Genomic DNA, 71,550 nt, shown 5'->3' with positions numbered 1-71,550 from the left:
CACTGGTTGGGTAATCCTCACCTGGCCTGTGTCTCACCTGTCATGTGTGCGCACAGCGGGCTCAGTGCCCTTAAGATGTATATTTTAAACCGTTTCCCTTTTTGCCATGGAATTTTGCTATTTGCTACTTCTTGCACTATGCTTCCACTGTTTCTTACTGTGTGGCTTCCATTTTGAGTAGCTGAGGCTGGTGCATCAGTTCGTACCCCCTCTTGTAGAGTTACATCAGCCATTAATGTAACATTTCTGAAAGTTTAAAATCTTTGTTTGAAATCCCCACTGCCACACGGTCTCCTATGTATTCTTCTTTACAGATGCCAAAGCCACAGTGCTCTGGTTGGTCAGATAGGGGCCCTTACAATGGCTTCCAGGTTTTCTGTGGATCTCTTTTGGTAAAAAGTACACCCATTTGTTCATTCCAAACATGAGTGTAATAAAATGCTCAATCATTTTAAGTTAGCCTCCTTCCTGAGTAAAGAACAATGGTTTATAAGTATTGTCAGCTTAAGTTAATGAGCTGTTACTCTGTTACCTCTGTGCGTGAAGATTCATTGTGCTTCAGCATGTTTGAAGTTCCCCATCCTCTTTAGCCATTCTGTGGGCTTCTCAGATGGAAAGGTTTGGGGAGGGCTGGATTTTGGTATTCCCCCCCCCCTTTTTTTTTTAATATTGGTTCAGTATCAGTCAGCTTCTGATATCATGTCTGATTTCTCCTAGCATGGAACGAGAAGTTTCATTAGAAGAATTGAAAACAATCCTAAAAGCTACGCTATCTCTGCCTCTTAACAGCATTGCTTTTTAGAGCGTAATGCATAGCTCCTACTCCAGCCCTTCCTATTTCGTTTCTTGTTACAATTTTAAAACTACATTATGTGTCTCCTAATATTTTATTTATTGATGGTGATCACTGTAGCATGAACAAATGAAACAGAAGTCACTAAAATAACAGGATTTTTTTTTTTTTTTTGCATTTCCCTTCCATTCTGCAGCCTTCAGATCAGGTTCGTTTCAAGTTCTGGGAGAAGGTTAGAGACTTTTTTCAAGTTTTTGGAGACGTTCTAGTGTGAATGGATAATTTTGCAGCTCGAGTATCTTACATGGTACCTTATTCCAATTTTTCCACCACTGTGGCACTGTAGCTGGGGTAAGAGCTGGCTCAACAATCTAGAAAGCAAGAGTTACAAGTCTACTTCTGAACTCGGGGTCTTTCACTTGACAGGGCACCACCTATGCACTGCTAGCAGAACAGTTCACCTTTGAACATATGCTGGTGGGGGTGGAAGAGTTTGTATATCGGCTACAGGATAAAGAGCACAGTAATGAAAAATCAGTTTGTTTAAACATCTTGTTTGTAGTGAGATAAGGTAATTTACAAAAGGCTATTTGTCTAAATTCTGAAAGACTAATGAATCTACAAGGCCTTTTTGTGACAAGATGCCCAGTTAAACATAATGAGCAAATACTTTTATCTATTTAATTATTAGCAGGAATATTCCAAAAGTTTTAACGTCAGATACGACAGCAAAAGGGTTTTTTCATTAACCAGACATTACTGGAGAAGAGTATAAAAGAAACACCTTTCTTCTGTCTTTCTACCTTTCACATACATTCCAGGCCCCCCCAAATCTGACACCATGAAGTGGGGAACATTCATTTCTTTTATTTTCTTGGTAAGCTTTGCTGAATCAAAAACCCTGCCCAGAAGATATCGGGATGTAGGTAAGAATATTTCTTGTACATTAACTATAAGCTTTCGTATAACGTCCACACACAACTTGTTGTGGTCATTTGGGGATCTCATATGGTCATTGCCCATTCTAAAACAAAAAAGTTAACAGTTATAATTGATACATCTGAATAGTACATCACAATTATATAATGGCTCTGACTTCACAGGAACAAGATCAAAAGCACACAGTGGGTCTGACTTCTCAAAATAGGCTACTACATTTCAAATACAATGACCATGATTACCTACTGGATTTGTGAACATGGTTTAGAAAACATTTAAGATTCTAAGTCAGACTCTGTAAGTACACGGTCTCTTTTCAAGCCAAATCATGCTCACCTTTTTCACGCAAGTCATTGGGAACTAGTGGGAGATTTGCATGAGTAAGGTAAACAGGATTTGGACTTTATATGTAATGCTCAGTTTGATACCTCTCTCAGTAAGAGTCTTAGTACTATTAGTGCTATCTAGTGTTTTTTAAAATATGTTTTGAAGAACAAACTGGGTGAATATTTAGGGCCCAATTCTGCCACCCTTACTTAAATTGATTAGTACCTTATTCTGTGAGCAGTGCAATTAGTTTTAGTGAGTAACGGTGGCAGAATCTAGACCTTAACATTTAAAATCTAGAAGCTGTTTTCTGTGCCACCTTTTTCCAATTTCACGTGATCATTCTCCGGTTTGTGGCTTATTAATGCTTTGAGTATCCATGTAATATATGGGACAGTATAATATTTACTTAGAGGTGTACAATATGCAGGATGGTTTTAAACACACAGAGTTTCATCAAACTCATGTTGATTGTACTTTCATCTTGGGAGCTACTTACTTTATAGAATGCAGAGGCAGGTCCTTAAAAAAAAAAAAAAAAAAAAAAAAAAAAAAGGGCCTACTAAGAATCTTAGATTCCTAGAAAAATGAGGCATTCTTGAGATTCCTGTTTGAAAGTCTGGTTTCCACAAATGCCCATGGGCAAATAGTTAGATTTTGTATGAGGGTGAACTCTATTAACTTCAAAGGAGTTTTAGCCACTCATGCAGCGCTGATTTTAGCTCATTAACTTTAAATACATAATCCCCCATTTTAACTCAAACTGGCCAGTGATAAAAGATCCCTTTAAATAACTAAGCAAGGTTTTAAGATACTGAGGTACTAAGTACTTGGCCCACCATTACCAAAGTATCAGAGCACTTAATTGTTAGCATATTTATTCTCATCATAACCACCATGTAAGGTGGGGAAGCACTGTTGCCCCCATCCATTACCCAGATGGGGAACAGAAGCAGAGGGAAACTAACAGACCTATCCAAGGTCACATGGGAAATTGGACACAGAGCGGAGATGTGACTGTAGGTCCGGGTAGCACCCTAACTATTCAACTATCCTTTACAGATCAAGAAAGTGCTTCATAAAACACATATGTATGAAACATTTGGTGATTCAAAGACCAAATTATCTTCTTTTTCAGACGAAACACACACCCTTGGCCACTGTTTTACTGAGCTACACGAGGAGAATTTTAAAGGCGTGTAAGTGTGACTGATAACAATCCAGCTGACAGTGTGCAGCCAATGATCCTTACGGTGTATTTTTATCCAGTTCAGAAATGAAAGACTACTAATGAGCCAGATACTGAAAAAAATACATTTAAAAATATTGGCGGAATAAAAGTCGATCTTCGGAGCAACAAAATAAGTCAGAGCAAACATCAAATAAAGTGAGACAAATTAGAGGACTTGGCCTTTGGCCCCCCCATGAGGAAGCGGGGCAATAACAGGCCCTTACAGCTCTATGCAGACTGCTCTGAGCTTGTCTGTGGATATGCAGATGCCAATGGGCCCTGGGCACCTGTCAGTCCTCAGTTATAGCCAGCACGAAGAGAGTGGGGGTGGGGAGAAGCAGAGAATGGGCAGAACCTTAGTTGCAGCCTTCCCCCAAATGAAGTGCTGGCGTGCTTCAGTGAGCGGGCACAGGGAGAGGCTATCCACCAGTAGCAGATTGCTGTCCCTCTGGAGAAGGAGCAGTATGGGAGAAATTATGACTCAGAGGGCTGTTGATGAATTACAGTGCCTCCTGGGATGGTGCAGCTCAGGGCCGAGCTGAACAGCGCTATCTAGTCCCAAGTATTAGCTACCCATTATCCCACCAATTCATAAACTCACCTCCAGGAGATCCTTTGATCATTGCTGTTTGAAGTAACTAGAGTTTTAAAAGAAAAGACTTTCTGGCTAGTAGGAAACACGGCAGCTAGAGACAAGCCAAGATCAAAACTACAGGGAAGTTAGATTTTGTCACGTTCAACAAGAATAAGGTTTTGGGAAGGCACATTACATTGTTTCCAAAGATGGCCCGGACATCCATGCCAACTGTGCAAAATCCTGCCAATATTTCTTCCCTGCCCTTACTGTAGTCCATTGACTTTTTCAGCCTTTCTGCAATAATACCTGGAGGAAAGAGAACTGCCAGCTGGAGACCGCTCTCTGCAATGCGGATCTCTGCTGCCTACACAACATAGGGACAGGGGACGTTCAAGCTCTGACAAGCTCTTGTTTGTCCCAAGCAATGCAGATAGTATTTACAGCGACAGATTCCTTATGAAATGCAGCTGATGTTTTAGGGACCAAAATAAACCCAACCAACCAAAAACAAAACAAAACAAAACAAAAAAACCCACCTTTGAAAATTCTTCTCTTTGAAATTTTTATAACTTAAGGGCATTTTCATAAAACAGGATCCATGTTTGAGAGTTCATCAGCTGTCATCATAGTTAAGTAGGGTTAAGATGCTTAACTATGATGGTTCTTACTCAGAGTTAAGCGGACAGCCAAATCTGGGGTCAAGAAAGCATACCCATCCCTCCATGATATATTGGTAGAGCTCTCAGGGTTTTTTGCCTTGCCTGGGAACAATGAGTGTGGATCATTGGTAAGGCTGATGTGAGGGTCTTTCACACTATCAGTTTTCTGTAACTGCAAGCGTCTTGGTGGAATTTGATTGCCTCCTAACTTCTAATTTTATATTCTTGTATCAGAGGATTTTCATTTCAGAATGGGGGTGGGAGAGAGTGGGAACCAGACAAAAAGTAGGACCAAGGTATCATACAATAACCCTAATGATCAGAGGGAGAAATACTAATTATGATATACAACTAATATGAACTTAAGAGACTGATTTGCCATGATAATGGACGCATGGGGGAATGGAAATCTCTATTGCAATGCATTAGCTCTCCCATGGCTACAGAAAGGCAAATTCATTTAAACTGCCTTCAGTTCAGCATTTAGCAAATGGTTCAGCATTGAGCTTCTTTGGCCATTCTCCTGTAGGTTTGAGATGGATCTTCATCATATTTTATCACTACACAATGCAAAAACATGAATATAAGTCTGATTCCACACTGACTTTACCACCATGGTTCAGTAGGTCAGGAAAAACTGTCTTTGGTTGCACCTCAGGTTCTATGTTAGACCTGTCCTCCAGCCCTGCCAATACAACCAGCTCCTATGAGGAAGTCTTTGACCTCTGGATCAGATGTAGCACCCACACAGCTTAAAGAAATCCATTTTGCTTTTTGATAGCTAGGTATCTATGTAACAGTATTATCTTGTTGCAGTGTCCTTGCCATATTTGCTCAGAATGTGCAGGAAATCACTTATGAAGAAGCAGCTAAAATGGTAAAAGATATCACAGACCTTGCACAAAAATGTGTCGCCAGCAAGGAAGACCCAACATGTCTGAAGCCGCTGGTAAGCAAAGATAGTATTATTATTGTGGCCAAGACAACATGATTGTATTGCTATCATGACCAAGATTTTCAAAAGTGACTAGTGATTTCAGGGGCTTCAATTTTGGATATCCAACTTGAGGTGTCTCAAAGGAACTTGATTTTCAGAGGATGAGTGCTCAGCACTTTCTGAAAATAAGACTCACTTTAGGGCATCTCAAGTAAGGCACTGAAAAACTGAAGTCCTCCAAAATCATTAGTCACTTTTGAAAAGTCCTGGTCTGTATCTTTTTTTTAAAAAAAGTCTGCTTAGACAGAAATTTGCTATCTAAGGTCAATGTAACTACATTCAGTAGTAGCCGGTGCCACTCATTAGCAGCAAGAAAGGAGCCTTAATTTGTTTTTAGCAATTAACTCATAGCAGTCTCACTTTCTGTCAGAGATGGGATCTGAACAAAAATGTTGCATCCAAATATCCTTGAAATTTTGTTTCAGTATCCAAATCTAGATTAGATTTGTGCACATGCCTCCTATTTGTTAGAATGGGTTGAACCAAAACCCTGGATCCGAGCAACCCAGCTCTGTGGGGAGCTTGAGATCTGGATCTGAATTTTGCTGCTTGAACTTATTTTGTAAGTTGGGAGGAGGATGCTTTTCATCACACAGTTTCAATTCTAATCAGAGATGCACAAACCCACATGGCTTTGAGTCTTGTCATACTTGATGGATTGTATACACGAGAGGGTAAAAGAATATGGAGGTGGACAAACCATCTTGGTTTGGGTAAAGATTTGAAGATTATCTGAACCTCAGTGGGAGCCGCTGGGTGCTCATTGTGTTTGAAAATCATCCCACTTGTTTAGTTGCCTACACATGGATTTAGGAGCCTAAAGTTAGGCACCAATTTTGATAAATCCTGGCCTCCAAGTTTAGGGCCCAATCCAATTCCCATTGTAGTCAAAGTAAAAAGGAATAAAAAAAGGGGGGAAAAATCAGTTTGTGAGAGTCATGGCTCTGTCAATAGTTTGTGGTCTTAAATGGTCTTTCCACAAGAGGAAAGACAGTGCAACTACAGACAAACAGAAATGTTTCTTCTTTCCACAGACTGCCATTTTCCTGGATGAAATCTGCCATGAGCAAGGCCTTCCTGAGAAATATGGGTTAGCTGCCTGCTGTGCTAAAACTGACCCTGAAAGAAATGAATGTTTTCTATCCCATAAAAATTCTACACCAGGATTCATTCCTCCTTTTGAAAAACCAGACGCTGAACAGGGATGCAAACAGTACCAAGAGGATCGACTAGCACTTCTGGGCTTGTAAGTAAACTAATTTTATATTAGAATCGAATAAGTTACATGCTGTGGTTCTCAGCTCTGTAAACTTACTAATAGGCGCCTCCTTGTGGGTGGGCATGCCACAGCTCCTCTCTCTCTGGGGCTGCCTGCACGGTCACAATTTCTCTGCCAGTAACTTGGCCCTCTGGCTGAGTCACCATCTTAAGTCCAACCTTTCTGGAGTCACATTTGTCCAAACTAGAAGTGAGGGTTGCCAACTGTCTAATCGCACAAACACCCTTGCCCCGCCCGCTGCCCCGAGGCCCCATCGCCTGCTCCCTCCACCTCCCCTCCCTTCATTGCTTGCTCTCCCCCACCCTCACTCACTTTCACCAGGCTGGGGCAAGGGGTTGGGGTGCAGGATGGGGTGAGGGGTGCAAGCTCCAGCCGGGCAGTGCTTACCTTGGGTGGCTCTCGAAAGTGACTGGCACATCACTCTGATAGCCGCTCCTGCAGCCCACACGCACCACCCCTACAGCTCCCATAGGCCATAGTTCCTGGCCAATAGGAGCTGCGGAGTTGGCGCTTGGGGCAGGGGCAGTGTGCGGAGACCCCCTGCCTCAAATCTCCCAGTTTGGCTTCAGTAGCCTCTGGGAAATAGAGCCGGATTCTGGGAGACTCCCAGCAAAGCCAGGAGGGTTGGCAACCCTACTAGCAGTCCCAGAAACATCTTAACAGGGAAAAAAAAAATCTTTCTGCCTTATCTGAGGCTAGTCCTCAGCATGTCTTTATGGCTCAGCCTGCAGCCTCCCCACTCAATAATCCTTGCAAGGGGCTTGTATGCCCCCTTTCCTGGGGCCAGTAGGGGAACCTAATCCCACCATCTATTCTGGATCCTGGTCCAGGGACCCTGTACTGAACAGCTAGTCTGCTCCTTCACCTGTACTGCAACTTCTCTGGGCCCCTTCCTACCCACTCTCTCCAATTCCCCTTACTTCTCTCCCCTGCTTAGTCAGGGTCTCCCCCAGCCAACCTGCTTAAAGAGCTTTCCTCATACTCTTCCTGCTTGGATTTTCCCAGCAGGTTCCTTTGCACCCCTGAGTTTCCTTCCCTTATAAGAACCTCCATTCAGCTCTTTCCCCAGGTGGCTTTATCATTACTTAAGCCTGGCACTCACTTTTTTCCCCTCAGGTGCTGGCAGGTAACTAACTGGCATCTCAGCTTCTGCCCCCCCCCCCCCCATTATCCCATTCAAGACCTTTGTACCTTTCAACTCCCCAGAATGGGGTCTTCTGCCCCCCTTTGCTCCAAAAGGGCCATTATACCCCAGAACAAACATGAATTACTGTTCTATAATGAACCCTGTTCTAGGACCTGCTAACTGTGGTCATCTTTCATGGCACTCGGTCCTGCAAGGCGCCAACCACACTGGTTTGATCAAGCAACGCATTTGGGCTGAACTTTAAGCATATGAGAAGTTCCCTTGAAGTCATAGGTGCTTCAAGTTAAGCATGTGCTTAAATGTGTTGCTGGATCTGGCCTAGAGCACTCAGCACCTTGCAGGATTGAGCCCTTAAATTCTAGTAAAATCTTAGCACCCCTTTGCAACAGAATTCCCTTATGTTAAATCCCATTGCTTTATACTGTTCCCAGCTATAATGGCAGGAAAAGAGCATTGACTGGGGTTGCTGGTATAACAGGCTTTGCTGTATATTAACTATAGAGCAGCATAAGTGCATATGACACTTTACAACCCATCCAAACCATCTGGACTCTGCCCTGGGAGCTTACGCTCAAAGTTAATTCAAGGCACCTTTCCATTTTAGATACATCTACGAGCTTGCCAGGAGGCATCCTTTCCTGTATTCCCCAACAATTCTTAGCGGTGCTGGTCATTATGAGGAGTTGATGAAAGTCTGCTGCAAAGCTGATGACAAGAATGCATGCTTCAATGAAAAGGTATTTTGTTTTAATATGTACATTTACTTCAGGTTTTGATTAGTGGTCTCCTATAGCTAGAGAAATGCTTGAAGCAGAGCTGAAGGTCAGCTTTTTCCATTTTAGTCACCTAAACCCTTATTTAGGCCCCGCTTCCAGCAATCACTTCCATTCAGGACAGGACTTAAGCATGTGCTTTCCTGAATTGGGGCCTTTGACTCTTAAGAAAAATGGTCTGATTTTCAGAGGTAGTGAGCACTGGCAGCTCCCACTGCCTTCAAGGTAACAACAAAAAGTTTATTTTCAAAGAGAGGACACCGTTTTAGGATTGGTGGTTGAGACTTTCAAAGCAGTGTAAGGGATTTAGACACATAACTTCCCCTAACATTAATGGAACATCTGTATCTACGTCACCAGGGCTGGCTCCAGGCACCAGCCCACCAAGCCTGTGCTTGGGGCGGCACCTGGATGGGGGCAGCGCGGTGCGGCGCTCCGGCCGCCGGGGAGAGCGGGGTCACGGCTGGGGCTCGCCGCCCTCCCCCCGGCGCTCTGGCCGCCGGGGAGAGCGGAGCCCCAACCGGGGCTCTGGCCGCCCTCCCGCCGGGGCTCCGGCCGCCCTCCCTCCCGGCGCCCTGGGGCGGCAAAAAAGCCAGAGCCGGCCTTGTACGTCACCCAGAGTGTTTGAAAATCTCAGTCAACATTCTATTATTAAAATTCCTCTTTCCTGTTATTCTAAATGAACAAAGTATCTGATCTTCTCTCTGTATGTCTGCCTGTCTGTGTAGTACTGATGTAACCCTTCTCACTATTGAATCTCAGGTAGCTGTACTTATTTTATCAGATATTGGTGCAATAGGATGGGAGAATGCTAACTGTATTATTAGAATAGCTGCATTAGACTGGCTTGGGGCCTGATACTGCGTGGTACTGAGAACCTTCACCTTCCGCTAACATCTTTGGCAGCAGTATAGTGTAGTTGAGTACTTTAAGAGGCTCTCAGCACTTTGCAAAATGAAGCTCTTAAGAAGGAGGCATATGTACTGTAGATCGTCAGAGCAGATTATCCATAAGTGCCCAGTTTAAAAAACACAGTAGTTTTTAATAAAAGGGTTTCTAATGGGCAGGATTTCACAAAACTCTAACAAAATAAGAGGCTGGTGATCCAGCCACATGAATTAAATAGGGTTACCATATTTCAGCAAGCAAAAAAAAGGACGGGAGGAGCCCCGCCCCCATCCTGCCCTAGCCCCGCCCCTGCCCTTCCCACTCCCCCCCTCAGAACCCCTAACCCTCCCCCCGCTCCTTGTCCCCTGACTGCCCCCTCCTGGGACCCCTGCTCCTAACTGCCCTCCAGCACCCCACCCCCTACCTAAGCCTCCCTGTTCCTTGTCCCCTAACTGCCCCTTCCTAAGACCCCCCCGCAACTGCCCCCCAGGACCCTACCCCCTACCTGTACCCTGACTGCCCAAAACCTTATCCACACCCCCACCCCCAGAAAGACCCCCCCCCCAAGTCTCTTGACTGCCCCCTCCAGAACCTCCCTGCCTCTTCTCCGATCCCCTCGCTCCCTTGTTGTTGGCCTTCGCCTAATGTCTCTGTGAACTTGCTCAGGAACGGCCTGAGCCGTTCGCCCGTCCCAGCACGCTGGGCAGCAGTGGGGGAGGAGCTCCAGACTGCCGGAGGCGAATGCAGGGAGGGAGGGAGGGAGTGATCTCTGCTGCAGGGGAGGCGGAGGACGCGCTCTCTCTGGCTGTCGGAGCCCCATGTAAGTGGCACCATCAGGCCGGCTGCCCTGTTAGCCGTGCGCGCTCTGCGGGGGGGGGGGGGTGAAGACCGGACATTTACAAATTCCCCCCGGACACTATTTTTAGCTCAAAAAGCCGGATATGTCCGGGGGAATCTGGACGAATGGTAACCCTAAATTAAAACTATGTGATCCGGCTTCCTTTTGCTTTGGTGAACACTTTATAGCTAAGCAGGAAAAAACTCTTTTGTGTTTCTGCTAAAATTCTCTATTTCTGATTCTGTTTTCTTAATTCATTTGACCAGTACGTTATGTTTTTTTTAAATGGTTGACCTCATCTTTATAACAGGCACCATCTGCGATGAAATCAGTGAGAGAAAGTGGCTTGGTAGAGGAACAAACATGTGAGATCCTGAAGAAGTTTGGAGAAAGAGCCTTAAAGGCTCTGTAAGTCTGTAGCTTGTTTATTCAATGTACAACATTTTGGTTACTTAGAAAAAAGGCCCTCCCCGCCTCCCGGTACACCTGCCAGAAGCCTACTGCTTGTCTTTAGAAGACAAAGTGAACTGAAGTACCTGTGAAAGAGGTGTGCAAAGAACACAAGACAAGGCCCTGAGATGTTTTAAAAAAAAATATCAGGCCTCCAGACTGTAGCTCTTCTCCTTGGCAACCACTCTCAAGCTGTCTCTGGAGGAGACAGAGATAAGGATGGTTAAGCACCAGGGTATTTTTTGGCTGGCTAGAGCTGGTGCAAGGGGGTTCTGCCTGTGCCAGTGAGGATGGATGTGCTTCAGGGAGGATTCCCCTGTAAGACACCATGTAGTGTTGTGCAGCCTGGTGATGGAGGCAGAACCGAGAAGCACTCAGAGGATGTGCATTTACAATAGCATCAGAGCTTGAATGAATGTAACCCAGAAGTGGCTCCCTCCCCCAACACACTACGGTCCTTTCTAGGAAGTGGAGGACACACAGCTCTATAATTTTAAACTTACCTTCTATGATAGAAGCCTCTCATGAGCGCCTCCTGTCAGCAGGTGCAGACCTGCACTCACTCTCTCTCTCTCTTTTCACGGTGCCCCTGTGGGCTGTTGCCCTCGTCAGGTAGGTCTTCAGTGGCTCAACCTTCGGGCTAAGTCACACAGTTAATATGCATTGAACTCACAAACCCCTTCTGAGGTAACGAAGGCCAACAAATGGTTGTCCCTCTCCAAGGTCTTCAGCCCCATCTCTGAGCAATCGGTAATGTCTTTATCCCGGTCTCTGGGCTCAGTCCTCTGCCCTTTCTGGGCTAACTTTAAGGGCACGTCTGCCCTGGTATAGAGCAGTGCCCTAGGGCTTCCTCTCTGGAGGCTCTTTCAGTCCTGCCCTTCACTTGGGCCTCTAAACAAGCCTTATCCCCTTCTTCTTAGGCCACTCTGCCAGTGTGGGGGACCCAGCCCCGCTCACTACTCTGGGTCCCAACCCAAGGAGCCTATAAATACCAGCCATGTGCTGCTTCCTATAATAGTTACTGCTGCTGCTATTCCCTGGGCCACTTCCCACATAGCCCCTTCACCTTCACCCTTACCTCAGGGCTGAAATTCTTCCTCATGGAATGCCAACATCACCAAACCCATCGTCTGATTCTTCCTTGAGCTCCAGCAACAAGCACCATCCTTGCTTCTCTGGTCCCCACCAGGGAAATAAGTGGCTCCGCCCCTGCAGCTCCTTTTTTCTCAGCCTGCTAAGCTCTGATTGGCTGCTTCCCTGCAGCCTTTCTAGGCAGGCCTGGAGGACCCACCTTTATTGCTCCTTTTCTGGGGTAGGGTGTGGTAGGACTGCGAGGCCTCCAACAGGGGGCCTGGTACATCCCATCACACCACAGTTACCAGTGGAATGAAGCTCTAAAGCTGTAGGCTGCATAGGGGATGTAATAAACAGGTGCATCCTGCTAATATAATATACTAATCTTCCCCTCTCCCCAGCCAGTGCTGATGTGACTGTGTTGGCTGGCTCAAGGCCCATCAGTGGAGTCACCTTGCATCACCACACCTACCCTCCTTGTGGACTTTCCTGTCACTGTGTACGAGGATGGTTGAAGGGATGAACCTAAGCTCTAAGTGTTTTTTTGCAGAATTATTTAAAGCCCCTAACTCCCATCTGCACGCAGGGGAAAACATTATCCTCTCAGATAGTACTATATCTTGCCATCCCCTTTTCTTACCAGCAGCCAAGGGCAACTTTAGGGATTACCAAAAAGAAAGGAAGGGGATTGCCATAAAATGAAAGTCCACAGAGCTTTATTGGTTGCAGGCCCCACTTAAATTACTTAGATCACAGTAAATCATTTTTGTGCACATTGATGGATGCGGATATGTGTAAAGCGCAGGGACTCAGTGTTACTGCTTTGCCATCTGAGCAATAAGTATACTCTAATTGGAGTCCATTTTATAACAGAACTTACAGGTCAGATTTGCAGAAAACTTTATGTGCAGCTAAATGTCTGCACAAAAACACGTGCACACCTGAACACACAGTTACTATGATTCAAGGCATGCAACCACCCCAACTTTTACATGCAGATGGCCTGCGGGATGTGTAATCGGGAATGCAAATTAGGCATGCAACTCCACATGTAAGTGTAGTATAATTTTCTTAAAACCTTAACTTTTAGGGGGAAGCCAGCTTTAAAATAATGGCCAAGTTCTGCTCTCTTTTACACCAGCCTAGATCTTTGGTGGCTGCTGGTCTGACTTAAAAATGCAGCCCAACTAGTTCTAAATAGCCACTGGAGTGTTTCTGTGGTAGTTCTGTACCAGTTATAGGCCTGATTCACTAATGTGAATCCTAAGGGAATTAAATGACCAGCTCTTATTGAAGTTCAGTGGGAATTGGGGACCAAATTTCCTTACCACTTAATTCAATTGCAGTTTTTATCATTAACTTCAGTGGCAGCAGAGGCAGGCCACTGCTAGAGATCATATTAGTGCATTCTAAGTTTTAAACAATACTTGTCTTTATTCTTTCTAGGAAACTTGTTCAAATCAGCCAAAAATTTCCAAAGATTGATTTTGCTACTGCTACCAAACTGGCAACGGATATTGCTCACATGCACACGGAGTGTTGTCATGGTGACATGATGGATTGTATACACGAGAGGGTAAAAGAATAACTTATTTACCATGTCTATGTTTATAAAAAAAAAAAAAAAAAGTAGGTTTCATAGTGGGTTTTCTTCCTTCTAGTTTTGTTCCTTTTTGCTGATCTTTTATGCATCTGTTTATTGTTCTCCAAATTAGGCATTTAAAGCCTGAAAGATTGATACATAGATGAGAATTGTTCATCCTGCTAAATTATTCCATGTGACTGTTTGCAGTGAAATAGGCAGAAAGCATAAGGCACAAGGATGAGTTTGTGGCTAAGGCACTAGACTGGGATTCAGGAAAACTGCATTCAGTTCCTGCCTCTGCCACAGACTTCTCGTGTAACCTTGGGCAAATCACTTAATCACTCTGTCTCACATCTTCAAAGGTAGTTAGGTGTCTAAATCCCATGGAAGTTAGGCACCTAAATAACTTCAAGGCATCTTCTACTTGCATGTTGCAATTCTTTCTCCCACTTTGTCTGTCTTGCCTATTTAGATTTAAGAGTTTCAGGGTTGAGACTGTCTCTTACTATGGGTATGTACAGTGCTTAGTACAATGGGAGGCAGTGTTGCCTAGTGAATAAAGCAGTGACCTAAGACTAGGGTTCTAGTCCCACTTCTTCTGCTGGCTCACTGTCTGCCCTTGGGCAATTCACTTCACCTCTCTGTGTTTCAGTTTCCCCATCTGTAAAATGAGGATACTGATATTGACCTTTGTAAAACAACTCCCATGGCCTCCACAAAAAACACCTTGAGCTGTACAGATGAAAAACACTAACAGCTAAGAGGTAGATATTAATGGGGCCTTAGCTCAGCTAGGGATTTCTCTAAGCTCTACTGTATTAAAAATCATAATTGAAGGTGGGGTTTCCAACTGCAAAACAATGAGAAAAACCAGACATAAGTACCAGTCTTTTTTAATTTCTTTACAGGTAGAGCTGTCAACTTATGTCTGTGCCCACAAAGATACTGTATCAACTAAACTCAGCGACTGCTGTGAAAAGCAAGAGACGGAACGAAGTGAATGCATAGTTAACTTGGAAAATGATGACAAACCTGCAGACTTGTCTCCCAAAGTCAGAGAGTTCATAGAAGACAAAGATGTGTGTGAGCACTTTGCCAAGGAACAAGATGCCTTCCTGGCTCGGTAATGCAGCTCTCAATCTACTCTGGTGTATCTCTGTCATTTAAGGGTTGCAGGCCCAGCATTCCAATTTAGAAGGCAAAGCTTTGCTTGCAAAACTCCAACTTGTGAACTAAGTCTGTATGTGGGAATGCAGTCAGTGTAGAAGCGCATATATTGACCTGTTAAGTCTGGTTTAGGCACTGAGTCGGTTTATTGAAAACAAACAAAAAAATAGTATGCCTGATTTTCAAGAGGTTTTTATTTCAAATATTGGCCTTTATTTGTATTTGCCTTTACATTTATCATGGGTTTTTATTAATGCATTTGTAAGCCTTTTACGTGACTAAAACAATGAAAGATCTGCTCTTCTCCTAGTTCTATAATTCCATCATGTAGTAACTGAAATACTGTGTTATTTTTGGCTCTGAAAGGGGCTTAATGGAATATGTAAAAACGTTAGCACAAGTATAAACACAGAGCTATTTGGTTTTACTGAGGTTTACCTGAATACTGCTAGTTCCATTGTTGTTGTTTTTTTTTTAATAGAGAAAGGGGAAAAAAAACAACCTTCAATGCTGCTGAATTTGAGAATGGGATGGGAGCAAATGTGGAACTTCTGACTTCATAAGTTTTCCGCTATTTGGGTTGGTCGATCATGACCAAGAACAGGGTGAAAATCTTAGATTTCCAGTGCTGTCCATTCCAATCCCAGATTCCAATGTTAGCCCTGGTTCAGCCATAAACTTGTCTAAACTAAACCCAGATCTTTATCTAAACATGTCTGCTTTAGTCCGATTCTGGCTCTGATTCTATTCCCATTGCAATCAATAGAAAAAGTTTCCATTGGCTTTAATGGAATCATGATCACATCCCAGATGTACACCCAGAAGCTGTTTGAAATACAATGCTTTTGTTTATGAATGTGAAAGTCAACATCTTCTGGGCCAGCTTCTGGGTTAGTATCAGCCTATTACCTCACCTGAATGACACCATATGTAAGGTTTCTTGTTGGAAAGAAGTTCGCTAGCATTTAGATGTGATCAGGGCCGGCTCCAGGTTTTCTGCCGCCCCAAGCGGCGGGAAAAAAAAACCAAAAGCTTCGGCGGCAGCTCAATTGCGCCTCTCCATTCTTCACTCCCTCTCTTCCTCTTCGGCAGCAGCTCAAAGAGGAAGAGAGGGACTGAGGGACCCGACACCGAATTCCCGCTGAAGACCTGGACATTCCGCCCCAATAGCGGATGGAGTGCCACCCCTTTCTATTGGCCGCCCCAAGCACCTGCTTCCTTAGCTGGTGCCTGGAGCCGGCCCTGGATGTGATGTAAATGGCTAAAGCTAAGCTATGCATTTTAAAAATGTCTTGTAGTTAGAGCGGGATGAATTTTTTTTTTTTTTTTTTTTTTTTTTAAACAAAAAGATTTGATGAAAAATACCTTTTTGCATTTTTCACAACATTTCAGTTTTTCATACTCTCCCCCCCTCAAAAAACACAAAACAAAAAAACCCACCCTGAAAAGCGATTGTTGGGGATTTCAAAATCCAAGATGTTTCTGTTATTTTAATTTTTGACGAAATTTTGAACAATTCATCAAAAAAGTTAGCCAATGTTGAAAAATCTTCATTTTCTAAATGTTTCATGGGAAATAGAATCCATTTCCCAACCAGTTCTAGTAACAGCCAGATTAACTTCGTGACCAGGAGGTGCTCAGCGCTAGCAGGATCAGGACCAATAACGCTGCATACCAAAATAAATAAATACATAGCTAATCTTTCGCATAAACCCTGCAAATAAATGAAATCTGCATGTGTGGTCAGTGGCCACATACAAATTGTACATTAATCCTGTGCTAAAATAGGGCCAAGTTTTTCTTTAATGGCCTCTAACGTCAAATAAACTAAAAACTTCAACCATAGAGGCTAAAAGGTTCCTGAGAAGAACAACATCTTATCATCAAAGCTTATCATCTTTATGCTTTAAACAAACCGAGCTGATTATAATAAGCGCTTTGGATGAGTCAGACAGCAGGAGTTGGTCAGACAGATGTACGCTATATAGTTCAGTTACAAGTTGCTGGGCTAGCCTCACCAGGTGGAATGCTATGGCCTGTGTTCTGCAGGGGGTCAGGCTAGATTATAGTAATGGGCCATCTAGCCTTAACATTAATGAATCTTTGAAGGGCCCAAATTTCTAATGCTGACATCATTCACGTGTTGCAGATTTGTCTACGAGTACTCAAGACGACATCCTGAGTTCTCCCATCTCATGCTTTTAAGAGTTAGTAAAGGCTACCAGGAATTACTGGAAAATTGCTGCAAAACCAGTAACCCTCCCGAGTGCTACGGCAAAGGGGTAGGTGCCACTGTACTTCATGTAAATAACCGGGAGGCCTGAGCAGCCTTCACAAACTGTCATCGTCCGATGCTGATTGAGGCATGAGGTGGAAGCATTTCCACTCTCCTGGTCTGGAACTGCACCCCAGGGTTTCCTCGAAGGAGAGAGCAGTTGTAATAAGGCTTTATACTCTCCAGTCTGCAGGAAGGCAAATGGAGTCTTCTCCCTCTTCCATTATTTGAACCATGTGGGGTTTTGCTGGGGAATGAACATCCCTGTGCAGGAGATGCGGGGGACAGCATCTGCTTATTCAGTGGCAGCTGGAAGCTCTCCTCTGCTCTCCCAGGGCACTGATCCTAGAGTTGGCTAGCTTTTCAAACAGGAGCGGGTAGCTGGGAGGGACTCCTGCCCATTCGGGACAAGTAAGCCCCTCTCTTGGAAAACAGGAAGTAGGGGAGGATAGCAGCAGAGCCCTCTCTCCACATACAAACACTTGTTTTTAAGGGGCGCATTCTAAGTCCCACATCACTGATCCCTCTGCCCCTTCCTTGCACCTCCATGCAGATGGCTCGTAAGGAGCTAGTACTGCTGTGCTGCCCTATCTGATCTTCACATGGGTAGAGAGAGAGGTGCCAAGAAAGGGAGATCTCAGGTCTGTGAAATCCCTGAGCCCTTTGGGGCCTTTGTGGGCTCCAACCAATGAGCTTCTCAGCATCCCTATGCACCTGCTTGATTGTCCTCAACATTGGTCAGCACGGCCTGGAGCTCCCCTTCGTGGCAGTTAAGGTCCCCCACGACCCATAGGGATGTGGCCCTGAATAATCATCAACTCCGTTATTTAAGAGACGTAGGGGCTAATGGTCTATGCACGAGTTATATTCAGATAGTTGAGGCTTCAGACAGTGGAGGGCAACTTTAATGCAATCAGCAGAGATATAATGATAGGTCAGATAACAGGAAGTTGTGGATAATCAAAGCTGCATTGCGATGCAGTAGTATTCTGCATTGCACACTAACCGCTTTAACAACATAGTTACACTGTTTTTCAGGAAGAAATGCTCAAAAAACAAGTCCAGGAAAGCCAGGAATTGCTAAAGACAAACTGCGACTTCTACAAGGCACACGGAGAGTACCTCCTCCAAAACATGTATGTTTGGGGTTTTGTTTCCTAATGAGCATCCAACCCTTGTTTACCAGTTTTAAATAACAGGGGGGCCATATCCTCAGGTGGTGTAAATCAGTGTGGATCCATTGACATCAATAGAGCTACAGTCTGGTGTAAACAACTTTAGGTTTTGTCAAGGTAACGTTCTAGCTCATGAATTAGGTCCCTATTTCAACTCATGAAGTGTGAAGATAATAAATACTTTGTTAAACTGCCTGGTCTCCTGTGTATGATATAGGTCAGGTTTGCTGATCACCGAGATGTGCAATTGCCCTCTGGCTGAATTCTGAACCCTGAGCTCTGACTTAAAAGCCATAGTATGGCTCAAAGTGAGTTGCTTTGCCCTTTCTCATAGGCTCCTGTTCTCGGTGTGTGCTGTAATATGCCCCACTCGTGTGTATTAACAAAAAACCTAACTGTGCAGGAGAGGGACCAAAGTTTGAATAGACTGAACATCAGCTTAATCCCAGGTGACAGTCCCACCATGTCAGGGTTGGTGAACATTAGGGCATAGGGAGTGTGGACAAGCTCACAGGGCTGCTGGCTTTGGCCCTAATTCAGCAAGGTTCTTAAGCACAGGACTAACTTTAAGCACAGGAGTACTCTGACTGAAGTCGCTCGTATTACGCGTGTGCTTGGCATTAGGCATCTTAATTGCCTTTCTGAATTGGGCCCTTCTTCTCTGAAGAGATGTACAGGATATGCTGCCCTCTCAGTCTGGTCCCTCTCAAATCAATACATTTGCTTTTAAAAAGGCCTTTGGAACAGGAGAAATGTCCCAGCAAACCTGGCTTAACCATCAATCTATTCATCTTTCACTCCATAGTATTGGTCTTGCCATACTTGCTAATGATCACGTTGGCTATGAAGAAAGGGAGTTCTTTTCCAGCCCATCTCCTGCCCTACTGCAGCCTCCCATAAAGTCACATAGGGTTCAGTCTTGCGAACAAATGAGGTCCCTCGACTCCCATTGAAGGCAATGGTAGAGTGGTGGTATTTGAAGGCAAACACAAAGGACTTGATTCTTATTGCTTACACCCGTGTAAATGGAAAGCAATTGGCTTTTAACACATTGGACTAGATCCTCCACTGGCGTAAATGGTTGGCGTTCCAGTCAGAGATATGCTGATGTACACCAGCTGAGGATTTGGCCCATCAATTACTAACTTGCTGGACCACCTGTAATCGAGAGGTTGTTCTTTCAGGCTCCTTGTCCGCTACACCAAGAAGATGCCTCAGCTGTCATCCAGAGAGCTGCTCCACTTCACAAAGCAAATGGCAGCAGTTGGCGGCAAGTGCTGCCATCTAAGTGAGGACAAAGTATTTCCTTGTGCTGAGAGCAAAGTGAGTATGTTTCTTTCCTTATCTTAGTCCCACTTGTTCCTGAAGACCTTGCTGTCTCCCCACTACTCCCAATCTCCAACTGCCCACAGGGTCTAGAGAGAAGCTCTAACTCAGAACCCCCATGAGGGAGCAAAATGTACAACTGGTCACTGACTTGGCCTTGAGGTGTAGGGACAGATCATGAGGGGGTGTAAACAGACATATCACCATTGAAGTCAATTGATTTATGTTGATTCACACCAGCTGAGGATCCGGCTTATAGTTTTGCAAAGAAAACCGTCAGGCTACAGTGAAGCATGTCCTTTGCTGAATCAGGGCATTAGTTACACATACTGGAATTCTGATCCCATTCCCATTGCAGGCAATAGCATATGTCTCCTGCATATCTTGGGAGCAGAACCAGGCTGTGAACAGATACGGCCTGGCTAGAACATTGCTCCCTTGGGATGATTAACTTTATATCATTCTTCCATCACTGATACATCTATCTCATGGGCCAAATTATTGAAAGAGACACAAACTGGCCTGCACATGTACTTTAGCATATGCCATTTTTTTGCAGCATCACATGTACATACACCTGCAAATCCCCGTTGGTGCAAACAAATCAAGTACACATGTTGTGACAAAGTTCCTCCTCTATCTTGGTGGGTCCTGCGCTTATTGGCTGATTTTCTTGCCTCAGAGATTCATCATGTGGGTTGGGGAACAGCCCAGAGACCTTCCCCTCTGGAAGAACCCACAGTCCAGGTCAATTGGGAGGTTTGGGGGGAACCCAGGTGCACCCTCTACTCCTGGTTCCAGCCCAGGGCCTTGTGGACTGCAGCTGTCTATAGTGCCTCCTGTAACAGCAGCATGATAGCTACAACTCCCTGGGCTACTTCCCCATGGCCTCCTCCAAACACCTTCCTTATTCTCACCACAGGACCTTCCTCCTGGTGTCTGATAACACTTGTGCTTCTCAATCCTCCAGCAGCACACCCTCTCACTCTCAGCTCCTTGCACCTCTTGCTCCCAGCTCCTCACACTCACACCACAAACTGAAGTGAGCTCCTTTTAAAACCCAGGTGCCCTGATTAGCCTGCCTTAATTGATTCTAGCAGCTTCTTCTTAATTGGCTCCATGTGTCCTAATTAGTCTGCCTGCCTTAACTGGTTCTAGCAGGTTCCTGATTACTCTAGTACAGCCCCTGCTCTGGTCACTCAGGAAACAGAAAACTACTCATCCAGTGACCAGTATATTTGCTCTCTACCAGACTCCTGTACCCCATTGGTCTGGGTCAGTCACAGTGTAAATTCCATAATTTGTGTGCACAGACAACAGCGCATTAAATTGCATATGCATGGAGGCCACTGTTTGAAAATCTGGCCCCATTTTGTGTTGATGGCACTCAGCTTTCAGTAGGAATGTGGGCTGGTGCTTCCTTTTAAGGAATTTTGCTTTAAATTATAAAGGTTTTTATTTATAAAGGTTGAAACCCTCATGAAATTACCAAGGATAGCATGTGTCTGTTATTTTTTTTAAAATACCAATGTAAAAAACAATTCTCTCTCTCCGTACAGGTTGACCTTATTCTTGGCCAAATATGTAGAAGACACTATGACAGTACTATAAACCCTAATGTCTGTAAGTGCTGTAGTAACTCCTATGCTCTAAGAAGGCCGTGCTTTAGCAAGTTGGGAATTGATGAGAAGTATGTGCCCATACCATTGACTCCTGATCTGTTCACCTTCCATGAAGACTTGTGTTCAACTCAAGAGACAGAGCTACAGAAAAAGAAGCAGGAGTAAGATATGCCTGTTTATTCTGTTTGCCCCAGCTTCTGTATCACCATCCAGCTACTCTTCACCCTCTTCTTGTCTACCCAGCTTTCTCTCTAGCACCTACTGTTTCCTCTTCCTCCTTCACATCCCTTGCTAAAAACTCGTTCTTCCAGAAATATTTACTTATTTCTTCTCCTCACCAATTCTCCATATTCCCACCCTTGCTTCCTGAAGTTTTGTTCAGTTTTTTTATTTGGTCTTCGTTTCCCTGTCCGCCTTTCATTGTAAGCAACTAATTTTCAAATGTAGGTGTCTACGTTGCTATTTAAGCACCACGGGTAAAATCAGTGGGATTCAGGCTCCTAACTCACATAGGTGCTACTGAAAATTTTATCCCTGAGGTATAAAATTTTAAAGCTGACCATAATTTTATTTTTGGGTGCCTAACATGAGAGGCCGGAAAGAGGTCTGATTTTTTTTTCAGAAGAAGGGGGTTCAGCGTGTTCTGAAAATCAAGCCCCTTTAAGATATCTCAAGATGAGCACTCAAAAACGGAGCGACCTAATATTAGCTAAGTTTTGAAATGTTAGAGCTCTAACTGCTCATATCTGGACCCCTAAATCAGCGCATAAGTTCTTAAAATGGGCATTTAGCTATCAAAACATGGATTTAGGACACTAACATTAAGACAACTAACTTTATAAATAGGGCTGTTTATGGTGCTTATGTGGTCCTGTAACTGTAGTATTTTAACACCTCAGAATCTTTGAGGTCTTTAGCCCAAGACCCCTGTGAGGTGGAGCAGCATTCTTCCCATTTTACCCCGGGGGGACTGAGACACAGAGGCTACGTCTACACAGCATTTTGGAACAAGCCTCCCAGCCAGGCCTGCACTACTGCTCTAAACATAGCTGTATAGACAACGCTTGGTAGTTGTGGCTTGGCCCGGAGTTTGGGCTCTGAAGCCTACCTCTTCCCTAGTCTTCAGAGCCCAAGCTGCAACTTCAAAGCACTCTCTATACAGCTATTTATAGAGCGCTAGTGTGACCCCTGCTAACCCTGTCGATCTGGGCTAGAGGCTTGCTTCCACTCAGCATCTGGCATTGTCTACACATGGCATTTTGGAGGCTAAGTGACTTGCCCAAGGTCATACAGGAAATCAGCAGCAGAACAGGCAACTAAACCTGGCTCTCCCAACTTCCAATGAGCACCACTGGGCCATCCCCTGGTCCCCAAAAGTGGCAGAACCCAAATATTTCTCTCTTCTCAGTGGCTCAGACACACACCTTAGAACTAATGAGACCTGGGGTCTTAGTGTGCTCTCTCTTCTTCCCACAGAGAGCAACTGAGGAGCTGCATCTCCTCCTGTTGCTGGAAATGGACACCTTGGCAACTAACTTTCTTCCCCGAGAGCTGTGTTTGTGTGGGGACAGTGCACGCATATGAACCATGCCACCCATATGGGCGCCATCTGGTGCCTGTAGCTAGTGGACTAGCATGTCAGTCAAGCTGCTGGTCTGCCCTCCCCCCCCCAACTATTCATGTCATACGTTCAAACAGGCAGAGCTCTGAGGTCCTGGTGCAGGGAGGGGCCCTTCTCTTCCTTGGAGTCGCCAAAGTTACACGTGGCTACAAAAACATTTGCACAATTGCATACAAGGGCCAATCAACCTTACAAGCAAAGGTTACTACTCTGTACTGAGGAATGGTGCAGAGATGTCCACCTACCTGTCCGTTCGTCCATGGTGCAGTGACCAGGCCCAGTGAAACTACACAAAGGAAAGGAGATGATAATGTAACTTTGAAATAAGGATTTGTAGATTTGAGGGCATAGAAGCTCTTTGGCAATTCATGTGCTATATATCTTTAAGCTAAGTAGACATTGCTGTGATTTGTTCTCCTTTCAGACTGCTCATCAGGCTCGTCAAATATAAGCCCACCATTACAGATGAACAACTGAAGTCCATCATTACATCTTTTCTTGGCATGAGAGAAAAGTGCTGCAAAGCAGAAGACCATGAGGCATGCTTTGGAGAAGAGGTAGCTCCCTTTTTTTCCATGCATCTTTAATCAAAAAGGAAGGCAGGCCTGGGAGGTGTACCTATCTGTATTTTAAAAAACTACTACAACTAGCCAGAATGGTTCCATTTAGGTTTTTAAAGAAGGAACCATATTGCCTGCATCTAAATATATAAACTCCAGAATGCCAAAGAATGTAAGTTTGCCTAAGATACATCTAGTATTAACCTTTTGCTCATGTTCAGAAGTTTACACCTATAGAACACACCCTGTATTAACAGCATCAAGGGGCTGAAGACCTGTAGGAGACTTCACTGATGTAGGCCTGAGGACAGGTTCTCAAATCTAATCTAACAGTTTCTCCTGAGGTGTAATTTCTAATTTAAATTTCTCTCCTCAAGACCAGCTCTTTGCAAGGGAGGAGTGGTATAGTCTCAACGTTAGATGAAAGCAGTTGTTTCCTAGATTTTTAGTGACTGAATTTCTCAATTTCTTTCACCTAGCTCCATTCCTCTCCCTGTCTCCCCATTCTTTTCCATATTGGTTTAGATTCATTTCACTGTTAAATCACACAACTGCCTCCTTTTGCTTCTCTCTCCTGCCCAACCCTATTTCTGTTCATCTTTTTCTTAGCGCTCTCCCCTTTTGTTGGCTATTCCTTAGTTGGAATTTAGTTACCAATCCCCTTTCCACTGCTTGAGCCAGAATGGAATCCAACTCTCTCCCCCGAAGCTGTAGCTGCTCTGCAAGGCTCTAAGGGGTAAAATGCAGTAAACAGTCATTTCTGTCAATAAAAGGAAGAATTTGAGACTCTGAATCCATACAACAAGCAGCTCTATAGAGGTAGAAGGGACCGCTGTTTATAGTCCCTTTTCAGAGTGAAACTGTACCTTAAATACTTTTCTAACAAGTAGCATCTTTGCAGCATCTTTCCATAAAAATCTCAGTCCAAGAGTAGCAGCCTTAACTGTGTTAAATACAGTGAGATTTTCTTTTCCTTTTGGGTTCTACTGAAGTATTTCAGAGTTGATCCAAGTGAATATGGGAATTGTGTGAAATTTCTTGAAGAGATAACGTTGCAACTTTATGTATATACAGAATGTATGACTGAATGTTTCTAAATGACAGGAAATGCTCCTAAAGCTAGGATGCTTATATTGTCTGTCCAAATATACATTCTCTTCCAGGATTCTCACACCTATAAATCTTTTGTCTTTTTTTCTCCTAGGGTCCAAAACTGATAGCAGAAAGTCAGGCTCAATTGGCACTATAAACCATCGCAGGTAACCTCAGGGGAAATGTGTTCTGAATTACATAAAGGAGTAACGGCATTTTAATAGTGAGACTGTCTAGTCCAAATTTCCATGAAGTGTGCTTTGGAACTTATGAATTACCATGGTGGAAAAGACTATGAGCAGATTCTCAGCTGCTGTACACTGCCCTAGCTCTATTGAAGTCAGTGGAGCTGTGACAATTCACACCAAGTGAGGCTCCACTATCTAGTCTCCTACAGTGACCTATGGTAGATGCCTCAAAGAAACTCCCCATAATGCACCTGGCCAGCTGTGGAACACTAAGCCCAGTCTAGACCCAACGTTGCATCAGTTGAACTAAAGGCCGTGTGGACACTCTTTAAATGGATAGACACCTGGCTTACGTCAATTTAGCTCAAAATGATTAGGGGCAGGGAAAATAAGCTGAAGTAAGCTACTCAAATTAAGAGTGTCCACACAGTGTTTTGCACCACTTTAACTAAATTGAGTAGAAAAATTATTTAAGTTAAACTGGTGCAACTACAAGGCCCCTGTATCATGGAGGTGGGACTTCTTGTTCCAGATTTATTCTGTGCAGCATAAGAATTGAAAGCCTTTATAATTTTTAGCTTAGCTAGTGTAACTGTAGATTCCATTGATTCATAGTGTGTAAAGGCCACCCCCTTAGCCCCTTATAAACCCCCCTTGTGTCACTGCATAATAATCATCATCATCGATTAACTTAGCATTTTAATAGCACTTTGTTGAAAGTACAGAACAGACATTCACTACTTTAACTTGCTAATGCACACGATGCTACGACAGCACAAGGGGAACTAGAAAGCTGCCTGAAGAGTGTCTTGCTGGGCATTCTGAACAGATGTAGAGCAAAGACTGGCATAAAGGCAGATGAAGGATTTGTTGGACACAGAGTTGGAATGTGCTGCACTCTGGCAAACCCCTGCAGCAGAGTGGCTCCCTGGAAACCTCCCTGAGGTTGCTGTAACTTGCAACAGGGGCTGTTTTGGCATTCCTGTTTATCCATATAAATGAACTGAGGGTATGTGATGCCATCAAATACCAAAAGGCAAATATCTCTAAAAGAAAATCCTTCCTCACAAAGGTTTGCAAACAGATATACCTTGATGTTCAGATTTAATGTGGCTCATTTAAAGTGATTTATCACTACCAAAAATAGAAAGCCACTTTCTTGTTTACCACTGTAATTAACTCATTTTTCTCATTTTTCCTAGCTCATCTGTGAAGATGGAGATAACGTTCATCTCTGCCCTGTTTGCTGTATTTGCTTGCTTTCTTATTAGTTGTCACTGTCATAGTCCTCTGATTCAAAGAAACAAAGGCAATTCTGCTCTTACTTTCATCTCTCATTCAATAATGAATAAAGCTTTGAATAAACTCTTCCCTTGTCCTGTCCAGTTGATTCATCACATTGGACAATCGCTCTAAAACAATTTTCTACAAAATCATTGCCATGTTTGCAAATGGCTGGTACCATTACAAACTGGTAATTTTGTTTCTTTAACAGTTCAGGTGATGGAGACACGGCAGAAAAATCCATTCAGGCCCATGCCAGGTTTCACAGTTATTTTTATAATGCCCAAAAGTGTTAGACACTACAAACCTGGGAAGACAGGTCTTTGCTCTGAATAACTTACAACCTACATATACAATATACAGACAAAGGAAAGGGGAAGGGATTCAATCAGGCAACGCCACCCTTAAAGGATGTACTTGACTTTCAATCTCAACAAAGTCAGTGGCACCTACATTTAAAATTAAAGCATGCGTTTCATTTCTTTGCTGAATCATAGCCAATTTTTTTCTTTTCTGGTTTCTTATATTTTTAAAGTCTTCTCCGTATATCTTAGTCTTGGTTTTTTAGAACACTTACCTCTTTTACTTTTCATTTCTATTTCACGCATTGATGAGTTTGACGGAATAGAAATAAAACAAACAAAAGTAACAATGAGAAACTGCTGAACTGGAATTAATTTGCAAACTAGATACCATTAACTTGGGCTTGAATAGAGACTGGGAGTGGCTGAGTCATTACACAAACTGAATCTATTTCCCCCTGTTAAGTATTCTCACACCTTCTTGTCAACAGTCTGAAATGGGCCATCTTGATTATCACTACAAAAGTTTCTTTTCTCCTGCTGATAATAGCTCATCTTAATTAATTAGCCTTTTAGAGTTGGTATGGCTACTCCCACCTTTTCATGTTCTCTGTATGTGTGTGTGAGTATGTGTGTATATATATATATATATATATATATATATATATATATATAGAGAGAGAGAGAGAGAGAGAGAGAGAGAGAGAGAGAGAGCGAGAGAGCGCGCTTCTTACTAGATGTTCCATTCTATGCATCTGATGAAGTGGGCTGTAACCCACAAAAGCTTATTCTCAAATAAATTTGTTACTCTCTAAGGGCAGGTCTACACTAACCCCCCCAATTCGAACTAAGGTACGCAACTTCAGCTATGTGAATAACGTAGCTGAAGTTCGAAGTACCTTAGTTCGAACTTACCTCGGTCCTGTGGCAGGCAGGCTTCCCCGTCGACTTTGCATACTCCTCTCGCCGAGCTGGAGTACCACAGTCGACGGCGAGCACTTCCGGGTTCGACTTATCTCATCCAGACAAGATGCGATAAGTCGAACCCAGAAGTTCTATTTGCTTGCCACCGAACTACCGGGGAAGTGTAGACCTACCCTAAGGTGCCACAAGTACTCCTATTTTTTAAAGGCTCATTACCAAGCAGGAACAGCACATTAAAGCTAAGTACTGTGATTTCTGAAAACGATACATATGCCCCAACATACATGAATATACCTTGATAGGGTCATTCTGAGGGGCTATATTTCTACAGCCTTTTTCCCCACATCAGCCCTGACAAAAACAAAAGCATGGGCTACCAGGTTGTATCTGCTCGTGATCCCACAGCACCAAATGGAAGATAAATTTGACACTTGGAACAATATGCACAATGAGAGGGTGACCATGGTCCATGTAGACAGACTAGTTTTCCCCTTAATTGAGACATTACTTTAAATGTAATAAGGATAATTGGATATGAGCCGGTTTTCCTCCTTTGTAAGGACGAATTTTTACTCTCATAATTTATCCACTGGAATGGGATTATTTTATTTGAAAATAGACCTATTAGATTTAAAGTACCTTAAATCTAGCCACTTACACTCCAGTGGGACCAATTTTGCAGCTTTTATGTAAATGCAAAACTCCCCTCTACTTAGGCCTGATTTGGTTAAACAATTAAAGCCAATGGATTTAAGCACTTACTTAAAGTTAAGCAAATGCTAAAGTGCTGTGTGCATGTAGGTGTTGCTGGACCCGACCTGAATTTTTCCCAGCCATTTTCCATATGGCCTGTAGATTGATGAGCTTTTACATCTCAGCAAGGTCATTGAGTTATTAATATTTTAATATGTCAACATTTTCATACTCCGTATTCATAAATAACTACTCACCAGTTACTAGGCTGAATTCCATAGGCCATTCTACATAAAACTCATTAGAATTTTTTCAAACATATAATGCACTGGATACATCACAAACCATTCAGAGAGACCAGAGTTACAAAAAATACCTTTCTGTATTAAGATTAAAACAATAAAATAAATTGTATAATTTCTAATCGGTCAGAAGCCTTGTACTCCAGTTACATTAATATAACAATACCTAAGTACGCTGTAGTGCCATCTAACCAGTGCCAAAGATTGCACTACATCTTCAAGTGAACTGAAAACTCAATGTGAAGCTCAGTTAAAACTGTAACTTGTGCTTGGTTTTGGGTGGAAACCACACAATCATCTAATTTACTTGGTTTTGACCCAAAACCATAAATTGGTCCAGACTTCATTGAAATGTGGCCTACCCTTTACAAGCCTAAACCTTTTGGCTCATATTTCCCATTTTTTAAGGCTTGGCAATGAAACTTTTCAAATACCGCAGCTGCATTTATTGGCGTAAGGAACGGACAGTTCTAGCTTTGAGATATTTAATACTACGTATTCTTGACTGCGGAATAGTTTTAGCTAAAAAATAAGCACCTTAATAAAAAGTGCCCAGGCAGGGTTACAAGAAGCTGTACATTAAAATAAACTAGTTGCTGATAAATAATTATAATTCCCATTAACACCAGTGCTTTTCATTTTTGATGCACCATCCAAGTTACCATGTCTCAAGCAAGAGTAAAGTGGTTATTTATAGTTGTGTAATTTATTCCACTATGTTCTACGGCAGCATATTGTGCATTATGGTACAGCAACCCCTCGATGTTTGTCCTGTGTAATTTGCATAAGTACATGACAGCTCAGCATGGGACATAGAAACCACAAGACAAAAGGCAAAGACAGCATGATAACAGGGGGCAGGGAGTTATTCCTATGAATTAGATGGGCTTTATTTAGGGTTGGCAAGTTTGGCCTTAGCAAAATGCTTGGGATGTGTGATCCAAGTGAATGATATTAAGGAAGAGACTGATACAGACTCTGCGCTGTGGCCACACAATGCCTGAGCCCTGCATCCTCAGGGACATGGGTGAATTATGCTAGTCTGCCCCAGCGGTACTCACTGGGTTCATACTGCCTACACATATTTTTGCCTGCTGAACGGAGCCCACCTCTGCCTCCAAACAAGAAGAAGGAACAAGGAAATAGGAAAGTAATCCATTTCTTATCCCAAAGAAAATACCTCGGTGGGGTCTTGAAGAAACTGATCAATTGTAATCATGTTTAGAGAGAGCTCAATATACAGTGACTTAAAAAGGAGTTTCAGGTGAAAAATTAACCTCTTATTTTTAATCAGTTGATTAAATACAAAGCATGAGGGGAAGAGTCTTTTTCAGATCTTCTTATTCAAGCTAAAACACTAAAGGTCTGATTTACAAAGGGAAGGGACTTAGGTGCCTAACATCCATTGACTTTCAATGGGATTTAGCTACCTCACCTGCTTACGTGCCTAAATACCTTTGTAAATTTGGCTCTAGATCCATTAACGAGCACCCCCAGACTCAGACTAAACAATTTCTCTAAAACAAAGACAGCCTATGACTTTATTTTCAGTTTTCTGTACGATTCTTACTCCATCTGGGGGATTACGATATTTCTCTCTCTTCACAATGCTCTGGCTAGTGGGGTGCAAGTGGACAGGTTTCAAAGCTGTGCCCTTTTAATTGGCTTTTCTCCTTTCTAAAGTTTCAAGTTACATGAGTGTTCACAATGTGCAGTACCCATGCTAGAGAACAATACGGTTTTTATCAGCTCTTCTTAATTCCCATTCAGATCGCAGTGGAGTTTCTTTTCAATCCCAGATGCGCAGTCACCAGCAACACACCCCACCCCACTTGACAGGCCCATGTGCTAAAGATGTCACAGTTATGGCACATTCTCAATATTTCCAAGGATATAAGGGATAGAAAATTAAGTCTCCTTTGGCTTAGAGGAAGTGTTTTATCAGCTGCAGGCTGTGACATTATACAGTAGTCTCCGTTTTTATTACTGTTTTACTGTCAAGGTGCTGACGTATGATATCCTTCTCCCTAACGTATCTGAGGGGGAGAGAGAGAGAGAGAGAGAGCGCAATAATTTCAAAACACACTGAACTATGCAGAAATTCAGCTCAAATGTTCAATAAAATATTTGAATGGGTCAGAAATTTTTCATCAGAAAAAAATTCTAATGGAAAAGGACAATTTTGTTGTTAGAAAACGTCTGAATTTTTCTGGATTCCCTGTCCTGAAATTGTTTTGGCCAGATCATCAGCTGGTTTAAATTGACATATCTCTGTTGACTTCAGTAACAAGTCCTCTACCTGTTTAGGCCGTGTCTACACTACATATCTTTTAGTGACATGACTGTCGCCACAGCTGTGCCGCTAAAATTCGTGCAGTGTAGCCGCTGTTTGTTGGCTCTCCTGCGGACAAAAAACTTCCACCCCCGATGAGCGGCGTTTGCGTTGTCAGCAGGAGACCGCTCATGCCGACAAAGCACTGTTCACACTGGCACTTCTTGTTGGCAAAACTTGTGTCTTTCGGGGAGGGGAGGAGGAGTTAATGACTCTGAAAGACAAAAGTTTTGTGGTTCAATTGCCAGTGCAGACCTAGCCTTAGCTATTGGTCTGCATTTTTAAAGGGCCTGTGACTGTGGTACATCCTTGGCTGGTGTCAGGAAAGTGCACGTCAGCTAGCTGAAGAGCAGTTTTAAGCGGCGTTGAGTTATATATCTATCTAGATTAGGGTTATTATAGTCTCTGAACACTTCACAATCTTTAATACAGTGATGTTCGGATCTCAGTGGTTCAGGAGCCAAATTAGTGATCACGAATCCCCAAAAGAGCCACCGTAGTGTGAATTCGTTGTTTCATTTACTATAGTACTATTCATTTTTAAACTGTCTAACAGGGGACATATTTAATTTATGTATGTACATACATTATTCTCACAGCAAAATGACTGACCAAGTATTATTATTATATCAACCACAATTGGTTAATAACGTAGTAAAAGCATCCTGATTGGTTAATAATTAAATCACAATGTTTTAATATCATGTCCTGCAAAGAGCCAGAGGAGACACATTTAAAAGCCACTTGGGGCTCCCGAGTCTCAGTCTGAGTTTCTCTGCTTTAATACATTTATCCTCATAAGGGCGGCACTACAAGCCTCCTTTTACAACTGGAGAACTGAGGGGGTGGAGTAGGGAACTGAACCTGGGTCTCCTGAGTGCCAGGCTAGCCCCCTCACCACTGACCCTCCCTTCTTCTACTAGCAAATCATTGCTAAGTGCTATGCAAACATTACAGCATTTGTTCTGGCATTTACAGCCACAGCTCATGGGTGCGTGTGAGGGTGAGAGTTTGGGTGGGGGTGTGATGCAGGTGTGCTCTGGCCCAGCGGCAATCCCAGGAGGCATTCTGACGGACTTAGCAAGAATATCTCTGGGAGCACTGAGGCTGTGCATGCCAAATGGGAGCTGCAACATCATTCAAAGGGTGCAATGTGCCCGCACTGCTGGACAGCGTGCCCAGTGCAGCTGTCAGTGGAAGACATCCACAGGTCTTGCACACTGGGTTGGTAATCAGTGAGACTGTGGCTGCTAGTTGGCAGGTGTGCCCAAGGGATGAGAAAGGCTACTTGCGCCCTCTCTCTAGTTTTGTATACCTGTGCAGAGCTAGCCACAATATAGCACCATGCTGCATATAGGTGCTACTTTGTAGAACCTACCAATGACTTTGAATGAAGTGTATTTTCTCAGACTAAACCAATAAAGCAAACCTACCTAGTTTGCTCCTACTTACTTTGCAATTGTCTGTTGGATCTCCCGTTCTTCTTCTTCATCTAGTTTGTGCAGAAAAGATTCCAGAAGAGGAACGTGAAATTTAAGGTACTGAGCAACCTATTGTGGGGACCACAAGAAATGCACATCAGTGAGGTGTGTTAAATGGGAAGAGTATTGGGAAATATGCAGGACGAGGAGGATGTACATACATCACTGGTAACTTCTTCTGCATTCTTGTCCATGAGAAAAAATTGGGCAATCTTTTCGGAGGGACCCTGTAAAAGTCTCTCCAGCAGTGGAGTGTCTGTGTTCTTGAGCCTTTTCTTTTCTGGGAAGGAAAACAAATGACTTGATGTGCATGTTCATATTGTGGCACAACATACAGCAGCAGTAACTAATACCTAACCCAAATAATATGGCCAATTCTGTGCTTAGACATACTACTTTCATACTTTGGACATACACTGCTCTTATTTAACACGCACAACTGTCCTTAACATAAATGGGAGTGCCACATGCCGATCGATGGGAGCATATGGTCCTAAATTAGGGCCCTAAACTTCTATTTAGACATCTAAATAGAAACTGGCAGAGAAGGAACCAGGAGTTTCTATTTAGGTGATGAAATATGGATTTAGGAGCCAAATTTCAGGCCCACTGGTTTGGAAATTTTAGCCTTAGTTTCTCTTTAATAAAATCCCAGTGACTAATTCTGCAAACCATTCTTTATCTTTCACATTTTGACATGAATGATCAATACATTCCCCTCTGTCCAGAGTATGCCTAACCATTGTGAATGCTACTTTTAACATATGAAATGTACTATTTTCTCATGAAATAAAGGAAGCAGGGTATTTTTGCTAAACGATATGATAAACTCTCTGCTGAAGGCACAATAATATAAACTGGACAACTGAGAGTTCAGATTAGCTTCCTTATTCTGAAAGCCAATGTAAAATATGACAGGAATAAAAATTGCAGACCTTGTATACAGACAGCCACCATTTGAAAGGGATTTTGGCTGTTGCCGCCTCATGTAAGTAGTTTATCACCCTTTGAGAGCAATATACTATGGGTTTCAAATAGAACCTCCTCTAACAAACTTAACTGGTACCCTGTACTCCAAAGTGCTCAGTGGAGTTTCACAGCATTTTATCTGAAGTTAGGTTCTTAAGCATATTTTTGCTTTTTCTAAAATAACAAAGTTAACTTGACACACAGTATATATACAAAGTATATGATGAATAAATTAAGTTCCGTTTTCCACTGAGAGACTATACCAGGTCTTCACGAATGGTTTTAAACCAACCTAATCCCCAATTGGCAGAGCACAGGTACGACTCCAATGCCTGTCCTTTTGTTAAAGGTATGAGCAGCCTCCAAAGCCCATTGGAGGTATAATCAGAAGTGGAGCAATAGAGAAACAAGCTGTTTGGCTTATTTACCTCCTGATGCATGGATGATATAAAGTGCAAATTCTTGTGGACTGTTTTCAATCTGGCAAAGAAAAACCAAAATTGACTCAATGCACTGAGTGACAGATTTCACATATGCTACATTTCCCCATCATTAAACTGTCAGCGGATATCAGAGATGCACCTGAAATTTGTGGTCTTAAATCACAATGGGCTTTCAGTACTGATAGTAGATAGAAAAATTAGTAGGTGTGGCATCCTTAAAGATTCTGGATTTTGAATAATGTCTCACACTAAGGTACCATTTTCCTTCCCTTTGCCCCCACCTACCATGTAATTAATAAAACTACCATTGTACTTTCCAAAGGAGTAATGGATCACCACAGTGGATCATCTCACAAAAAAGTAATGGATCACTACTGTCTTGTTTCCCTGGAAACACTAACATTCCATACAAATCTTTTTGTGACAATCAGATTTGCCAGCTGTAGAGACACCGCAGTAGAGAATTTGGATTTACTACCACCCATTTGCCTAAATAACACTACAAAATTCTTAGTCCTTTTTGCATCTAACTCATGATTTATTCTCTATTGGGGGTCTTATGAAACTGTAGTCACACTAGTTATGGGTATTATTCATAATAGTCCACGTTCTCCTTTTAGCATTTCATTTCACAACATGTTCCACTGCATTTCACTGACTTCACACTTAAGGGTCCTGTACAGATTAGAAAGCTCTAAAGCACTATATAAAAGCTAGGCACTATTATTGTTGTTATTAATTATATCCAGTATAAAGTGATTCTGAAATGGCAAGAACTGCAGATAGGTGATTATATTCAATAATTTAGAACTGTTCTTTTGGCAATTTTTTATGTAACACTCAAGTATAAGAGAAGCTATGGGCTAGTGGCACATGTTAGTTATGAGAACGTATGAGAGTTTTGACTGAAGACAGTCGGCCAAATTCGTCACTTCCAAAGGAAGGGTTATTCTAGTCTATTTTTAATAGCCTTTCTGCACCTGTAATGTTCCTTGGCTGCATACATTCAGATGCCATGTTTTATCAGTGAGGTTTGAACATGGGACCTTCCTCACTAAAACACACGTCTTGCCACTTGAGCTGAAGGAAAACTTCTTTTGCTCTAAGCAGCGGAAGCTGGCAATTATTTATTTATTTATTTATTTTGCAGGTGAGGCACAAATCACAAAATATTTATTTCCACCCTGCCCAATGTAATAGCTATTAAAAGCTTACCTTGTTTATATGGAAGCAGCAGCAAACACACCAGGCAGCTGGAGTTGCTACCGTTGGCTCCTCATGCAAGGGGCCTGCCCATGGGGACTGAGGCCGGGAAGGCACAGGGTGCAGGTCCCATCCCTGCCCTCTACAAACCCCCTGCAGCCTGGGCTTAACTGCTACAATCCTGCTATGACTGCACCAAACAGTGGTTACCACAGCAACACCCTGATAAAGTGACTCCTGGGTGGTAAATTGCCATGGTAACAAGGCAGATTCAGGAGGCACTATTAGCTATACCAAGATTTGAGCCTCTTTCGCTATTGAAGAGAGTGAGTTGTGACATTTAAATCAAATCACAGTTTGTCCTTGACTGATAAACATATATAGGTTTAAGTAAAAAAGAGTTTTCAAAATGTATTTTGTAGCCTGACTGGCGTGGGCTGATGAACTAGTTATAAGCAAATCATATTTGCAAGGGCTTGTCCCTAGAGGGAGACATGGTCACACGCACAAAGCAATACATTAGCTTTTTTGTCTGGGAAAAGCAGAAGATATAGTACCGCTTTCCTTACTGTAAATGTAGTGATAACGAAGTCATTCTCTAGTTTCTCCTGCTCCAGAAACTAGAGTAACGACAGCATCAAACACTTGTCACTAGTCTCAAAACACCTATGAAGCCTTAGGAAAATAAAACCTACCTTCCTCCTTAAAAGCAGCAATAGCACCCTTCATTTGGTCTACTTTCTGTTTGTGGCAAGTCTCCATAATATTTCTGTCCTTAGATACAGTTGGCAACAGAAGGCATTTCTATATTCTGGTTATCTTTTCCAGAATTCAATTTTTGTGTGTGTGCTCACACAAAGAGAATTACCTTAAATTTCTGAAGCAGTTGCTCTATCACCTCTCCTGTTTTCATGTTACTGTTTATTCTTATTTTAGTTTCTGATCCAAAGGCTGGAGTGAAAACTGATGTCTAAAAAACAAGAGCAAGAAAATGTGACATTAATACCAATTTGGTGAAAACATACTGGGGTAAAATCATTCTGGGACAATACGGTACATCATGCAACCTGCGTCTATTAGTCCTTCTTTGCTTGAAATTGTCTGCTCCTTGAAATCTACTTCTGCATATTTTAAAAGCCTGGTAAATAGTCCCAATTTTTTTCAGTGAAACATATTTCTGTGAACAGACTTATCCAATGTGTGGTTCTTGTGTTTTTGTTTTTTTTCTAGCTTCTTAAAAATGAAGGAAGAAAGACTATAAAAAAAATTAATTAGAATATTATGAAGATATTCTGAGCTACTACAGTTATACCTCTATGACAGCATTTCTACTGCAAAATCCTGTATTATAGTTTTTATTTCTTAGCACTAAAAACAATAGGCCAAAATTCTGATCTCAGTTATATCACTAACTCTGGGGGTAATTCCACTGATTTTAATGGAGCTAGTCTGCATTTTCCCAGCAGATATGAGTGCTGAATTTGGCTCATTCTATTCTGAAAGTAGCTTAGTTCAGTAGGGCCAAAGAGTATGGTTAAAACCTTGTTGTATGTAAAGATTGCCACAGTGTGCCTGGTCCCTGGGAATGAAATAGGTCCAGAGCCCTTGTGCCAGAGCAGGGGCTCCCAATATAGCCAATTAAAAGGGCAGGGCAGCACCTGGGACTGTAAGGCAACTGACCCTAGACAAAAGAGACCAGGATGAGAGCAAGACCTGGTGAGTTGGAGACACCCAGTGAGAGAGACACGAATGAGGTCAGGAAAAGGGGAAGCTGACAGTTTCCAGAGCCAGAAGGTGTTTCCTGGGGGAACATGCCTGAAGGCAAGGAAAGCAGTAAGAGGGGTTTGCCGGCTGACCTCCCCAAGCCCGAGAGCCAGGGCTGGAGAGGACTGAAGGCAAGGGGAGCACCAGAGAGGATTACTCACTGATGTCTCCATGTTGGAGAGCTGGATCCAGGGGAACAGTGAGAGGACCTGGGGGAGTGAGGGACACTCCCCTGGTAAAGATGATCTCCCAGCAGAGGGGCTGGGGGGTTCCTGCTGGGAAGAATGGGCTTGCACTCCAGCTGGAAGGGCTGGGCTAGCCATCCTCGCAGAAGAGGACCAATGAGGACCCTAGGTGTGGCAGAAGAGGAAGACACCGGACTGGGCGATGGAAGGACTTTCAGCAGAGAGACTGGTGGGACAGCGCAGTTGAAGGGACCAGGTATGGGGGCTATGGGAAATGGGCTGCGCTTGGAATTTTTGTTGGGGGAAAATCAATGAACTGGGTTTTGGTAATAAACTGGCCCCAAGCAGGGGGATTATTTAATCAAGTGAGCCTGAAGTGGATTTACTGGGACTCTGAAAGGGGAAATTGAAGCAAATGTGCCTGTTGTGTCACAGCCTATGATAACAGACCTTAAATTAATGTCTGGCAAAAATAATTAATGAGGTAAAAACAAACAAGAGTAAAGCATTAAAAAAACCCAAATGTTTTAAGGTAGTATACAACAATTACAATTAGTGAGATGATGCTGAAGTTCTGCATGTTGGAATAAGTCCCATGACTGCTGTTGACCTTGTAAAACTGGGAGGTATATCTCAGGGGGCTATTCCAGTCAGCAAACACATCTGGGAAAGATTCTGGTCAGCCCATGTGGATATGCATAAGGGAGCCAGGGCACCCTAAGAGGGCAGGGCCTTGTACAGGTACTGTCCAGAATCTCAGTAAAGATGCATAGTCCCCTCCTCTCTACGCTGGCTTCCCAGAGACCACTGAGTCAGGTTCAAAGTCTTGGCCCTTTGCTTTGAGGCGCTCAATGGTTTGGGCTCAGGATATCTAAAAGATCGATTAAAGCTCTCGGGTGAAGGCGACAGTCTGCTCCTCAGGCACAATGGAACCATTTGCCATAAGGTTAATGCTTGCCTCTGCAGGAGACAGAGCTTGGCTGGTCCAAGGCTGCTGAACAAAATCCCACAGGAATGAAGGACCGTCCCAAACCTCTCTTCCAAGTGCAAGGCAGACTTCTGTGGCCTGTCTTCTCTGACATAAACACAGACCAGTGCATACAGCATCCCCAGCAATATTAGGTGCTGGGAAAAGGGAAGGAGGGATGGGGTGAGGGCAGAGCGATGACTCCATGCCCCCTCTTTACCAACCAGTCGAGCTAGCCAGACACAGAGTGGGGAGGTCGGACACTGCTTGGTCCTCAAGCACGGTGCAGCAGACACGGCAGTGCACACTGTGCGGGAGCTCTCCGGAGGCTTGGGCTGCTGGGCTCTCATGCCACACCTCACCTGATGATGCTTAGGGCAGAATCAAGCCATAAACAAATAGTTGCATTTCACCCCATCAGTTCTCTGCCGCATTCACAGTAACTTAACACAGGAGAGCGTTCACACCTCGTAGTTGTAGAAATGCCCATTAATGGAGAACCGGTGCGTTTCCACGTCTTTTCTGGCTATTGTGGGGGAATTTGCCCCTTTCCTCACTTGTGCAGCATCACTCAAGGTTCTGGTTCTGTGAGGGGTCAGGGAGTTGAGCTCCGGCACCCTCCTTGGCTTCAGGGTGCTGCTCTCATAAGAGAAGCAACCTGGACAAAATAAAACATCATCAGCACTGTGTAGAGCTACTCCACCTCCCTTTTAGTACAGCCCAGTGCTGCTTGCAGCATCAATTCTATAGCTGTTTGCCAATAGGTGGTGCTGGTACAAAGGTGTTCATAAAGTAGTGTTCATAAAGCAGTCATAGAGTTATCGGCTGTTTGAACTGGCCGCAAGTAACAGTATGTCGTTCCATTCAGTTTTTGGGGATAATCTCCCTAGAGATAGTATAGTTCAGTATTATGGGCTGATTGCTATATAGCTAATGAGCAGATAGATGTATTGCCATCACTACTATTTATTATAGTGTATTCAAGTAGTGTCTAAATATCCCAACTGGAAGCAGGGAAAGAGGTCTCTTAATACTCCTCTCCACAGACAGAGGCTAAATTGGGTCATCAATTGTACTAGCGCAGCCACATAAGAGGGCTTTCTGATGAATATATAAAGAACACTGACCTTCCTCACGGTTTGGAGGTTCTTCTGAAGAATTTGGTATCTCTTCACTAATGTGATGGAGATTATGAACTTCTCCCCAGCGCATCATCCCCCTGAAACAGGGATCAAGCATGTATTTACAGGTTGATATTCTTTTTTAATTGAGGTGAATTCAGTTTAGGCTCCAGCCAAGCATCACATAACAGATGGCTATTCCTGTTCAGAACTGTAAACGTCATGTTAGAGTCTTTAATTTGATGGTATAAAGTAGGTAACTCTAGCACATCACAATATCATGTTTTACTAAACATGAATTGTGGGACCAAGGGCACCACAGGTTGCTCATAAGCCTAAGCAGAACAGGTCAACTATGGAAAAAATGTGTCAAATTATTCACACTTTATTATTATTGGTTTTATAGTTACATGTAGGGGTCCCAATTGAGATGAAAGTCCCAATGATCTAGACACTGTGCAGAAACACAGTACGAGACAGTTCCTGCTTTGAAGAGCTTATATTCTATATAGATAAAACCGGCCAACGAGGTCTCATTATCTCAATTTTACAGATGGGGAACTGATGACCAGAGAGATCTGTACTCCTAGCACAATGGGGTGCTCATCCATGACTAGGACTACTAGACACTGTGATAATATAAATAAAACAATTACAAGAGACTTGTCCAAAGTCACACAGGAAATCTGTGGCCCAACTGGGACCAGCTGTGGTCCAGTGGGAACCAAGCTCTCCTAAATGCCATGAAGTACCTTAACCACAGACCCAACTTTCTCTCTATAAATAATTCCTTTATTCATTCAATTTTTTGATAAATAGTCTTTGATCAACTACAGCACTGATCAAATACTGCAGTAAACAACTTGCATGAAAATATATTCAACAAATAATGGCAAAAAAGTGTCAGAAACTATATTTGAAGAATAATCCGATCATATCATCAAGTGGATTGCTCATACTTAAGGCTACGTTTTAGTCATGGGTATTTTTAGTAAAAATCATGGACAGGTCACGGTCAGTAAACAAAAATTCATGGTCCGTGACCTGTCCGTGACTTTTATATACTCCTAACTAAAACTTCAGCCGGGGGTGCTCTGGGGGAGCGGTCCATGGGTGCTGGGCTGGGACCCCTGCTGGTGCTGGGGGATGGGGAATGGCGGGCAGCAGTGCACGGCCTGGGACCTGTGCTGGGGGGGGCGCGGAGGGGAGGGTTGGCGGGGCTCACAGGCTCCTCACCTGGCTTCTTGTGTCCCTGCAGCTCCTAGGGGAGGGGCGGCCAGGGGGGCTGTGCGCGCTGCTCCTGCCACAAGTGCTGGCTTTGCAGCTCCCATTGGCCGGGAACTGCAGCCAATGGGAGCTTCAGGGGCGGCACCTGTGTGCATGGGCAGCGCGCGGAGCCCTCTTGCCCCTCCGCCTAGGAGCTGCAGGGACATGCCGGTGGTAAGCGCTGCCCACCCCCACCCCCCTGTCCCAGCCCCGAGCCCCCTCCCACACCCAAACGGCTGTGGCTGGCCCAGGGCAGCCACTGAGCCAGCACTGGCCGCTGCAGAAGTCACAGAAAGCCACGGAATCTGTGACTTCCGTGACCTCTCTGATAGACATGCAGCCTTACCCTTTTAAAGTACTACATGGAGCAAAGTAGGAGTATCTGGTGTTTTATCTAAAAATCGAACACAAAATCCTGTTCTGGATATAGGCTCATAGACTTTATGGCCAGAAGGGCCCATTGTAATCATCTAGTCTGACCTCCTGCACATCGCAGACCATAGAACCTCACCCAACCACTCCTGTAATAGACCCCTAACCTCTGGCTGAGTTACTGAAGTCCTCAAATCGTGATTTAAAGACTTCAAGTTACAGAGACTCCATTATTTGCACTAGATTAAACCTGCAAGTGACCCATGCCCCATGCTACAGAGGAAGGCAAAAAACCCCAGGGTCTCTGCCAATCTGACCTGGGGGAAAATTTCTTTCTGACCCCAAAAATGGCAATCAGTTGAACCCTGAGCATGTGGGCAAGACCCACCAGCCAGACACCTGGGAAAGAATTCCCTGTAGTAACTCAGAACCCTCCCTCTTTAGTGCCCCATCTCCAGCTATTGGGGATATCTGCTGCTAGAAGTCACAGATGGGCCATATGGCATTGTAAGCAGTTCATCAGGAAAATTACCAAAATCAGGTTGCTCAGCTGTATTTGAGAATTATGCCCTGGAGGCAGGGACAGATGATCTCTGTGATTTCGATACCCTGAAACCTGTGGGACATTAGTGGGTTAAATTAATGCTGATTCAGTTGGCTTTTTCCCAAAGGGGCCTTTCAGGGGTTGGGGATGGAGGAGGATTCCCTACCAGCAGGGCTCTTGCTTAGGGTTCGGGGGGAAGCACACAGCTTTCACTTGTCTCAGGGGATCTGCTGGTGCGAGGGGAGGGAAGCGAATGTGCCATTCCCTGACCATAACTGCAGAATGCAGTGGGAATTCAGTTCACACATGCGGAGTTCCCCGTCTCAGGTATGCAAGTAGCCCATAAAGGAGATTGGGCCTTTTTTGTCATTGATTTTTGTAACTACTTTTAAATCTCACTTTAAAGCCTGGATTCATTACAAAAAAGTGTCTGCTTTCTGCATTGCAGAAGCTGTCACAAGGCCAAACAAGCTCAAATGACACGGGTTTCCACCATGCAAAAGCCAGGTAGAGCCTTTATAGAATCTGGTGTGCAAATGTCGTCTTTGTTTTATCTTCACAGTTGGACTGTGGAAACATCAGCCTGCATGAGGCTTACAGAAGTTAATATATTACCTTTTACTAGGGAGCAAACCCACACGCTCTGGCGACCTCAGAGTCACAAAAGGGGGAATTTGCTTCTCATCTTGGATTTTTAACCAGATGGGACAACGTACTCCCCAAAAAATAGCCAGGATACCTTCGATAACTGGTTTGCTGCCTTCTGGCTGGAAAAAAAAAACAAAAAACACACAGAGTGCAGTGTTATGATGGGCCTAGGGAATCAGGTTCCATGTGAAGCTGCAGGATGAGTTGAGATAAGAGCCAAGTCCTGCTTGTCACATGGTTAGTCCCGGCATTTTAATGAAGGTATCAGCAAGGGGTAGCCTCTGGCTAGTACAAGCCCAGCACAGACCATTGGTACGTACTTGACTCACTAGCCCGCTCTGAAACGCCCGCTGCACTGTCTTCACTGCTACTCTTACCCACCCCAGCTGGATTCAAGTTAGCTGGGGTAGGAGAGCCCAGGCACAGACAACCCTGGCACTCTAGCTCACAGACTGAGGAACCAAGTCTGTGCTGGAGTCACCAAAAAGGGTCTGCTTAAGTCCTGGCCTGGATTTTGCAATCATGGAGTGGATTGCTGACTACACTGCAGGGCTACCCTGTAAATTAAGGGGAAAGGGCCCACTCCAGTACCCACTGATGTCAGTGGAGGTTAGTGGGCCTTGCATCAGGCCAAAATCCTGTTGTCCTTGTGTAGCGTCCTTATTGTGGCAAAACTCTTAATGACTTAGTGGAGTTTTGACTGAGTACAGATTGAGAAGCCCATGCTCCCCCTTTGCAGATTATTTTCCCAGGGTTATTTCCTTGAGGGCCCTATGTGTTCCCGTGAAGGCAGAAGCTCTTCACTGTGGAAGAGGATGAATGAGTCAGACCTCGAAACCAGGGGATCTTGGGGGACACACCAGAAACAAGACCCATTCACTCCGAGGTCCCTTGCCTTCACACCGGCCCCTGGCCCCATGACCCATGCCAGGCTTGTGCTACCAAGATCTACCCTGATTGCTGTTGTCCCCAGAGGTGCTTATTGGGGGTTTCCCTGTGTTGAGGAGGATGCTGAAAAAGTTACAGCAAACTTGAGCACCAATGACCATGCGATTTCCTCCCTTGGGTTGGGGGAGGTACAGAGTGTCCTGGGACAACGCTACCTCCCTCAGCTGATGATTCTGGATTCTTGTGGAGCTCTCCGAGTAGGACTCCCTGTGATGTAAAGGAGTGAGGTGGCAGGGAGATCACGCTGCTGAGTCAATAACTCCTCCCCTTTTCAGGACTCACCTCACCTAGATCTGAGGGTTTCAGCTCTCCACCACTCTTGAAGAATGGGACTGTAGAATTTGGCTGTCATGCTGGCTTTTTTATATTGTAAAGACTCATGTTATAACTGAAGAAGCACACTCCACCTTATACATTAATGTACACTCCTTTGAAACCCTATGTTCCACAGCTCACCTGCAGTATGTACCAACAGCTCATTGATGCCCCCTCCTGCTGTTATCCTGCTGTGCTTTTCAAATAGTTCTGTTTGCTTACATTTCTTACCTGATTATAGGAGAGTTGCAGATTCTCTTGGTCAGCATAAAAATAGTTATACGTCTTCAGTAAAGAGTTAAGTTGATCCCTAGAAGAAGTGATCACAATGAGACTATTAAAAATCTCTAGTACCATAAAATCCAGATGTCAAGGTCAATATTTTCAAATATGGTTAGACTTCTAAATCCCTATTTAGATTTCGGGAGTACTCAGCTCCTACAATCGCACTGGCACCAGTGGTAATTGTGGGGCGATCGGCACCTCTGAAAAAATCAAGCCATGTATTCTGGTGCCTAATTATTAGTTTAGGCAGCCAATTTTAAAGCAGCCAAGTTTGAAATGTTGGCCCAAATACAGTAATTTAATGGGAATGGACACTTTACAATAACAAGTATACTGTAAAATAACAAAACGTCTTCTTCAGTACAGTAACAGGACTGGGAACAACTGATTCCAAAACTTTTCTGCAGAACTCTGAGTTTGCTGCAATTAGAAGTGCTTGCTTGATAATTGGAACATTAAAATTGGGGAATTTACTAGCTCATGAAAAAATAAGACATTTTGAAGACTGTCTAATCTAGAGCCTGGAATAGGCCCTAGTTAAAATATTGCTTATAAATCAATATAAATAGTTTCTCAAACCATTTGCAGGGGAGATGGCAGTCGGGTGTTTAAGGATACATCTATATTTGAGCTGCGAGTTGTGATTCCCAGCTTGCGGAGACATACCCGGGCTAGCTCTGCTCGAGCTAGTGCCTAAAAATAGCAGCGCATCTGTGGCAGTGCTGGTGGCCGGTCGGACCAGCTGCCCCAAGTACAATCCTACCTGGCCCCCAGGATACTATTTGGGCAGCTAGAGTGAGTCACCATCCATGCCACCACTGACACACTGCTGGTTTTAGGCACTAGCTCAAGCCGAGATAGTGCAGGTACATCTATGCAAGCTAGGAATCATACCTGCCAGCTCAAAATGTAGATGTACCCTTACCCTAAGTGTTCTTTGTGCCTTTAACAATCTTCCCCTTGAGCATTTTATGTGCTGGAGTTGCAGTAGTGACACACTATTTACAGTTGAGAGGACACTTCCATTCTGAAACTACCAGCTTTCTCCTGATTTCATAAATTCTGCCGTTTGCTGAAAATCATCCTCAAATTTTGACATTGACTTCAGTGGGGGCGGGATCTCATTCATGATATTCAAAAACAAAAAGGTCGAGAATGCACTAGCTTGTGCTTTTACCATATGCAAAGGGACTTGAACTCATGACCCTAGGTTAAAAACACATGTGGGGGCAGCCATCTCTGCTAGCTCCAATACTGAAGGAGCAGATATGCAGAGTTTAACATAAACTAGCACAGAACAGGGCTGCTATACACACACAGGCCACTGTATGATATGAGAGAATGAGAGAAGGGTATATTAATCAGTTACACATTACAGCTTTGTGGCAGTTTGTTAGTGATTACCACACATGCTGTTGGAGGCATATTTCCCTCTGGAATATTGGCCTGCATTTTTCTATCTATTTCTTTAAAAGGACTGTGTAACAGGGTGGTGGCCAGGAGGTCCTGAGCCAATCCTCTGTTAGCCCAGCTCCAGTTAAGAAGAATTAATTGGGGCTGAGTATGCCATGCCTAATTGATAGAAGGGAAGCACCTGTGGGCCTCATTAGCTATCAGGGGGCTATATAGGGCTGGCAGGAAGCCAGTGAAGGGAGGGGGAGAAAGGGGGGGAGGAGCCAAGGGCTGTGCATCCCTGCTGGCTGGAGAAGCTAGCAGTCCCCCACTCCCCAGCTTGGAGCGGTCTGTAAATAGAGGGTGGTGGGAGCTGACACTGTAAATAAAAGGCACTGGTGATTGCACCCAGAAGAGGTCTCAGGCTGATTTGTGGGTGCAGGGGCAACTGAAGGCCCCGTGACAGATAGTTTGATAGTCAAGATTTTAGTCTGACTCAGTACCAGCGCTAGAGAGTAATTTGCACTTTGTACTCAGATTATATTAATGAGTAGCAAAGCAAGCAGGAAAATTGTGCCTTAAATAAATACTATGGTTCATTTAATTTGCTTTGAAGAAATTCTCTTTGGCGAGAGGAATATTAATGGGGGGTTGGTAACTGTATGTTTATCCTGCCTTCATTTGATGGAGCTATTAAATAACTACACGAGCTCTCTCATTTTTCATTTGCTTGCAGTTACAGAAAGATGTATCAACTCCACATTCGGGGGAATGGGCAAGAGAATGAGAAGGAAGACAGCTGCCCTTCCAATATTTCCTGGACAAAGACAAACGTCAGACCTAAAATAGAATGCCAGTCAGTGATGAGCACAGAATTCCCTGCAATGAAATCTAGCAATGAAAATATGAGGGAAAACAGACTGAATGTCCCTGGTCCGGCTGCTTGAGGTTATTTATAGGTAGCTGGCATTGAAAAATGGCAGAGGAGGAAATAAGTGTTTAAATGCCATTGTGTCAGGGTTTAAACACACTCCCAACCTAGAAAAAAGGAAAATACTCCAGGCCAGAATGGGGAAGGTTCCAACAACATGTGCAGACCCTTTCTGGTGAATGTTTCTTTCTTCTTGAGTGCACATCTTACAAATTGTGTCTTATCCCAAGTATCACAGACACGCACGCCCTTTTGACATACCAGGCTCTTGAGATGGAGGGTGGGTGTAATGGTGATAGTTTTTTACACAAGTTTACCATAATTTCTTTAAGACTAGAGCTGTGCAATAGGTTTGCTGTCAAAACTTAAACCCAGGAAAACTCACTAGGTTTCAGGCTATACTATAAACTTGAAATTCAAACCATCCATTGAATGATTCACTAAACATTGGTAGGAAATTGGAGGAGGATTTTCAGCAAATGGCAGAATTTATGAAATCGGGAGAAAGCTGGTAGTTTCAGCTGATGATTGCTTTTAGGTTCTGGGTTTGATCAAACCTGAAAGTGAAAGCAAAACCGGAGGTACAAACCCATGCAGATCACTGCCAGAAGGCCTAATCCGTTAAGCACAATAAATATTAATAAAAACCTATTTGTGAGCAAAGCAAACACACAGCATCTGCAAACTCACCCAAGTAAACAAATGGTATGTACCCATTTGTTGAAAACATACTGTACACATCTACTCTTAGAGTTATTTAATTAATCCCTTTGCCAATAATGATTTACAGAAGGAGTGGAAAGTTACAAGGATCTATTTATAGTAGTATCAGGAAAAAAAGTGACATTTAAATCAAGCACAGGATCATACAGAACAACAGATCGTTGTGTAAATATTAGAACAACTGGTCCCTAGTTTACCAGGAACCTAAAGAAGAATCACGTACAATATTTATATATTGTTAGGGCCTTGCAGTGTACAACCCTTCACAAGCAAGTAGAACGCTTGGTGTTGGCAATGGGAGTTAACTGTATTAATCGAGAACACCATATGTTCCTAAATAAGTGAATAAGGAAGCCTAATGTGAAAGACTAAGGGACTGATTTTGAACAGTGTCTCAAATCGGCTTCCCATTTTCCTCCAGCAACTATTACTTGGATGTCCCTCCAATGTGATTTGTGCCTGCAAATACCAGAAAGCACATACAAATGATCAACATATTGATGGATAGTAGAACCGATCAGAGGATCACAAGTTTGTTTTGGGGCAACTTTCAAGGTTTTGACATTTGTTTTTTGTTCTGCAGTGACATGAAAAGAAAGCTTTTCCAACATTTTCATGAAAACAGGATTCTGTCGAAATGTCCGTTTTCAGATCGAAACCTGCGCTTTTCAGTTTAGGAAGGGCGGGGGGAGGGGAGGTTGTGTGTGTCCAAAACCTGAGCTTTTCAATTCAGGGGGTAGGGGGAGAGAAAGAGAAAAACTCTTCCCGACCCCCTTTTAGACACTTGCCTGGGATGTGGGAGATCCAGATCCAAGCTCCCCCTCTGCCTCATTCACAGCAGATTCTCATCCCAGATCATTCTGAATCAGGCTTACCAGGGACTTGAACCTGGGCCTGCCATGTCCCAGTCCAGAACCAAAACAGCATATTTTGACTTAGTTTCATTTACTCAAAAATATTCCAAACAGCTCTATTGGACTGCCTACTGTGACATCATAGTGGGCTTTGTTGTCTCTGGAAAGGGGTACTCTCCCAGGAACAGGATCAAAGCACTAGTCCATCAGCACATTAGGCACTGCAGCCTCATTCGGGGAAGCATAGATTTTGGCGGGAAGTAAGAGATAGATACGATGATTATTTTTCTCCCAGTCGTTCAGCTCAGTTTGTGGACCCATTTTGCTGGGCTCTGTACAGACATGAAGTAAAAAGACAGTCCTCGCCCCAAAGAGCTTACAGCTGAAGATGAGAGGCAACAAAAGTCGATATAACTGAAAGCAAAGATGGTGGACAAAGAGGATGAGGGTGAGAGTGATGGGAACATATGGCAGGGTAGACTAGCTATGTACAAGATTTGCAGTCTTTTACTTTAAAAGGTATTAAAGAATAGATGGTGGGGTTCTGAAAGACAGGAATATTTTCTCTTCTGTCTGTTCCTTCACACTGTCTTGCTGCAACTAAAGTAAGAGGCTTCTTTGAGGTTTCTGCCATATGTAACAATGTTCCTGTCTCTGTAGCCTACGCCACTCTTCCGTTTGTTTTCAAACCCCATTTTAAATGGACTTTTCTTCCTTGCCCTGTCTCAGTTTCTTCCTCTGTTAGTATTTAATTGTATTACCCATCTCTGCACATGCAAAGCATTAGGTAATACAGTTTCTCTGAAAGATACTAAACAGAATAGCATTGTACTGTACTTTCCTAAGAAGGATAGGACTGAAATGACTCCTGAAGCTAATCTCTTCTTTGGTGGTGCACCCTTTATTCAGTAGCAGATTGAAGTATTAGGGCCCACTAAAGTCGATAGGAATCTTTCCATTGACTTCAGTGGGCTCTGGATTAGGACCTTATTGTATGGATCAAAACCCCTGTTGACCAAAGTGATCCCCCCAAAAATAATTTTTCCAGCAGCTCCACCAACTGGAGAGCAGTTTTGGGGCCCTAGGGTTTCGGCTAATCCAAGCAACCGTTAGCTGCCATTCGTCCTTGCCTTTAATCATAGTAAGAAGATTGGTGAAACCACTTCCCTGTATTTGAAGTGGATTTGCTTGTCATTCGTCCTTTGTGTCCAATCAGCCAGGAAAGAATAGTGAAGGAGTATCCACTCGCAAGATGTTTGAGTCACCCCAGAACAAAATAAATAGAAAGCTTAAAATACAAAGAGACATGAAACCAACCATGACAGATATGGCATTTTCCTGCAATATCCTTGGGTGACCGTATCGAATTAAGTTTAAGTATAGTTAGGGTCCCTTGTATGAAATGAATGGTTTAGGTATTATTGTGGGCCAGGATTGTATGTAACCTCTCTCTAAGGGGGAAGATGGGATGTGAACCCTGGAAAGTGTTATGAATTTCAAGGGACTACACTGACCAACAGGCCACACAAGAATGCACTTTGGGACAAAACATTGTCAAGTGGTTTGCCTGAGGAATTTCTAGGGGGAGGGCAATACAGACCCCCAGCTTTTTGAAGCTATACCCTGAGGAAGAGACCATTGTCTGCTGATTAACTGTTCCCAGAGTCTGATGATCACAGGCCCAAATTGTATAAAGGAAAGACTTATCTATTCCTTGGGGTGGAGGGAGGAGGTACCAGTTCTGTGCTAGACTGTTATGAAATTGTAATAACAGAAAAAAAAAACTTCTCAGGTTTGAAGGACTGACTCCTACCAGATCCCTTGCTGGAATTGGGGGTGATCTCTGGTAAGCTGCAGGTGCTTTTATTGTTTTTAAATGTCTTCTCTGCAATGCTTTCACCTTAATAATAAATGTGCTTGCTTAGAAAGGGGTAACTTGTGGCTGCAGGCAATTACAGCTGCTCATAGCCTTCGGCAAGTTAGCAAAGCACAGACTCTGGCCTGTTTGCATAGTCTGGCTTGCAGGAGTTAACACAGTGTAGGCAGGGTACTGTGCAGCCTGAAAACCTCTGATCAGGAGGGAGACACACACATGTCTTTACCCAAATGAGGTGAAGGCTGAGGAACCGGGAGCCTACAGTGGGTGCCTTTGAGAGCCACAGAGGGGGAATGTTGCAATGTTGCCCTGAGCCGGGACACAAACAAGCAAGCAAAAAATTCCCTGTCATATGACTGACGACAACTAGGGTCAAGAATGTCTTTGATCATGCAGGTGCAGGGCCTCAGAAATACTGGAGGGTAAAATTCAGCACTTTTTTCAGAAATATGTAGCATTTGAGCTCCTGCTGATCCTGAATGCAAGAATCTCCAAAAAGTCATGAATGAAAAAAATCTTTTCATGCATTGAAAGCTTTTAATGATGGCATTTTAATCTGTGCATAATGCATCCACCTGGCAGTGGTGACTCAACTGCTGGGAGGTTGGTCGACGGGTTCCTTTCTGTGAAGGTGCCAGTTCCTTGCTGGAGAAGGGATGAAGAAGGAGTTTAACAGCTCTGGTCTGACGCTGAGGGCCATATATGGCCCTTGATCCATGGATGCTGCAAGTCTTATAGACAGCAATGAGAACTTTAGCCATGGACTGAGAGCACGGCATGATCTTGTGGGGGTTACTTTTGCGATTGGCTCTATATCAGGTTAAAAGAGAGACTAATCCTGAAAAATCTTTACTCAACTTTTAGTCAGCGCTTGCTCAGGCAAAACGCCTGCTGACAGCTGTCTGTGGGAGTTGGCATAAACAAAAACTAACACCCTCAATATTTGCCCTGCATCAGTGCAATAAACAGCGTGACTAAAACTGTGCAAACCATTTGGAAAGAAAATCGCATAGGGGAACTTTGGTAGCAGATCAGATTTACTTGTTTGCTGTGCTTTCTAGCAGACTGTGGGACCTTGGAAAATAGTTTAGAAGACCAAAATGGACCTGATTTAAGTGATGTTAGTTTTCTTTCCTTATTAAAATATATACAACTCACTAGATACTTGTATACACAGAGTGGTTAAGATTTTTCAAGTTGACTATAGGCACCAAATGAGTTACTCCTAGCAAGGGACATAAAAGGCAGTAGCAAAGACTCTATAAATAGACTAGGAGCAAGAAAAAGATGAAGGAAAGCATAAATCCTTTCCTTGGAGGGGAAGAGGAGCTAATAATGGATGGCATCAATGAGTGAGGTGTTTAATGTCTATTTTTCTTCAGTCGTCACTGAAAAGGTAAATTCTGACCAGATACTTAACATAATATTAACAACAAGGGGGGAAAAGAACAGGAGTACTTGTGGCACCTTAGAGACTAACAAATTTATTAGAGCATAAGCTTTCGAGGGCTACTGCCCACTTCTTCGGATGCATATAGAGGAATGCAAGCCAAAATAGGGAAAGAACAGATTAAAGAATATTTAGATAAGTTGGACATATTCAAGTCAGTAGGACCTGAATAAATGCGCCCTAGGATACTTAAGGAACTAGCGGCAACAATCTCCAAATAATTAGCATTATCTTTGAGAACTCATAGAGGATGTGTGAGGTCCCAGAGGACTGGAGAAGGGCAAACATAGTACCTATCTTTAAAAAGAGGAACAAAGAGGACCAAGGGAACTATAGGCCAGTCAGCCTTTCATACCTGGAAAGATACAGGAACGAATGATCAAATAATCAATTTGTAAGCACCTAGAGGATAAGATTATAAGCAATAGCCAACCTGGATTTGTCAAGAACAAGTTATGCCAAACCAACTTAATTCACTTCTTGACAAGGTTACTGGCCTAGTGGATAGGAGGGAAGCAATAGATGTGATGTATCTAGATTTTTACACAGTCCCGCATAACATTCTCATAAGCAACTAGGGAAATGTGGTCTAAATTAAATTACTGTAAGGTGGGTGTACAACTGGTTGAAAGATCTTACTCAAAGAGTAGTTATCAATGGCTGGCTGTCAAACTGATGTGGCTGGGGAGAGGGTGAGGTTATCTAGTGGCGTCCCATAGGTCTCTTTCCTGGGTCGGCTACTATTCAGTATTTTCATTAATGATTTGGATGATGGAGTGGAGATTATGCTGATCAAATTTGCAAAATGAGACCACCTGGAAGGGGTAAGAGGGCAGGATTAGAATTCAAACCAACCTTGGACAAATTGGAGAACTGGTCTGAAATCCAATAAAACCAAGTGTAAAGTAGGACACTTAGAAAGGAAAAATCAAATGCACAACTATAAAATGGGGGACTGACTGGCTAGAGGTAGTAATACTGAAAAGGATCCATTGATTATAGTGGATCACATTTTAAATATGAGCCAATAATGTGATGCACTTGCAAACAAGGCTAGTATTAAGGCATGTGTCATATGTAAAATGCAGGATGCAATTGTCCTACTTTACTCGGCATCGGTAAGGACTCAGCTGGAGTGCTGTCTCCAGTTCTGGGCACCAGACTTGAGGAAAGATGTGGACAAATTGGGGAGATTCCAGAGGAGAGCAACAAAAATTACAAAATGTTTAGAAAACCTGACCTATGAGGAAAGGTTAAAAAAAAACGGAGCATATTTAGTCTTGAGAAAAAAAGACTGAGGGGAGACCTGATAATCTTCAAATAGGTTAAGGGCTGTTACAAAGAGGATGGTGATCAATTGTTTTCCATGTCCACTGAAGATAGGACAAGAATGGGCTTACTGGGCAGCAAGGGAGATTCAGGTTCGATATTAGGAGAAACTTTCTAACTTTAAAGGGTAGTTATGCACTGGAATAGGCTTCCAAGGGAGGCTGTCAAATCCCTATCACTGGAGACTTTTAATAGCAGGTTAGACAAACAACTTTCGGGGTGGACTAGGTTTACTTGGTCCCGCCTCAGTGCAGGGGGTTGGACTAGATGACCTCTCAAGGTCCCTTCCAGCATGATTCTGTTATGCCTGTGTTTTCTGTGGGCACCTTTAATGGGCTCTTTATCAAGAGACGAGAACGTGCTGTGCATGCCAGCCAGCTCATTTCACACACCCTTTTGTTCTCTCTCTTGATCCAACCCTTGGGCAAATTGAAGACAATGGGCTTGTGTTGTGGAGCACCAGGCAGGACAGTACTGAAAGAGGCACGTGTAATAACAGCAGATCCAAGATTACGGCAATGGAAAGATACAATATGAAAGTTAGATCTGAAGTGGTTTTAGTCAGCAAACACTATTCTAATGCCTCATTCATTTCCCTCAAAGCAGAGACACTTGCATGGTAATAGAAAGATTGAAAAGCCTCTGCTTTGATCCAGGTCTCTCAGCCAGTTAATTAGGCACACGTGTATTTACAAGAAGCAAAAGGCTTCGGCTGGCTTAGTGCCTTATCTGGAGCGCATGTGTTTGTGTGCTGTGCTCACAAAATTTAAATTGCTTAATTACTGGTGAGACCTACAGCACGGTGTCCTAAAGCAGAATTATCATAAGGGGATTGATGACTAAGCAGGGAGCACATAGGAGGTAATAATTATGTGCCGTGGGTAAGGTTCTGATGTCCCTGTTTACGAGTAATTCCCTTGAGTAATGCTATTGAAATCAACAGGCCCACACAGAGCAAGGTGCTACTGAACCAGAGTAAGGGGATTTGAGTCTGGGCTGATATTTGAAAGTATAAACACTAAGAGACAGTGTGTGATGGGCCTGTGCATAGGGAGTGGGGGAAAGGACAGTCACAGCCCCTGAACGTGCTTAGGGACTGCTCCCCCTGTGAGTCCCCTGGGATGTGCATCATCCAAAAGGGGCTCAAAGCAAGGCAGGGAAGAGGTGGGGCAATGGATCCCATTTCTGTCACGCTGGCCCACATATGAAGCCAGGTACTACCTGGGGAGGAGGCTCTATGTCCTAAAGGACGGTGCAATCTCTGCAGTTGCCTTGTGCATCAGAAAGCTCAGGGTTTAGTATAATATCAGGAAAACTTCCTGACAGCAAGATCTACCCTATGACTGTGGAGCAGTCTGCCAAGGGAAACAATGTCAGCTCCATTCCTGGAGACTTTTCAGACTTGACTGAACAAACATGTACATTCGTAGGAAGATGGAGCAGATGACCTGATAGGCCTCTGTGCATCTCTCATGTAGATGATCCCATATGCAAATATATGTAGACAATTTGGAAAAAGATGTCTGGTCCAATTTTTCAAAAGAGCAAGGGTTAGGCCGCAAAACCCATATTTAGTCCCCTAAACTGGACTTCAGAGGTGCTGAGCATCTACTTCTCAAACCCTGAAATTGAATTTATGCACCCATGTTAGAAAATGTTGGCCTCTATGTCTGCGTACAAAAGTCAATCAAAAAGATGAAAAGCCCAGTTCTGTAAGACCAGTGTGTGTGAGTGCCTGTTGACTTCCGTGGGAGTTGTGTATGCAGAGAGCTAGTAGGATCAGGCTCTCATCATCTGTATTATTATTATTATTATTATTATTATAGACGCAACACTTCTCCTTTACAGCATCTAATCTTAATGAATAAGTGGAACAGATCATTACCAAAACATTCAATATTGTTACAGAAAAGTTACCTGGTAATGTACTTGTCCTCACTGATGGAAATAGCAGATGGTAGATGTTGCGATTTCATAGTCACTTTCTTCATTTATTCGGATTAGATGGAACTACATAAAAGGAACAAAAGTATTCATCATTGTTCATTACATCTCTCTATTTGCAATGTAGTTTCACTTAATGTGCTACACTTGGAAAATGTATTGGTTTTTATATACTTGGTTTTTCCTAAAGTTTATGACTTGACATTAAAATGATGTCATTTTTCCTTGATGGAACACAATATATTCTGTGCTAGCACTATAAAGGAGGCCATTCCCACTATATGTAGGACTATTACTATACATAGTCCATACAGTTCCTATAATATAAAGGAACTATATGTACTATGTATAGTAATACTCCCAAATACTACAGCTTACAATGGTGTTACTAATTCAAACGATTTGCAGCAACTACTCTAAAATACTTTAGTATTATTTTACGAGAGAGGCTAAATACCGGGATGAGCCTAGAATCCTTGGCACAGCATAGATTAGCTCATGGACAACTGATGCAAAGTTGCCTCAGGTCATGAAGTGAAAGTGTCCTAGCAAGTAAAGCTGAACCAGGTTCCTGTGGAATTGGATGGGAAATGTAGAAATTCCAGTTGATCCAGTGGAGTCCTGTGGCATACAAAGTCAAAAAGCAGAGGTATTAAAAAGAAACCAAGGATACTAATTGCAACATTATCAATTGCTTTCCTTATAGCTGTCTCGGCACTGTGTAAGCTAGACCAATGAGATTCCAACAGTGAATTCCTGGGAAGTATGATTATGGAATTTTGGCTGCTCTCAATTCATTCCATGGTATTAGAAATAAAAGGCAGGCTGAGTGTATCCTTTGTCAGTGTTGTGGTGCATGGACAAGAAGAGATAATAAAGTTAAGAATGTAAATCTCTCAAATCTCTAAGGGCTAACTTCAAAGATCCTTACTCAGCTTTTACTCAGTCTATACTCAGGCAAATGCCAATTGAAGCCAATTGGTGTGCATTTGTTTGAGGAATGAGTAAAAACTGAATGTCTAATGCTGCTCTCATTTATACCAGTGTGAACCTGGACCAATTCCATTAAGATGTGTGGAGTTATTCTGCATTTACAGAGCGGATTCTGACCATGAGTAAGGACCTAAAGGATCTTTGTTGGCCTGATCCAATTCCCATCAAAGCCAACCAGAGACTTTTCATTCACTTCAACGACTGTTAGATCAGCCCTTGTACGAGCTGGAGGCCACAGAGTCCAGGTCGAAGGAGGGTCTAGGTGAACCAAGCTTTACAACTGCAGTAATGAATGCAATAAAAGCATTTGAAGAAGCGAAGTTCAGAATGGCCAGAAATGAGAAGTGGGGAAATTAAAAATTAGAAAGAAAGCATGCCAGCTTCTAATCTCTCTCCTTTAGACAAGATTTGATCCTCTGAAGAGAGATCTTTTATAGCTGTATACATTTATAGTATATAAATATCCAAAATAAAAATAAAATATATTTAAGCAAATATTAGCAAGCGAAGACGCTTAACATACCATTTATAGAATACCTTTATCCCACCCATCCACTACACCTTGACATACAAGAGCATCTGAGGCAGCCTGGAAAGAAAATTTGCAGTCACAAAAGCAGGAGACACCAGAGGACTGGATGGCTCTGCATACTGACTGTTATCATTTTGGGCCAAGAAGGTAGGGAAAGGATTCTAACAGTTGGTAATTCTAAGAAAGCCAGTCATTGGCATGCATCGTTATTGCCCCATAGATTTAAATCCTGCCACTTAACCTATAAGAACAGAAGCAACTATAATTAAACAACTTTATGGGTAAAGGAGTGCAAGAAACTTTTTCCCCTGCCAAACTCAGAGTTAAGTCACTTATCAAAAACTCACTGAAGTCAATTGAAAGAGTCTCATTGACTTCAATGGCCATTGGATCATGCCGAGTCCAATTAAATATACTTCTGAGAAATGCAATCTCCTCCGTGATTACTGCACAACAGAGAATGTTCTGGTGGATGACTGAAAATGGAGATCCCTACATACAACTTTCCTTATATTGTGTTCTCTTCCTCAGTGTATTTGATAGGAACCATTTAATGTATTCTGAAGTAATTTACTTTGATTTAATCTGATTTACTAACTAACACTGCTAGCTAGATACTAGTTTATACCAAACTGAACCTGTGCGTCAGTCCAAATGCCTACCCCATTATTCACTGATAGCAGTTAAGAAAAAATAAAGCGTCAACCATGCATAAATAACCCTTTTTCATACTTGGATAAAATTTTATTTTTATGGTTGAATTGGTCTCTGGCTGGCCAGCAATACACAATTAGGTTTGTCCCTTAAATCAAACAGAATGTAGCTGACCAATAAGAGCCCAGCGACAAATTGCCTTTTTCATACCCAGCACTGCAGATAAAATTATTAAATCTAGATTATTTGCTCTAGAGTTGCTTTGTTGATTACAGAGTTAACAGATTATTTGTTATATTTTATCAGTCAAATTATTTATTCAGTTAAGAAGTGGATCCCAAGAGCTACAGATGGCTTCCTACATAGTGAAGGGCATCTTTTGTATGGGGGAAGTTTTTTTTACTGATGGCCTAATCATCCACTGCACACAGCAGAAGCCCTCCCTTGAAGACATTTGCCATGGATATGCCCAGGGGGACTCATAATAGAGCTGAATTTTGTCTCAATTTTGATATGTTGATAAAACTTTCCATTCAAATTTCAAATTTTGATGAAGGCCAAACACATGACAACCAACCAACCAACCAGTGACATTTTCACAAATTTCCCCCACATGGATGAAACAGTGAAAATTAAAGGGGGGGGGGGAAGGTGTGGTGAGACAATTTTACAAATTTTTCATTACTTTTATCCCTCTGATCTTGCCAGTGCTGCTTAAACACCTATTTCAGAAGAGCATTATAAGTCAATCTGTTGTGCTATAGCTACATGGCGAATTAAACCTGGCAGCCCTTGTACCCCTTTTGATACACACATTTACACTCAGACCTGGAACCCGCAAGACTTCAAGTCTCAAACCCACACAGTTCATACCAGTTCCTGTTCTCTTCTCTGCCTCCAACAGGACAGGACAGTTGGGTTGTTGACTGGTTTCCATAGCAACTCAGTTGCCCAGGTCCTCATCTCTAGACTCTGCACATTCCTAAGGCAGGTCTGGCCTGGATCTATCTAGGCCAGACCCAGCTTTCATCTGGTCTGGCTCAGCAATCTCAGGAGACAAGTGCTGTCACATATTAGGCAGCCAGAACCGGCCCACCTCATCACACAGCCTCCCTTGTTGCCTTACTCCAGGGAGGGCTCTAGCCTCTCCCAGTTCAGTTAGGGTGACTGATCTAGGAAACACCCTACCCTTTTCCCCACATGTAGCCCAGCTCAGCTGAAACAAAAATAACATTCTTGTGACCAATGTTACTCAAACCCAACACTACAGCCACAAACACAGCAGCTTCTTGAGTGACTTGCATATGGATGTTAGCTAACCGTTTTTTCAGTTCCTTCTTTATGCCTATAGGTGGAACACAATATCGTCTTATGCCGTTTACTCTTAGATTGCACTGAAATCGATGAGAGTTGAGGGCATTCAGCACCTCACAAAAACATATGCATTATGCAGTTGCACAAATGACGACAGTATTTACCCTTGCATAAGCCTTAGTACTGCATAATTCTACAAAAGCAGCCATTGTCCTGCCATATTCCAGCACCTTGGTTTGTCTGCTTTCCATACCACCTCCCTTCTCCATGTTTGTCTCCTTCCCACAAGGGGAGCAACGGGAGTTTCCTGCACCATTCGCATAATACTGCCCTTAAGAGGATTGAGTGGGAAGCAGTGAGATGAGACTGTTCGCTACAGGAAGGACAATACTAAGTTGTCAGCTCTTGTTACATTACCTAATATTACCAGACTCAGGCCTGGTCTACACCGGGGCGGGGTGGGGGGGAAGAAATCGGTCTAAGTTACGCAACTTCAGCTACATGAATAACATAGCTGAAGTTGATGTACTTAGATCGACTTACCGTGGTGTCTTCACTGTGGTGAGACGACTGCTGCCGCTCCCCTGTCGACTCCGCCTGCGCCTCTCATGGCGGTGGAGTACAGGAGTCGACGCGAGAGCGCTCAGGGGTTGATTTATTGCGTCTAGACTAGAGGCAATAAATCGACCCCCGCTGGATCAATCGCTGCCCGCCGATCCGGCGGGTAGTGTAGACATACCCTCAGACTATTATCTTTTTACAGCTTCTCCTGCTATCTAGCTGTACCTTAATCTCCTGGACATATAAAAAGGTTGTAACGAAGAAGAATGGGTTAAATACTGGGCTTGAGTCTCTTCTCTCAAACCAATTATACTTTGGTATATTTCCACTGACTTACATGCCGTTACTCCCAATTTATACCAGTGTAGGTCAGAGTAGAATCAGATACTCTTCCCTACACTAACTGGAAACTTTTTTTTTGGGGGGGGGGGGAGGGGGGGAAGAGAAGAAGGCAGCAAAAAAAATGCAAATTCAAGTCAACTGAAATATATCAAATTCATGTCAAAGTTACAAATTGTTTGCCAAAACAATTCCAACAAAAATCAAAATGTTTCACTGACATTTTTAAATGAAAAAATGTTTTAATTTTTCAATTCAGAATGACTTTCAATATTTCCTTCAACTTTATTAAAAACAGAAAACCCAAGAAATTTCAAAAGTGAAGTGAAACTTTCATTTTCAAATGTTTTCTTTCAAACCAAACTGAATTTGATCTTCTAATTCACCAAAAATCTCAAAAAAAAAATAAAAAATAAAAAATAAAAATAAAAATAAAAAAAAAACCACAGGTCAACCAAAATTATTCCCCCCCCCCCCCCCACAATTTTTTGGAACTGTCACCAAACCAAGATATCCTTAATTCACACAGCTTTACTGTTTGCCTCAGATTCTAATGCAGTTTAGCTATCTATATTAGAAGGACCATTCAACAAAATATATACCTCATAGGATGCAGGGCTTTACATTATAAATACAAGAGTGTAGGCGTGACCTTAAATCCTTTCTTTCTAGGTTCCGTGAGGTCTGGTACTTTGATTATTTCTTGTTTGTTTGTATCCTGGTATTGTTTTTTGTTGATTTGGTTTTATTTAATTTTTGTGGATGTAAACGTGTTATGTTAAAAGCAATCCACTTTTCATCAGCATAAAATGGATTTTATCTGCTTTTCTACTGTTCTGTGATGCTGTAAGTTCGGTGTAGCATCCTGAGCACTCAACAGATTTTGTTTTAAAGGAACTTATTTCTTCCCAGTGCCTCAATTGCTCTCGTGGAAAATATAATTTATTCATATAATAAGTTAATTTTGCATAAGTTTGGACAACCAGAAAGATGATAAAAAAACCCAACAGAAAACTGTTTCAATGCATAACACAGGGCCAGACTCACCAGTATGATGAACACAGCTTAACTGGCTGAATAAGTCAGATTTTACAGCTAGCTTGGATCACTGCAGCAGTGCAAAGCACCTCGAGTTTACTGATGAATGTGGCCCAGTAGCTCTAACGTTAGACACAAAGGGAGAGAACCATAAGCATGCCTTGTCCTATTTGCCTCGGTAAACATTATACAAGGGGCTTTAATAAAAGGCTTACGTGAGCTAGTCTGTTCTAATAATGGATGACTGATATTTATGAAGAGGAAGCATTTTTTTATGGATTCCTGCTACCTGAAATTCCTGCTACCAGGAAAAAGTAAGGTCAAAGTGACCTTTGGAAAATATAGTTGTAATAGAATTAATGAAGAATAGCAGAGTGACTTCACCAGAGACTTATGGCTTCTGTTTAGCTACAAGATAGGTACAAAACACTTTCCTCTACCTATCTTACCCCCATCCTGAATTGCAGGGACTACCTTTAAGTATGAGAGTCATCTTATAAGAGATCATTTCTGAAAGGGAGCATGAACATGTCTCCTTTGCTCTAGTACACTAACTAGCTGAAAGGAATTTGACATGAGATCTCCACAATGCCGCCATACCAATCACTTACTGACAATGCACATTAAACAGAAAGCAGAGGTGCAGCTCCTGCTAAATTCACTTACCTGTACCTGCGATCAAAACCAGCTGAAAAGTAACAGAGGCGTTTCACATGCCTTTTTGTTGAGCCCCTGACAACACATGACAGCACTGCACTCTACCTGACAGATGCCTCCAATAGTTTTATGCAAGAGTCCAGGGAGCTGTTAATTGTTACTTTGCTCAACAAGCAGGGAAGTGTTGGAAACATGAGACACTCCCTGTACCTTGGTGCCTGTTGGGAGTGTTTACTTTCCTTTCTCCCAGCAGCTGATAGGAGCACTCCCTACTCAGGGTTACACACCTAAGGGAAGTGGGTTGACTATTCTTGTTAACACTTTAATAGCTGATTTTATAGTGGAAGGCAGACTGTTGATGCAAAATAGCTATTTACTGGCCAGATGCAGCCTAAAAACATTCACCACCTGTTTGCTGAAAGTAATTCTTTTCCATACTTGTTTCCTGGTCCCTAGACTCCGGTGTACTCTCAGTCTTTGTAAGGGTTCAGTACAACAGCTGATGTATGCAATTAGCTGCTAAGTAAATTATCAGAGTGCAATATATGCCCCCTAATGGGGACAGATCTTGATCAAGGAGACCTACATACATAAGGATGTTGTGCAGTTAGAGTAGGATATTATGCAGTTAAGCAATATTTATTTAAGACTCATTGGTCAAGATCTGTCCCAATTAGGCGGCATATGTCACTGTTAATTGCATACCAGCTAATTGCCTAATTCAACTATTTGCATAAGTTGCAGTTGAAATGATGCTCTATACTGTACAGACACCACGTCACAAGATTTTGGAAATTCATTTCTCTTAGATGGCTGCTAGTAGATAGGTAAGATGGAGGAAAGTCATTGGGGACACATAAAGAGAGGTTGTGATGAAAAAGAAGAAGGTGTAAAATATTGGGCCTGAATTTCTTCCCATAAACTAATTTTACTTCTTGTACCGTCAGAGACTTTCATCAAGTTACTCCCACTTTAAACCAGTGTAGATAAGAGGAGAATCAGATACTCACCACTAAATATAAACAGTATTATTGCTTATCCTCTAAATATTTAACTTCGGGTCACTCAATTTTCACGTACATCTCTGCACACTGTATGTATTTCATAGATGTGTATTTTGCAATTGCAGAGGCATGTATAATATTGAGATGTCTTGAAAGAGGGTCTGTAATGGCTAGATAAGCATATTAGCTTTCATCCTGTTCATAGGTACATGATGACAGTGTGCATGGTGTTGAACTATTACTCCAGTTTTCTTGCTGGGTACTGGGAGCAGAGCATATCATTAAGTTTACAGTACAAGCATCTCATCTTAAGGCTAGTGATGGATCTGAGGCACAAAATCATAGAACTGGAAGGGACCTCGAGAGGTTATCTAGTCCAGTCCCATGCACTCAAGGCAGGACTAAGTATTATCTAGACCATCCCTCACAGGTGTTTGTCCAACCTGCTCTTAAAAATCCCCAATGATGGAGATTCCACAACCTCCCTAGGCAATTTATTCCAGTGCTTAACCACTCTGACAGTTAGGAAGTTTTTCCTAATGTCCAACCTAAACTGCCCTTGCTGCAATTTAAGCCCATTGCTTCTTGTCCTATCCTCAGAGGTTAAGAACAATTTTTCTCCCTCCTCCTTGTAACAACCTTTTATGTAATTGAAAACCATTATCATGTCCCCTCTCAATCTTCTCTTCTCCAGAAGAAACAAACCCAATTTTTTCAATCTTCCCTCACAGGTCATGTTTTCTAGACCTTTAATAATTTTTGTTGTTCTTCTCTGGACTTTCTCCAATATGTCCACATTTTTCCTGAAATGTGGTGCCCAGAACTCGACACAGTACTCCAGTTCAGGCCTAATCAGCGCAGAGTAGGGTGGAAGAATTACTTCTCGTGTCTTGCTTACAACACTCCTGCTTACAACACATCCCAGAACAATGTTCACTTTTTTTGCAACAGTGTTATACTGCTGACTCATATTTAGCTTGTGATCCACTATGACCCTCAGATCCCTTTCCGCAGTACTCCTTCCTAGGCAGTCATTTCCCATTTTGTATGCATGCAACTGATTGTTCCTTCCTAAGTGGAACACTTTGCATTAGTCCTTATTGAATTTCATCCTATTTGCTTCAGACCATTTCTCCAGTTTGTCCAGATCATTTTTAATTTTAATCCTATCGTCCAAAGCACTTGCAACCCCTGCCAGGAGCTTAGTTATGCAGCATCATTCTTTTGTTACTACAAGACAGGAGTTATTGTGGATGGTGCAGGGCGTATGTATGTACAGTCACTAAGCTACATAGCCGATTACTTAAAAAAATAAAGGACCAAATCCTTATTTGGTCTAAATATGCCTCGCTTAGCTTACGTCAGTGGAGCTACATCAATTTATACCAGCTAAGGATCTGGCCCAGTGTCTCTGGCAAATAGATCCCTAGAGCTGTGACTGAAATTTGGGAGAACTGGAAGAAACAAGAGAGATTCTCACTCAAATACTGGACTGGGAAGCCAGAATGAATGAACGAACGTGCCCTAGGAAGATGAAGCAGGCAACCTGGAATTTGGTGTAGCTTGTTTTCAAAGATATGCTACATTATGTACATATAGCATCACCTTAAGACAGAATTTTCCCTCCAAGATTTCTGCTGAGAAGGGAAATACCCAAAGAACTACATTTATTAAATAGCTATTTGGAGACTCCCAGATACCTGCAGTATCCAGATCAGGTCCAGATCCAAATCTAAGAAAGACACGAAGTTATAGAACCAGATCCTCACCTGATGGTAAGTGGTATAGCTCCTTTGAAGTTAATTTACATTAACTGAGGATCAGTCCATGATTTTTTTCCCCTTGGGGCACCATGAGGGTCTTCTGTTGACATTAGCAAGAAGACAAGGAATTAAAAACAACTGGTTTAACCATGAAATAAATCTCAACCTTTAACTGGATTTTTGCAGTTGCTCTGCAGCGCCTCATTTTCATAGACAGCAGCAATGGGGTAGAGTCTGTGCTGTAGCCACAGCCCTCAGTACAGGAAGGTGCTGAGCTGCACTGGCCCAGGGGGAGAACAAGGAGGCAGAATGTGGCCCTGACTGCTGGGCACACAGAGCGTGCACATCCAGTAACCATCCTCTCACTTGCCCACGTACTGGTGTCCATCTGTTCTGACCAGTGTCCCGGGATCATGGCCCCACCTCCTTCCCATCCTTCCCAGTCCTCTTTGGGACATTATGAGGAAGAGTAAGGCAGCGTCCCTAGACCACAAGGTCCTTTTATAAAGGTGGAGAGACTCCTTCCATACTCACTGTGCATCTGTGTAAGGCCCAGACACAATCAGACTCTCTATGGCGAACATTAAGGGCAGCAGCAGTTTAATAGCAGACACAGGAGAGATGACCAAGCTCATGGATTAATTCCATTTGATAGAACATCTTCTTCTCCCATTAAAAAAGGGTTTCCCCCCCCCATCATTAACCTGCTTCCAGGGAGCTGTGGGAAGAGAAGGGGAGAGGGGTAAACAAACTTCAGGCTCAGATAGGAAATGGACCCTAACCAAATCCCTGGGATGCAAGACCCCTGACCTGCATGCAGACTTACAGAATCAGTCCCTTTGCAGTTACAGCTCATCTTCAGCTCAGAGACACGGCTGTTCTCAAATGCCATCAGGCTCATGCTTTAGACGGCTTTTCACGGACCACTTCCAGCAGAGTCATCCTGATGGGGACATTGAAAGAATACTTGTGAAGTCACACAAGTGTCCTCTCTATTGGCAAGAGATGAGCCCTGTTGTAGGTACAGTCCTAGAGCACCCCACAATGTGGTACTGTATTCACCCCACCTCTACATGCCTCTGGACCAGTGGTTCTCAACCTATTTACCCTTGTGGGCTGCATATACAGCTCGTTATATGGGTCACATCTACACAATATATATATATATATATATATATATATATATACACACACACACACACTAGCTGTATGGCCCTAAGGATGTCACATGGGCCACAGTTGTGTGCTGACTGGGCCGCAGGTTGAGAACCACTACTCTGGAGTCTCCAATGATCTTGCTCAAAGATGGTCTAATTTTTCAATGCCTCACACCACACAGGTGTGGTCCTTCCAGGTTGAAACCCCTCATTTCTCAGAATTTCAGACTGCACCTCTCTCTCGGGTCCCCAGTTCCCCCTATGCCAGTCTCACTGCAGCCCCTGGAACTCTCTCGAAATACTTTCCCCCAGGTCTCGTCCTAGTCCTGGCTCCTGGGCTCAAACTCCTTCTGTCTTTGGGGCAGGGCTCCACAGCTGTCCTTCCTAGGCCTGTACCTGAAGCCCTGCAGGCTTCCCTAGCCCAGTTCATTCTGGTTCACCACAGAAGACACTCCCTGAAAATCTTTCCTGACTCTAGGCTCCCCTCCCCCCTAAGAGTACTCCTTTATAATCCTCATCCACTGAGCACACCATTTAGACACCTGGCTGCCATTCCCAGCTCTGGTGAGCCTTCTCTGAACTACTTGTTCTTAAAGGGGCCATGCCTTGGAACAGGGTGGGCTGGTCCCAGGCTTCCACTGTTTCTGAAGGGGACAGCCTACCCTGTTACAAGCCCACTAGGGAATACTGGATCCATATCTTTGGCTTCATCCCATCTCTTTTCTTTCTAAAGCCTGGCTACCTCACAGCCAGATTTGAATGGTTCTTTCTGCACTAGGAAAATCATAAAGCAAACTTCAGCTGTAACCATAGACTTTCACCTCATTTTGAATCAAGCCCATGAGGAATTGCAAATTTCCCGGCGTCCCAGTGCAAAAACATGAACTATTTGAAGTTCACTCAAAACTGGGCCTGGATTCACATGCCAGATTTGTGCACCTTAACAAATAAGTTTGAAAAAAAGGGAACCTGGGTCAGTGTTGAGTTGGTAATGAATAAAACCCCAGATCAGGAGATTTTCTCCTGGGTGCGGGAGAGGCAAATATTTTGCACAGCTCTATTCGCTGCAGCAAGTGGTGGTAGCTGCTGAATGGCAAAATAGCTCTGATATACAGACTAGAACCCTACCCTGTGAGCTGCTGAGTGTTATTATCTCCTACTGAAGTCGATGGGAATGGAGTGGGTACTTAACACCTACCAGCTGGTGTTCAGCACCATAGAGAATCAGACTCTCAAAGGAAACAACCCACATCTTGCTCCGAACCAGCTCCTGAAATTTCACAGATCCTGCTCCCGAAAGGTACTGACAGCCCTGCAAGTCTGCCCAATCAGCCGCACTTCCTGTTGCGTATGCGCTGTGGAGCGGGTTTAACAAATGTATTTACGAAATTTAATTGTCCTTTTGGAGTATCACCTAGGCACGCTTTCCCACCCCCATAACGAAATGGGACATTACAGCCAGGCTCCATTCTTCTTACAGCGCGGCAGGAACAGTCAGAAGCATGTTGCTCTTTCATGGCTATTCACACTGACTCACAGTTATGTAGCAAAGTCCTTCTGGTTGTTAAACTGGTTTATGGCAGGATGTGGGATGAGTTGATGACCTCTCACCATACGGCCCTTCTTGTGGGTGTCTTCACAGCAGCTGGGAATGAACCTTCCAGCCTGTGTAGACATTGCAGCTTGGGCTGGAGTTCAGGATGGCTGCCAGGGTCAGCTCCGGGCACCAGCCGAGCAAGCTCATGCTTGGGGCGGCAGATTCTACGGGGCGGCATTCTGCCCAATCCTAGGGCGGCACGGCCGCTTTTTGTTGTTGTTGTTGTTGTTCGCTGATCCGGCCGCCCTGTAGGGGGCGGCGGCGCGGAGGAGGGGAGTGCCCTGCTGGGAGCGGGCTGCGTGCTCCGTCTGCCCCAGCCGGTGCCAGGTCTGTAGCTAGCCCGGCAGGGCAGGCTGCGTCCTTCCCTGCCCACCAACCGGAGCGGCGCGGAGCCCTCCCGGCAAGCGGCGCGGTGGTCGGGGCCGTGTGGTGAGCACCCCGCTGAAGCCCTGGACACTCCCCTTCTCTCTCCCCCCCGCTTCCTCCCCACTAGCCGGGGCACGTCTGCAGTGCAGGGAGTCCCCCTGCACCCTGGCTCCGGCCGCCCCACAGGTTTTTTTTTTTTTTTTCCCCTGCTTTGCTGCTCCGGCCGTGCCACAGGTTTTTTTTTTTTTTTGCTGTTCTGGCCGCCCAATTTTTTTTGTTTTTGTTTTTTTGCTTGGGGCGGCAAAAAAGCCAGAGCCGGCCCTGATGGCAAGCCTAGGGAGTGAGTGGGCTTGAGAGCCTGAGCTGCAAGGGCACACTGCTATTTTCCTGTGCTGAGAAGCCTGCTCCTTGGTCTCTGTTTGCACATATAATCCAGTTGGTACATAGAATCATAGAAATATAGGTCTGGAAGGGACCTGGAGAAGTCTGCCAGTCCAGCCCCTTGTGCTGAGGCAGGGCCAAGCAAATGTAGACCGTCCCTGACAGCTGTTTGTCCAATCTGTTTTTAATAACCTACAATGATGGGGATTCCAGAACCTTCGTGGGGACCTACTCCGGAGACTAACGACCCTTACAGTTAGAAAGTTTTCCCTAATACCTACCCTAAATCTCCCTTGCTGCAGAGTAAGCCCATTACTTCTTATCCTACTTACAGTTAACAATTGATCACAGTTCTCTTTATAGCAGCCCTGAACATATCTGAAGACTTATCAGGTCCCCCCTCACTCTTTTCTCAAGACTAAACATGTCCAGGTTTTTCTTTTTTAAACCTTGCCTCATAGGTCAGGTTTTCAAACCTTTTATCATTTTTATTCGTCTCCTCTGAATTCTGTCCAGTTCACCCACATCTTTCCTAAAGCTGAGGCCTCACCAGTGCTGAGTAGAACAGGACAATTACTACCCACGTCTTATGTGACATTCCTGTAATGCACCCCACAACGGTCAGATTGTTGGCTCATATTCAATTTGTGACCCGCTGTAACCGCCACATCTTCTTTAGCAGTACTACCGCCAGTTATTCCCTCTTTTGTAGTGGTGCATTTGATTTTTCCTTCCTATGTGAAGGAAAGATCACTTGTTTTTATTGAATTTCATATCACAGCTCTTCACACCATGAGGGCTTTCAGAGTGCTCCAGTGCGCTGAATGGGTACAACTGTCATATACACTGGGAAGCTGTGCTATAAAGTGTCAAAGTTTCAAGGGGAACAAGTCCAGTTTAAGCAGAGATTTAACTGATTGAGAAGTTTTTGATTAAAAAAAAGAATGCACTCTTTATCTTCACTCTGTTTTTTGGATATTTTTACACCATTGTAACATATTTGGGCCAAATTCTGATGGTGTAAATAGATGAAACTCCGATGAAAGTGTGTGTGGGGGGAAATGGAGCACGGAGACACACTAGATGGCTAAGATTTGACTGAGTCAAGTGACTGAGACTTCAGAGATCTAGGTTCAATTCCCAACTCACCCACAAACTTTTCTGAGTGACTCTGGGCAAAGTCACTTAATCTAGTGTGTCTCCGTGCTCCATCTGTTAAAAGGAGTGAGCACTTCCTTACCTTACAGGAGTTTTATGAGGGAGAAAAATCCATTAACAAATTGAAAGAGCTCAGACAGTAGATGATTTAGGCCATATAAGTACCCAAATAAATTGTAAGACCGACGTGCCTGCCTATGCAGCAGAGAACTTGGACCGTTTACTTCAATGGAGTTACTCTTGATTTACTCCACTCTCAATGAAAGGAGAATCCGGCCTTCTTAAGTGTCTACCATAACAAATGTTTCGGTGGTCATTGTACCCACCGTTCTCTACTCTGTAGCTGCAGCAGAGGGTGCTGTAACTGTTTGCAGATACAGGCGAGTCTCATCTTACGCGCGTTTAACATGCGCAAATTCAGCTTTGCGCAGTCAGCAAACACACATTCCCACACACACACACAAAAAGAGCGAAAAATAACAATTTAAATACTGTACCTGTAGTGCGAGCGATTCCGCCCGCCATTCCACTCAATGGAATTTTGACTATACACGATTTTCGCTTTACGCGCTGGCAGCGGAATGTAACCCCAGCGTAAGATAAGACTCGCCTGTAGTCTGATGCTCTTCATTAAATAATTTTAGACTGAGAAGGAGTGGCAGCAAATACAAATTGCGGTGCTCTGTGGTTTTCACACTGTTCCTGTTTGGGTGCAGAATAAGAGGCAGGTACATTCCAGTTGTAAAGATGGGTAGAGTTCTGAGCAGATACAAAATTTGTATCTGCATTTGATCCGCAATCTGCAAATGTGGTCTGTGGATATCCGCATCTGCGGCTGTGGTTATCCAAGGATATAAAGTGGATATCCTCAGATTTGCAGGGCTCTAAAGATAGGACGTATGTCTCCTTGGACTAGGTCACATTCATCTTGCCTAGTCCACAGTTCTGTTGTTCTACAGATCTTCTCTTGGAATTTCTGTACTATATTCAGCACATATGTACTGTACTTCTCAGAAGTAACTCTGCTGATATCAATAGAGTCACGCTGCTGTGAAAATGAAGTAAGAAAGAGGAGAATTGACACATAATCCTTTGCATTTGGAAACCCATTTAATTAAGCAGTACAACACTCTTGTGTTTGTGACAAAACTGTATGGACAGAGTTAAGGGACTGGATACTGTTAATGTTGAATTATATAGCTAGGCAGATATTTAGAGTTGGATTTTCAAACATGTCCAAGTGGGATCTGTACTCCTAACTCACTCAGGCACTTTTGAAAATCCCACCCACCGTGTGCACTTGAACAGAGACAGGGAAATCCAAAGGGGAGAATGCAAATCAGAGGTTGGCTGGTTCAGAGTGGCGCTGCCTCATGTCTGGTTGTAACTGTAAGTACTGCTCCTTTCTTAGCATTTTCACCCACCCTCGTGTATTTCGGGGGGAAATGCTCAGGTGTTCATTCTCCAGCCTGTGAACCATCTCTTAGTAAAGGGAAGCCTGCAGCTGTCTGTTCTCAAATTCCCTTTCCCTGATTTGGTGCTGTCCTTATAACAAGGCATTAATAGGGAATTGCAGCCCTCTCCCCTTACAAACAATAAACACCATAGTACTAAATACCTCACAAGCTAGCTACTTCTGTTGTCCCATTCAGATACATACTGCATTGCATCATCATAGCTTCAGAATTGTTCACGTTTACCCAAACTACAATGCAGATGGAAAGGTTTCTAAAGAGCAATTACATTCTTCTGATGTTCATGTCATTTAGATAAGTTATAAACCCCTCACATCCTGCTGAGCAGTGTTGCCAATCTAGTGAATGCCACGTGCTACGGATAACAGTGAGCAGACAGCTCCATTGCAGAGATGGATGCATTTCAGTGGCATTAGATTAAATGCTCTCTCTCTAAATGCTACAGGGATAAATTCTTCCCACAGTGCTCAGTCTCACTCACACAACTGCCATGGGATTTCATGGGTGTTGCTGATGGCGAAACTAGGCCTCATGGCTATAAAGTGCTTTGGGATCCTTCTGGTTTAAGCGTGTTATATAAACATAGCTAAGGCAAAGAGAGAAGCAATTATGATACCTCATTTTAGGGTAGCATGCAGAATCACTGTCTGTCTTGGGACATGGACTCTCTGGAAAGAAGGGTAAACCAGTAAGTGACAGTCAGAAGGGTGCAAGAATTACAGGAAGACTCTTTCTTCCTGGTTGTTTACAAGGTGTGGCTCGGTCTGGAATTCTATCCACCTACCTCTGTTGTTCTCAGCCCTCCAGGTGATACCTTTGATTCCTGCCAACGGACATGCCCCTGCAAGTGAAGAATTTCAACAAGTTGCCTGCTGCTAATGAGAGAAAGTTCAGCCACAGCCCACAAAGGGCTCCTAGCATCCTGACTCCTGCAGAGCAGGCTGTGGAGGGGAAGTGCACCCAGGTCACAGAAACTAATCCCGACCTTAGTAAACTCTGGTGGGACATATCCAGAGTGCTCCCTATCTACGCAGCCAGTACTGTTCAGGTTAACACAACTGCTGTGCACAGAAGGCAAATTCCACAGAACAGCCAGATGGTGTGAAATGGGAGTGTCTACAGGATCGCGAGCGCCATGTTACATTCCCTCAGGTCCACGCACACAGCACAGGTTCTAACAGGTGCATGAACTAAAGCAACCCCAGGCTTGAAATCAGGTCCCAGTGGTATTGCAGACAGGGGAACATGAACAGTAGAGCAGTTAGTACCATGCCATTCCTGAGGGCGCATGAAGCAGGAGACACGCACTCGCAGCCAGAAAGCGCATGATGATCGTGCAAGTTCAGTGGATCTTTCTATCCAGTTATTTCTGGTGGAAACAACAGCTGGACATAGAGCACCCCATTGCGGATGTGGATGCTCAGAGCACCCAGGTATACAGTACACTGCTCACTGACCTAAGAAAAAGCATTTGCAAGGCTGTAGCAGCATCACCTGGTCACACCTGTCTTACTAGAAAGCACTAACACAAAACATGCCAAGAATGGCCACTGGCTTTTTGTTCCTCAGTTCTGGCTGCTCGGTTTGAGACATCTTTCTGAAACACGAATGCATGTCTAGTGGGAGATGCAGAAACAGCCGCCCACCTCACAAAAGTCAGTGGCTGCTTTTAAAAATATTGGCCTAAATACTCAGTTTAGTGCATGCCAGGGCGCCATCCTCTTGCCACATTGCCCTATTATTTCAAACTGGTGCAGCACCCTTGGTCTCTGTTGTCTCTGGAGAACTGCCTTTGCTACATTACATTGTTTCACCTAGGGTGGCATTTCTTCAATGGGGTGGTTACTTCCTTTCTTCGCATGCCACTCCCATGGGCACAGCCCTACAGCCTGCACATAGGAAAGGTGTACCTCCCTTCAGCACAATAGAGTCCATTCAGATACACTGCATGCATAATTCTTAGGCTTTAACATGAAGATTAACATCTTGTTGGGAAACTGCAGAACTTGTTTTAATTATTCACTATCGACATCTGTCTGTCCCTCAGACATTCAAGCAGTAAACAAAAATGCCTTTCCTGTCAAAAAACAGAAGTCCAACAATGCCTCCCCCAACCCTCTCACTACTGGTTGGCTGGGATGACCACACAAAAAAAGTAACATTTCCTTTGGTGATGTTTTTGATAACGTTGACTAGAACCCAAGAGCACATGGCCAGTACTGTGAGGAGAAAGGAGGAGTATTTCTAGTCTAAGACCACCAGCTTGTTGGTGGAAAGCTTAAATCACAAGGAAATTTAATCTTCAAAGTAGATTATAAACATTAAGGGACAGATTCTGGTCTCCTAACTCATATTTAGTACCCTACTCTTCAGGCAGTTCCACCGATCTTGGTCTATTCGCAGAATAAGGTGCTATTCACCATGCATAATGGTTTCAGAATCTGGACCTAAAATCTCGCGTGAGGTAGGACCTGTAAAAAGCCAGTATTATTCTCATCATTTTACACAGAGGAAAGGTGAAGCAGAGGAGTTAGCACCTGACTGCAAGAGGTCTTAGAAGAAGTCCCTGCGGTAGGTAAGATGAGTGCTGGCTCTCCAACCCCAGTGCTCAGAACACTAGGCGATATACTTTAGGACCTCCTTATGCTTGTCTAATGTAGGAATGTCCTACTCGCCAGTCCATGGGGCTGCAAAGCCTGCTACCGAGCTTTGGGGCTCTTTACACCTCAAAGAGAATCTCATCTTTCATTTAAAAATGAAAAGCAAATGTCTAGCCCTTTCCACTGCCTTAAATCTAAGCCTATTACTAGCGTGAAAAATTTGTCTGAGTAATCCGTCCTAATTCTATTTGCCCATGGCCCCAGCTACATGTGCCCAGGATGATTTTGCGGCCTGTGAAGCCCACGGTCGTGGATCCCCTGATGTTCTGGGAAGAGGGAGGGCCCAGGCAGGATGATGATGTTAGGACATCTACAAATGACCCACTGTCTGGCTATCCACTGAACTGGATGGACAGCTTCCAGCCACAGGAGTGGGGCAGCACAGAGGCCAGCTCAGCTCCAAGCAGAAGGAGCAAGCACTGGTGGCAACTATTTTATGTAAATGCACCTCAACAGTGTTGGTGGTAGCCT

The 71,550-nt window shown here is 43.5% G+C and overlaps 2 protein-coding genes across 3 annotated transcripts; one reads left to right on the top strand and one right to left on the bottom strand.

Annotated features, from left to right (window-relative positions):
• The first annotated feature begins 1,559 nt into the window (after window positions 1-1,559).
• LOC117877883 (alpha-fetoprotein-like) lies at window positions 1,560-25,949 on the top strand. Its single transcript, XM_034771510.1, has 15 exons — window positions 1,560-1,719; window positions 3,198-3,258; window positions 5,343-5,475; window positions 6,558-6,769; window positions 8,554-8,686; window positions 10,759-10,856; window positions 13,419-13,548; window positions 14,466-14,680; window positions 16,874-17,006; window positions 18,038-18,135; window positions 19,359-19,497; window positions 21,060-21,283; window positions 23,168-23,300; window positions 24,508-24,562; window positions 25,786-25,949. The coding sequence occupies exons 1-14, from the start codon at window positions 1,635-1,637 to the stop codon at window positions 24,550-24,552; spliced, it is 1,839 nt and encodes a 612-aa protein (XP_034627401.1). The 5' UTR covers window positions 1,560-1,634; the 3' UTR covers window positions 24,553-24,562; window positions 25,786-25,949.
• Window positions 25,950-27,235: 1,286 nt separating this feature from the next.
• Window positions 27,236-59,721, bottom strand: RASSF6 (Ras association domain family member 6). Of its 2 annotated transcripts, none has more exons than XM_034772810.1 (11): window positions 59,528-59,721; window positions 53,404-53,496; window positions 42,878-42,956; window positions 41,351-41,502; window positions 38,560-38,651; window positions 37,900-38,090; window positions 35,385-35,486; window positions 33,299-33,350; window positions 32,063-32,181; window positions 31,873-31,970; window positions 27,236-30,124 (listed from the first exon to the last, which is right to left on the bottom strand). In XM_034772810.1, the coding sequence occupies exons 2-11, from the start codon at window positions 53,475-53,477 to the stop codon at window positions 30,049-30,051; spliced, it is 1,035 nt and encodes a 344-aa protein (XP_034628701.1). In that variant the 5' UTR covers window positions 53,478-53,496; window positions 59,528-59,721; the 3' UTR covers window positions 27,236-30,048. The 2 variants fall into 2 exon arrangements, with proteins under 2 accessions (XP_034628701.1, XP_034628702.1); XM_034772811.1 differs by lacking the exon at window positions 59,528-59,721 and adding an exon at window positions 53,888-54,050.
• Between the last annotated feature and the right edge of the window lie 11,829 nt (window positions 59,722-71,550).

This window comes from Trachemys scripta, chromosome 5 (genome assembly GCF_013100865.1).
Source record: "Trachemys scripta elegans isolate TJP31775 chromosome 5, CAS_Tse_1.0, whole genome shotgun sequence".
Classification (NCBI taxonomy): domain Eukaryota; kingdom Metazoa; phylum Chordata; order Testudines; family Emydidae; genus Trachemys; species Trachemys scripta.
This window is presented reverse-complemented; position numbering and strand designations above follow the sequence as displayed.

Excerpts from the sequence above, each read along its gene's own strand:
- LOC117877883 (XM_034771510.1), top strand. The coding sequence starts at position 1,635 with ATGAAGTGGGGAACATTCATTTCTTTTATTTTCTTGGTAAGCTTTGCT. Across the intron at positions 6,770-8,553 it reads CGACTAGCACTTCTGGGCTT|ATACATCTACGAGCTTGCCA; the intron begins GTAAGTAAACTA and ends TTTCCATTTTAG. Across the intron at positions 23,301-24,507 it reads AGGCATGCTTTGGAGAAGAG|GGTCCAAAACTGATAGCAGA; the intron begins GTAGCTCCCTTT and ends TTTTTCTCCTAG.
- RASSF6 (XM_034772810.1), bottom strand. The coding sequence starts at position 53,477 with ATGAAGAAAGTGACTATGAAATCGCAACATCTACCATCTGCTATTTCC. Across the intron at positions 42,957-53,403 it reads GAGGACAAGTACATTACCAG|GGATCAACTTAACTCTTTAC; the intron begins GTAACTTTTCTG and ends CACTTCTTCTAG. Across the intron at positions 35,487-37,899 it reads GGCATTTCTACAACTACGAG|ACATCAGTTTTCACTCCAGC; the intron begins GTGTGAACGCTC and ends CTTGTTTTTTAG.